This window comes from Podarcis cretensis (genome assembly GCF_951804945.1).
Source record: "Podarcis cretensis genome assembly, chromosome: 4".
In the NCBI taxonomy this organism is placed as follows: domain Eukaryota; kingdom Metazoa; phylum Chordata; class Lepidosauria; order Squamata; family Lacertidae; genus Podarcis; species Podarcis cretensis.
The window spans coordinates 6,921,379-6,973,368 of record NC_137173.1 but is presented as its reverse complement, the minus strand read 5'-3'; the positions used below and the strand labels follow the sequence as shown (position 1 = coordinate 6,973,368).

At 46.4% G+C, this 51,990-nt stretch overlaps 3 protein-coding genes across 3 annotated transcripts; 2 read left to right on the top strand and 1 right to left on the bottom strand.

Moving 5' to 3' along the window:
* The first annotated feature begins 1,080 nt into the window (after positions 1-1,080).
* Positions 1,081-28,590, top strand: MRPL48 (mitochondrial ribosomal protein L48). The gene is made up of 8 exons (XM_079974200.1): positions 1,081-1,237; positions 4,830-4,882; positions 6,451-6,494; positions 10,147-10,232; positions 13,773-13,939; positions 20,443-20,545; positions 22,642-22,731; positions 28,365-28,590. The coding sequence occupies exons 1-8, from the start codon at positions 1,217-1,219 to the stop codon at positions 28,437-28,439; spliced, it is 639 nt and encodes a 212-aa protein (XP_079830326.1). The 5' UTR covers positions 1,081-1,216; the 3' UTR covers positions 28,440-28,590.
* An 838-nt stretch (positions 28,591-29,428) lies between these two features.
* Positions 29,429-29,937, bottom strand: COA4 (cytochrome c oxidase assembly factor 4 homolog). Its single transcript, XM_079974277.1, has one exon. It carries the CDS (start codon positions 29,925-29,927, stop codon positions 29,664-29,666), a length of 264 nt encoding a protein of 87 aa, XP_079830403.1. The 5' UTR covers positions 29,928-29,937; the 3' UTR covers positions 29,429-29,663.
* Positions 29,938-31,822: 1,885 nt separating this feature from the next.
* On the top strand, positions 31,823-49,507 carry PAAF1 (proteasomal ATPase associated factor 1). Its single transcript, XM_079973980.1, has 12 exons — positions 31,823-32,008; positions 33,707-33,747; positions 34,728-34,831; positions 35,433-35,522; positions 37,193-37,291; positions 38,360-38,510; positions 39,723-39,917; positions 41,827-41,918; positions 42,549-42,664; positions 43,558-43,640; positions 44,189-44,271; positions 48,844-49,507. Exons 1-12 carry the CDS (start codon positions 31,962-31,964, stop codon positions 48,919-48,921), a joined length of 1,179 nt encoding a protein of 392 aa, XP_079830106.1. The 5' UTR covers positions 31,823-31,961; the 3' UTR covers positions 48,922-49,507.
* Positions 49,508-51,990: the final 2,483 nt, after the last annotated feature.

The following is a 51,990-nucleotide window of genomic DNA, read 5'->3' as shown; positions in this document are numbered from 1 at the left end:
CATCTCTGTCAAAGAATACAGCAAGCCTCAATTTTAAAGGAGCAGGCTCATTCATATGAAACAAGGTGCTATGAAATCAACAAGGACACTTTGCAACCTTCCTTCCTTACCTGTGCTGATGGTGCAAAGGGCAAAAAGAAAAGCAATCCCAGCAGAAAAATCGAAATAAGTTGCAAGTCCAGCCTTACAAGCTCTTTAAAGCCACTTCAGATGTTGTTGAACTCTCAGTTCCCATCATTCCCAGCCAGGATGGCCAATGGTCAGGGATAGTGGGAGCTGAAACCCAGCCACTTGTGGAGGGCACCAGGTTGGCTATCCCTGAACACACTAGGTACACTGTAGTGAGGTATAGGCTTGCTTTATTTTTGTTTTCTTTATGTATTTTGTGTTTTTATGCTGTGAACCGCCCTGAGATCTTTGGGTGAAGAAGGGTATACTGTACAAATTTAGTAAATAATAATAATAAATTCCAGACGCAGATTCAGCACATAGGAACCATAGCTTTTATACGATTATTATTATTTTATTATTTATTGAATTTATATATTGCCTTATACCCAGAGGTCTCAGGGCACTTCACAGAACAAAATCAAAATATTAAACCAAAAATATATATAATCAAAATAAAAAATATATATAATCAAAATAAAAAATATATATAATCAAAATAAAAACAACCCAATAACCCCTAGATAGATAGATAGATAGATAGGTATAGGCATGTGTATTAAAATGAAGGGAAAGAAGAATTATGCGTCTATTTAGTAAGTAGAAGCGGGAAAATATTCAGTAGTGCTGATGAGGCTTGCTTTTTGGGTAATGACGGATACAAGCCTCCTTCTCAGTAACAGGGAAACTCTTGAGCCTTGCAAAGAAAAAACCGATTTAAAAGCCACCCAGAAATGAGACCCCGCCTTCCTCTGTCGGTCTCCAGGCTCCCCCGTCCTTAACCAATCGGAGCAGCCGTCGGGAGGAGGACGCCGCTGATTGGCGACGGCGGCCGTCTCCTCCGCGGCCTCGGCCACTTTGATTGGAAGGACAAAATTGCGGCGGAACCCTGTGCGGACGGGCCGGGTGAGCGAGGGGGACCCGTTTTGTCGTTGCACGCGAGAGGCTTGGGGGGCGTGTGTCGGCGGCGGACCCATAGAGACTCGTGCTTCTCCCGCTGCGTCGTCGTGGTTACCGCCTGGAGGGGTTCTAGGAGCGGCTGGGGAGCATGAACGCGGCTCTGGGCAGAGTACGTACGCTTTTTTGGGTGGGCAGAGGGATGAGGAGAGAGACGGGGCGTTTTGACCTTCTTACTGCACTCCCAGGAGTCTTTGCCTCTTCCTCGATTCTCATTAGCCTCCCTGGTCAAAGCAGTAGTTCAGGACCCAGTGGTTCCAAACCTGTGGGTCCCCAGATATTGTTTGACTACAAATCCCATCATTCCTAGCCAGCATGACCAGTGGTCAAGGATGATGAAAGTTGTAGTCCCAAAACATCTGGGGGCCCACAGGTTGAGAACCACTGGCTCAGGCATAGGCAAACTTGGCCCTTCAGATGTTTTGGGACTACAACTCTCATCATCCCTGACCACTGGTCCTGTTAGCTAGGGATGGTGGAAGTTGTAGTCCAACAACATCTGGGGGCCCACAGGTTGAGAACCACTGGCTCAGGCATAGGTAAACTCAGCCCTTCAGATGTTTTTGGACTACAACTCCCATCATTCCTAGCCAGCATGACCAGTGGTCAGAGATGATGGGAATTGTAGTGCAACAGGGACCCACAGGTTGAGAACCAGGTATAGGCAAACTCAGCCCTTCAGATGTTTTGGGACTACAACTCCTATTATCCCTGACCACGGGTCCTGTTAGCTAGGGATGGTGGGAGTTGTAGTTCCAAAACATCTGAAGGGTTGAGCTTGCCTATGCCTGCAATAGCTCTCTACCATTCTCATAATCCTTTTCTTTCGGTGCCAGTGATTCTAAGCTGTGCCCATATGTTCTCCATGGGGCACCTTGTTAGGTATAGGATTGCATTGCGAATTTCCCTTTAATTTGCCATGGATCCTCTCTTGAGTGGAATGAGCTGACTTGCAGGGTTTAGGGAGGTTAAAAAAGGTAAAGGACCCCGGACCCCTAATGGTATTTCAAAAAGTAGCTTTGTTGAGCTTTTGCGGGGAAACCTACCCCAAACATAGGGATTTTAAGCTTTTTGACCTGTTTCCGCTGATTTTTCTATCACGTTGCCATACATTCCCTGACATTTGGCCAAATTGGCAAAATCCCCCAACACCATTTTTACACCCTAAAACCAGGACATGTCAGGAATTTTCCTGAAGTATGGCAGGCCTAGCCTTTTTGATCTTTGTAGGTCATTTCAGAGTCCTCGCTAAGGTATTCAAAGCTGTTTTAATCCATCCAGGAAACTTGGAAGTTCAAGCCTCATGGGACCCTTCCTTTGATTGCTTGTTTTAACCCCAGGTAGCTTTCCCCACCTTCTCCCTTCTCCCTCTGTTTCCTTGCCACCTTTCCATTGTTGTTATTTTCCTCTGGTTAGCAGGAACCTCAAGGGGACGTGAAGTCATGTGTTCTCCCTCTTCTATTTTTGGAACTATCTTAGGAGCCTTATAAAAAAACCCAAGTTGCTTACACAACACAGGACTCAAAGGTGACCTACAAAGGTTTGCCTATCTCCACAACCAACCTGTCCTCATTCACTGATAAAAATAGATAACAAAGGGCAACTTGCTACCTAGGAAAATTGAGGCAAACTAGCTACCCAAGGATTTGCGCACTCTGAGAATGTTGGTTTAGGGCTTGTCTACAGTTCCTCTTGTCCTGCTGCTTTCTCCCAGGGAAAACTGCTCTTTAGCGCTCAGTCGGAGCAAAAAGGCAATTCAGGTTTTTCATGGATTGCTGTTTGTTCCAGTTTAGAGCTAAAGAGCAGGTTTTCACTGGGAAAGGACTGGGGCACGGGTGAAATCACTTGGACTCATGCCTAAAAAGCACGAGTCAAGCGCAAAACTGCTCAGACTGTGTTTCCTAGGCATGGGACAAGCAGAAGTGTGGTAGGTCCAATAAGGGCTGTTCCAGCCCCCACTCTGCCATGCCCACTTACCCCATAAAACACAGTGTGTGGATGGGTAAAGCCTTGGCTGCAAAGGAACAATTGAAAGCTGTAAAGCATGCTCTTGAATGTTGCTTTGCCAGCACGGCTTGCCTTTGGCTCCTTTGAAATTCAGTACCGATTGCAAGCCTGATAGAATTGGGTCCTTTTGGGAGCTCCAGATCAGAGACAATTGGTGCAGAGGAACGCTTTTCTTTTGCAAACTAGCTTTTGCGTACACTCTGTTGCCTTGATCCAAGCTCTTCGATCATGGTGATACCAGGAAATCCACTCCTCCTCTTTCCTTGGAACAAGTAAGAGTGACTCCTCCATTTTCTCGTTCTCTATTTTCTCACCACAGCCAGTGTGGTGTAGTGGTTAAGAGCGGTAGTCTCGTAATCTGGGGAACCGGGTTCGTGTCTCCGCTCCTCCACATGCAGCTGCTGGGTGACCTTGGGCCAGTCACGCTTCTTTGAAGTCTCTCAGCCCCACTCACCTCACAGAGTGTTTGTTGTGGGGGAGGAAGGGAAAGGAGAATGTTAGCAGCTTTGAGACTCCTTAAAGGGAGTGAAAGGCGGGATATCAAATCCAAACTCTTCTTCTTCTCTCCCTCTTATCACCTCTGTTTCCTAAATCTCACCTTTCATTTGCCCTTGCATGGCCCAAACTCGTGCCACCTTCCTCATATTTTGGACCGCAACTCCCATCATCTCCAGTCAAGTTGGCCAATGGCCAGGATTGATGGAGGGCGTCAGGTTGGCCAAAGCTTCCTGGATGCATCTATGCTTCCATTTCAGCCTTCCCATTCCTTAATTTCATTCTTTATACAGCAAAAGTAGATTTCCAGCCTCCCATCTATTGCTGTCCGTATCATCAAAACAAGTTAAGTGGTGCCTCGCAAGACGAAAATAATTCGTTCCGCGATTCTCTTCGTCTAGCGGTTTTTTCGTCTTGCGAAGCAAGCCCATTGACGGATTAGCGGATTAGCGGCTTTTAGCGGCTTATCAGCTTAGCGGATAAGCAGATAAGCGGCTTCGAAAAAGGGGGGAAAGGAAAAAAAGTCGGAAAAACATGCAAGACATTTCGTCTTGCGAAGCAAGCCCATAGGGAAATTCGTTTTGCGAAGCGCCTCCAAAACGGAAAACCCTTTCGTCTAGCGGGTTTTTCGTCTTGCGAGGCATTCGTCTTGCGGGGCACCACTGTAAACTGTTGTTCTGGGCAGAATTGGCTTAAAAAGCTCTTCTGTACTATTCTCAAAACTGGGGTTATGTATGTAGACATGTTTGTTGGCATGTAATGTATGATTAGGGAACTTTCTCCCAGATCTGCTCTTTCCTTTTTAAAGATTGAAAGCCAGTGGGCAGATTTTGAAATAGATGTGTATCATCTTGAGCTGAAGACAAGTCTGTGGCTTCAAGAGTAAATCCAGCCTAGTGTGTTCCCCATCCCCCTGAAGATTACGCTGTAGAAATACACAAGTACAAGTGGCAGAGTATGCAAAAATAGAAATTGCACTCATCTGTCTTCCTGTTGTTCTTTTGTGAACACCAGCCTTTAGGGCCTCTAATAACAGGTTGAGAAGTTTGCTGGTGGCTTGCAAATGTGGAGCTTTGAAGTAGGAGGTGAACGCTGGAATAGACTGCCAGAGAGCCATCGATGCCCTGAAAAACTCTCTGCAGTCTTTCTTGACATTTTAAGGGTATTTTTCTTTTTTTTTCCCCCACCCTCCATCCCACTAGGCCTTCTACCTGGGAAAGGAACCCCTTTTAAAACAGACGCCTGCGCTTATCAGGTAAGGTGAATAACGTTGAAGCAAACATGACATCCTATCCTGAACAAATTTATTCTTGTCGGTAGGGCGGTAGCAGTAAAATAACCAAAATAGGTCAGGGACTGTGGCCTGGTCTTAAGGCATGTCCACACTGGAGGGGGAGCCTTGTTCTCATATTCCACAGTCAGATGTACAACCAGGGAAAAGGGACCCACCCTGACCCTGACTCTGTCAGTTTACTCAGAATTAAGCCCATTTTGATGTTTATTTTATAGATTGATTGCATTTATATTCCACCTTTCTTCCAAGGGGACGCAGGTGGCGCTGTGGGTAAAACCTCAGTGCCTAGGGCTTGCCGATCGCATGGTCGGTGGTTCGAATCCCCGCGGCAGGGTGAGCTCCCGTCTTTTGGTCCCAGCTGCTGCCCACCTAGCAGTTCGAAAGCACCCTTAAGTGCAAGTAGATAAATAGGTACTTCCTGCAGCCAATCGGAAGCCGCGCTTTGGTTTCCGAACGTTTTGGAAGCTGAACGGACTTCTGGAATGGATTCTGTTCGACTTCCGAGGTATGGCTGTATGTACACTTGGCTTTGGAGGCCAGCAACTTCCTACTGAGAACCTTTTATTTGTGTCATCTGCCACCTGTGTTGACTCCCAAATCCCCCACGCGGATCATTGGGGAACAGAGGAAGCTGTTTTATACAGAGTCAGGCCAGTGATTCATCCAGCTCAGCATTTTCTAGAGTGATCGAAAGTGGCTTTCCAGGGTTTTCGGCAGGGCACATTCCAAGACGCTGGAGAAACTTTTGTGTCTAAAGCAGATGCTCTATCCCAGGCATAGGCAACCTTTGGCCCTCCAGATGTTTTGGACTACAATTCCCATCATCCCTGACCACTGGTCCTGTTAGCTAGGGATCATGGGAGTTGTAGGCCAAAACATCTGGAGGGCCAAAGGTTGCCTATGCCTGCTCTATCCTATCTGCAGGCAACACCTTTTGGGCCCTTACCTAACATGCAGTTTTGTCATTATACTTAAGAAGGTGCTAAATGCCAGCCTTAGGAAAGTTTCGAAACACGAAACGCACACATGTGGGTGAAGGAAGTCACACGGGTATTGGGGAATAAGGGGAGGTGGTTGCAGGGTTAGATGTGGGAAATTTGCAGAAATAATGTACAGTGGTACCTCGGGTTAAGTACTTAATTCGTTCTGGAGGTCCGTACTTAACCTGAAACTGTTCTTAACCTGAAGCACCACTTTAGCTAATGGGGCCTCCTGCTGCCGCTGTGCCACCGCTGCACGATTTCTGTTCTCATCCTGAAGCAAAGTTCTTAACCTGAAGCGCTATTTCTGGGTTAGCGGAGTCTGTAACCTGAAGCGTATGTAACCTGAAGTGTATGTAACCCGAGGTACCACTGTATTCATGCTATGTACAATGTTGAAGGTGTATGGTAATTAATTGAAAATAATTTTAAAAATTATTAAATATAAAATAAAATAAAATGGACACAGACAGTAAAAAAAGAAAGAAATTTTCAAAACATTTTGCAGACGAGCCTGTAATGACGAACATTCTTCTTCTTTTTCTTTAGTCTTGCCTTAAAAACGTCCAGAAGGAATCCTGTATGTTCCGTAGGTAAGAATTGATTTCCAGGAACTTCTGCGCCAGTAGCCTGAGTGCTGTGCTCTGCTTTGTTGAGTGGAAGTTAAAATTCCCCCCTCTCGTGTAGAGAGGCAGCCTGAGAATGGACAGAGCAGGCCTTCCCCTGACAGCGATCACATCAACATTATTAATGACGAGAAATGCTAATACATTGCTAGGCTAGCCTTTGACCATCTGGTGCCCTCCCAGATATTTTAGACTACAACTCCCATCAGCCCCAGTGTTGGTTGAGACTGATGGGAACTGAAGTCCAAACACCTAGGAGATGGTTGAAGGCTAGTCTAGCACATGTTAGCATAATGATGGTTTGAATGTTTTGCTAGATGTGATACCAACAAATCTTCATAAGTTCTTGCCTGCAGGTTTGTAACCTAACATTTCTCACATGAACAAATGATTCAAGAGTAGGGGTGTATACTCTCTTTCTAACAGCAGTCTGTAGTCATCCTCTTTCCTCACCTGATTTCCTTGTTTAGTGAATACTGAAGCTGAATATAATAATAATAATAATAATAATAATAATAATAATAATAATTTATTTGTACCCTGCCCATCTGGCTGGGTTTTCCCAGCCACTCTGGGCGGCTTCCACAGAAACCAAAAATACACTAAAATCACACATTAAAAACTTCCCTGAACAGGGCTGCCTTAAGATGTCTTCTGAATGTCAGGTAGTTGTTTATCGCTTTGACATCTGATGGGAGGGCGTTCCACAGGGTGGGCGCCACTACCAAGAAGGCCCTCTGCCTGGTTCCCTGTAGCTTTTGCTTCTCGCAATGAGGGAACCACCAGAAGGCCCTCGGCGCTGGATCTCAGCGTCCGGGCAGAACGATGGGGGTGGAGACGCTCCTTCAGGTATACTGGGCCGAGGCTGTTTAGGGCTTTAAAGGTCAGCACCAACACTTTGAATTGTGCTCGGAAACGTACTGGGAGCCAATGTAGATCTTTCAAGACCGGTGTTATGTGGTCTCGGCAGCCGCCCCCAGTCACCAGTCTAGCTGCCGCATTCTGGATTAGTTGTAGTTTCCGAGTCACCTTCAAAGGTAGCCCCACATAGAGCGCATTGCAGTAGTCCAAGCGGGAGATAACCAGAGCATGCACCACTCTGGCGAGACAGTCCGCAGGCAGATAGGGTCTCAGCCTACGTACCAGATGGAGCTGGTAGACAGCTGCCCTGGATACAGAATTGACCTGCGCCTCCATGGACATCTGTGAGTCCAAAATGACTCCCAGGCTGCGCACCTGGTCCTTCAGGGGCACAGTTACCCCATTCAGGACCAGGGAGTCCTCCACACCTGCCTGCCTCCTGTCCCCCAAAAACAGTACTTCTGTCTTGTCAGGATTCAACCTCAATCTCTTAGCTGCCATCCATCCTCCAACCTCCTGAAGCATACTAGCTGCTTGATCCTATTGATGTTTAGTTGTGCATTAATCACAGGATGGATAAAAACCAATAATTTCTTTTAAAAAATGGGGAAAAAAGGATTTTTAAAAATTTAAATCGGATTTTTAAAATAAAATGCTTTTGGAGGAAAAATCTTTCTAAAGATAGCTTTCTGTTTAAGTTACATTATAGTCCAAAGGCTATTCATCAGGAAATAAGGATTTGTTTTAAGTTTTTCGTGTGTGTAGTTTTTTTCTTTAAAAAATTGTTTAACCACATCAGTTAACAAACATGCATGCATATATATAGTAGAATGTTATTGTTTTAGTTAAATAAATTGTTTCAATTGTTATTAAGGAAATGGTTATTTTTCTCCTTCCAGTAAAGTACAGCAGAAAAGTTGTCCAAATATAAAGTTAACTTATTAAACCTCGCAATAATTTCATAATTATCTGTATGTATTTTTAAGAGTATAACCAAATCACTAATTTTTTATATAACTGTAAAAACTGCTCTGAAATTTTATTGTCCCAAAAATGAAACCTTCATCTGGTTGTAAATTTGCAAGAATGAGTCTTTCTGTAAAAAAATGATTTAAATCAAGTCTTACTGACTAGCGATTTAAATCATGATTTACCGTATTTTTCGCTCTATAAGACGCACCAGACCACAAGACGCACCTAGTTTTTGGAGGAGGAAAACAAGAAAAAAAATATTCTGAATCTCAGAAGCCAGAACAGCAAGAGGGATTGCTGCGCAGCGAAAGCAGCCATCCCTCTTGCTGTTCTGGCTTCTGGGATAGCTGCGCAGGCTGCATTCGCTCCATAAGACGCACACACATTTCCCCTTACTTTTTAGAAGGGAAAAAGTGAGTCTTATAGAGCAAAAAATACGGTAAATTGTGATTTAAATTGATTTGATTTAAATCAAATCCACCCTGATTAATCTTCTTGAGCTTGGGGTTTTGAATAAACATGCGTTGGATAGGATTGCAAGGGCTTGTTAAAGCAAATAGCCTTCAGATACTCACCCATTCTCCCTCTCTTTCTATGTCCTTGGGACCTCTCCCCAGTGTCCAATGTCTTTGCTTCTTCTTTTTTTAATAAATTTTTATTCACTTTCTTTTCTGTCATTACAAACATCTCCTATCAATAATATACGTATTACACATCTTCACCCCTTCCCTCCCGGACTTCCCTCAGCTTCCATTTCTGGTTTGTTACCCCCTCATTACATACTGCTGTTTCTTACAATCCACTGTATCATTTCTTCATTATTTTAAATGTTCTCTATTAATAAAGATATGAGTGTGTATTTAAATCCTGCCATCAAGTCAATGTTCTTTCTTTGCTTCTGCAAATATATTATAAAAGGTTCCCACTCTTTTTCAGAGTCACTGTTGTCCTTTTCTCGTAGTCTATCCATCAATTTTGCCAGTTCTGCATAATTCATCATTTTTTATTGCCATTGTTCTTTTGTTGGAATTTCTCCAGTCTTCCAGTTTTGCACTATCAAAATTCTTGCCGCTGTAGTAGCATACATAAATATCGTCCTCTTCTCTTTCGGCATATCTTGACCTAAAATACCTAACAAGAAGGCTTCTGGTTGTTTAACAAATGTTATTTTCAATGTTTTCTTCAATTCATTGTATATACCGTACTTTCCGCTCTATAAGTCGCACCAGACCACAAGACACACCTAGTTTTTGGAGGAGGAAAACAAGAAAAAAAATATTCTGAATCCCAGAAGCCAGAACAGCAAGAGGGATCGCTGCACAGCGAAAGCAGTGACCCCTCTTGCTGTTTTGGCTCCTGGGATAGCTGCGCAGCCTGCATTCGCTCCACAAGACGCACACACATTTCCCCTTACTTTTTAGGAGGGAAAAAGTGAGTCTTATAGAGCAAAAAATACGGTAATTTCCCAATATATTGGGGAGTGTCTTTGCTTCTTGACGCAGCTGCTGTGAGCGTCTGGGCGATGCTGCGCAGCTCCTGCCGTCCCGTTGTGACACCTGTGGCTCATTTCTGGTTTCATTTGAGCGGTTGGAGAGAAGAACGACACAGAAGGCAGCAGCTCCTGCTTCCGCCTGACACTATCAGGAAAACGTGTTTGCCGTGGTGACGGTTTCACCAAGGAAACCCCCAATTTGCTGGGTTCCTTGGAGCACAGTTCAAAAAGCACTTGGCTAGTGGGTTTAAGGTTTCTGAAGGGACCTAACTGTGTCTGTTTTGTTTCCCAAAGGTAGCACTCTGCTGGACTGCCCCAGGCAGTACAGGTCCCAGCCTACTCACCGCATTGGCCGGTTCAAATACCTGCTCCCCAAAGAGGTAAGCACCTCTGATCTTGGGCTCTGCTGACTGGGCAGTTTCTTGAAAGAACAAAAATCAGAGATTGATGGGAAAACCTTCAGTGTAAACCATTTGATGTGGATTGGTGGCGTTGAAGAGCATATGTTGTATTTCCTTTCTTTCCCTCCCAAAATATTTTTATTGATTTTGATGTGAAGAATTAATCAAAAGAAGGAAAAGCAAAAGACGTAGACCACAAAACATCACATGCCTGGAAGGACAAAAGTGCAGCACAGCTCCGGAGGAATAATAACTTACTGACCAATGCAAGGATTTCTCTTACAAATGGCAAAGATAATGTAAAAATAACAGTATCCTCCACCACCACCACTATTTACCGTATTTTTCGCCCTATAGGACGCACTTTTTCCCCTCCAAAAATGAAGGGGAAATGTGTGCGTGTCCTATGGGGCGACTGCAGGCTTTTGCTGAAGCCTGGAGAGCGAGAAGGGTCGGTGTGCACTGACCCCTCTCGCTCTCCAGGCTTCAGGTAGCTATCCGCAAGCCGTGGGAGAGCTGAGCTCAGCACCCCCAGGCTTTGGGCTTCGTGCAGCTCTCTGTGGGCCGTGGGAGGGCTGCGCGACTTCGCACAGCTCTCCCACGGCTTGTGGAGAGCTGTCTGTTCTGGGGTCGGGGGAAGCTCGGGCTTCCCCTGCCCCAGCCCCGCGCCTGGGGGGGAAATATATTTTTTTTCTTTCTTTCCCTCCCAAAAAACTAAGTTCACCCTATGCACCGGTGCACCCTATGGGCCGAAAAATACGGTAGTTTGTTTGCTGCTTTTCCATAGATAAAACCATGCTCTAGGCGGCTAACAACATGAAAAGATTTCCACAATTTCAAAGCTAACAAAAGCAGTCCTAAACAAGAAACGGAACGCATCCAAAAGTATACAAGCACCATTGAACAATTCCCATGTAAATCAGTATAAGATCAAAAAAATATATAATATCAATAGCAGCAGCAACCAGAATCTGCACAAGAACCCAACCCAAGAGTCTGTTCAGCAGCTTCAGCTTTTGCAGCTGGAGTCAGTCCAGACTCTGCCCTCCCAGGCCAGGCTGGAAAAGGCCAGCAAGGAGCAGGTCTTTGAGGACTCACAGCCCAGTGAGCTTGTTGTATTTCTTTTTATAGCACAAGAATGGATGTAGTACGCTTTGTACACTCCTTGGAGAGAAGGAGTTTATTAATCTGAGACTATTAATACGTTATTCTTGTCCATTTCACTGTTTTCCCACTGCGCCAAGTAGTTCATTGAAACTATAGGAGGGGGGAGCGCTGTTGTTCCCCTTTCAGCTTTCCCACAAGCATCTGGTCTGCCCCTGTGAGAACAGCATGCTGGACTAGATGGACCATTGGCCGGATCCAGCAGACTCTTATTATGTTCTTATCCGTGTAGCAAACTGCAAAATACAGTGGACGCTCAGGTTGCGAATGTGATCCATGCGGGATGCACATTCGCAACCCGCAGGGGCGTGTCTGCGCATGCGCGGGTTGCGATTCAGCGCTTCCGTGCATGTGCAAAAAGCAATTTAGCGCTTCTGCGCATGTGCGACTGCCGAAACCTGGAAGTAACCTGTTCCGGTACTTCTGGGTTTTGGCACGTCCGTATCCCGAAAAAATGCAACCTGAAGTGTCTGTAACCTGAGGTATGACTGTACAGTCGTACCTCTGGTTGCGAACGGGATCCGTTCCGGAGTCCTGTTCGCAACATGAGCAGAATGCAACCCGCGTCTGTGCAGGTCGCGATTCACCGCGTCCGCGCATGCGCGTGACATCATTTTTGCGCGTCTGCGCATGCGCGAGCAGTGAAACCCGGAAGTAACCCTTTCTGGTACTTCCGGGTTGCCGTGGGACGCAACCTGAAAAAACGAATCATGAAGCAAACGCAGCACGAGGTCTGACTGTATATGGGCAGAGCAATCCTAAGCCCCAGGCGACCACTTTAGGATTAATCTCACTGAAAAGTGAGATACAATCAAGGAACAATACAACAGTTGCCACGGTCCCAAACCTTGCTGCTCACTCAGACCAAGGTGGCAGGCAAGGGTGATTTTTTCCTCTTCTTACTTTGTTGCACCTGATTCCAGACGCCCTCCAGTAGCAGAAAAGGGCGTTAGGATCACACTCGAAGTAGCACAAATTGAGTTGCGTGCTGTTGCTGAGCAGCAGCAGAGATGGAAAGCCACTCTTGGAACTTTTCGGAGAATGAGAAATCTGAAAGGGGAGGCCTTTGCAGTTTGGAAAGATAATGAACCAATCACTCATCTGGGCAGAATGTCTTCAAGGCAGAAGTTGAAATAGGAGCAGTTTGTCCCAGCTTGTCAAGAGCCGGGAAAGATTTTAATTGTTCCAAGACGATTTCGGTTCTTCCCCACCCCCTCTGGCCCCGGTACTGGGAATCAGCTGAACATAAGAAGAGCCCACTGGATCAGGCCAATGGTTCATTTAGTCCAGCATCCAATTTTCACAGTGGCCAACCGGGTGCCTGTAGGAAAGCAGCAAGCAGGATTCGAACACATGAGCATCACTCTGACCTTCTGTGGTTTCCAGCAACTGGTATTCAGATGCATTGCTGCCCTTTACTGTGGAGGCAAAGCATAGCCCTTCACGGCCTAGGACCCTCGTACCTACGGGACCGCCTCTCCCGGTATGCCCCGCGGAGGACCTTAAGGTCCATAAATAGCAACACCCTAGAGGTCCCGGGCCCTAAGGAAGTCCGATTAGCCTCAACCAGAGCCAGGGCCTTTTCAACACCGGCTCCGGCCTGGTGGAACTCTCTGTCTCATGAGACCAGGGCCCTGCGGGATCTGATTTCTTTCCGCAGGGCCTGTAAGACAGAGTTGTTCCGCCTGGCCTTTGGCTTGGAATCAACTTGATCCCCTTTCCCCCATCCTCTTTCCTTTTCCTTCTGTGATGGAACTCCTATTTGGGGACTTCCCTGGCTTTTTTCTGGCCCATGAAGGACCAGTCTGGATAGTTGGCCTTGGTGAAGATTTGACGTTTTCATCCCCGAAAAAGTTTTTGATTTGAGTTTCTACTGAAAAGAGGCTGCATTTTAATGTTGTGTTTTAATCTTGTTTGTAAGTTGTATTTTAATCAATTGTTTTTATACCTGGTGTTAGCTGCCCTGAGCCCGGTCTTGGCTGGGGAGGGCGGGGTATAAATAAAAATTATTATTGTTGTTGTTGTTGTTGTTGTTGTTGTTGTTATTGTTATTATTATGGCTAGTAGCCATCAGTAGCCCTCTCCTCCATGAATTTGTCTAATCCTTTTTTAAAGCCTTCCAAGTCTGCCTCCTGAGGGAGTTCCATAATTTCACTATGCGCTATGTGAAGAAATCTGTCCTTTTTATCTGTCCTGAACCTTCTAGCCTTCAGCTACGCTGGAGGATGTTCCAGTGTTAGGAGGGAGAAAAGCTCCACTCGATCCATTTTCTCCATGCCATGCTTCAGGTAGATCCTTTTACACTTGCGGGTGCTCCCAGCTGCGTTTGAGACAATTCTGCTTCTTTCTTCTCAGGCTCCCAAGAAAAGGAGGTTACAATTGAAGGAGATTGACCCTGGGACAGAACACGCGTATGGAGTCTTGAACATCGTCATGACCGGCTACGACGTGACCTTGGTTGAGCACTATGCGCAGTACGTCCACAAGCTCTGCAACCGACACTCCATCAAAGTGGAGGAAAGGTATAGATATCTGATGGATCCCTGCCTGTGTTCTCCAGTGAGAGATCTACGCTTTGCCTCGTGTGGTTGAATGTTGTGGTTTGAGGTTCTCCAGATAGTGGGACTCCCACTGCCCATCAGCCCCAGCCGGCTTGGGGCCCAGTGGTCAGGAAGGTTGGGTGTTGTAGTCCAACGACATTTTGGAGCTTGTTGTTGTTTAGTCGTTTAGTTGTGTCCGACTCTTTGTGACCCCATGGACCAGAGCACGCCAGGCACTCCTGTCTTCCACTGCCTCCCGCACTTTGGTCAAACTCATGCTGGTAGCTTCGAGAACACTGTCCCACCATCTCGTCCTCTGTCGTCCCCTTCTCCTTGTGCCCTCCATCTTTCCCAACATCAGGGTCTTTTCCAGGGAGTCTTCTCATGAGGTGGCCAAAGGATTGGAGCCTCAGCTTCAGGATCTGTCCTTCCAGTGAGCACTCAGGGCTGATTTCCTTCAGAATGGGGAGGTTTGATCTTCTTGCAGTCCATGGGACTCCCAAGAGTCTCCTCCAGCACCAGAATTTGAAAGCATCCATTCTTTGGCGATCAGCCTTCTTTAGGGTTCAGCTCTCACTTCCATTCATCATTACTGGGAAAACCATAGCATTAACTATACAGACCTTTGTTGGCAAGGTGATGGAGCAAGGGTCGGCAAAACTACAGGTGAAACCCGAAAAATTAGAATACAGTGGTGCCTCGCAAGACGAAAAGAATCCGTTCCGCGATTCTCTTCGTCTAGCGGTTTTTTCGTCTTGCGAAGCAAGCCCATTGACGGCTTAGCGGATTAGCGCTATTAGCGGTTTAGCGGCTTTCAGCGGCTTTTAGCGGCTTATCAGCTTAGCGGATAAGCGGTTTAGCGGCTTAGAAAAAGGTGGGGAGGGGGGGAAAGTCGGAAAAACTCGCAAGACATTTCGTCTTGCGAAGCAAGCCCATAGGGAAATTCGTTTTGCGAAGCACCTCCAAAATGGAAAACCCTTTCGTCTAGCGGGTTTTCCATCTTGCGAGGCGTTCGTCTTGCGGGGCACCACTGTATCGTGGAAAAGTTTATTTCAGTAATTCAACCTAAAAGGTGAAACTAATATATGAGATAGGCTCATGACATGCCAAGCGAGATATGTCAAGCCTTTATTTGTTATCATTGTGATGCTGCTTGTGCACCTTTTTCTTCCACACTTTTCCCTTCCGCATAACTTTCCATTAATGTGCTTCGATACAGCAGTTTGGGAACATCCAACTTCTTCTGCAATTACCTTTTGAGGCTTTCCCTCCTTCTGGAGGGTCTCAATGATGGCTTTCTGCGCAACTGTCACTGGAGGAAACCCCAGAATGCCTCAGGGCATCTCCACCTTTGTTGTCTAGGTGGCCACCTAAATGCATTTAATCTGGCTGCTCATAGAATCATAGAATCATAGAATCGGAAGAGACCACAAGGGCCATCGAGTCCAACCCCCTGCCAAGCAGGAAACACCATCAGAGCACTCCTGACATATGGTTGTCAAGCCTCTGCTTAAAGACCTCCAAAGAAGGAAACTCCACCACACTCCTTGGCAGCAAATTCCACTGTCAAACAGCTCTTACTGTCAGGAAGTTCTTCCTAATGTTTAGGTGGAATCTTCTTTCTTGTAGTTTGGATCCATTGCTCCGTGTCCGCTTCTCTGGAGCAGCAGAAAACAACCTTTCTCCCTCCTCTATGTGACATCCTTTTATATATTTGAACATGGCTATCATATCACCCCTTAACCTCCTCTTCTCCAGGCTAAACATGCCCAGCTCCCTTAGCTGTTCCTCATAAGGCATCGTTTCCAGGCCTTTGACCATTTTGGTTGCCCTCCTCTGGACACGTTCCAGCTTAACCTGCTGTGATTTGTCCTGATGACATGACTGCATTCTTCGGTTCTCATGCAACTTAAAAACCATCGCCGGATTGCATCTGTAGCATGTAGTCACACGCACTCCCTGCCACCTCCAAAATTGGATTCAAATCTGCCGAGATCCTACCATCCACTCCTTCACACCACTTCAGTGCTTACTTTCCGAATTCTGCTTGACCAATCAAATCAGAAATCGCTTCTGCGCATGCCCAGATGCCAAAAACCGTGCCTGCGCAGAAGTGATTTTTGGACATGCGTAGGCGCGATTTCCAGTATCTGCGCGTGCGCAGACATGATTTCCAGCGCCGCTCAGCGAGTCCCCATGCCCCGCGCTGGTTTAGCACAGTGTGCAGGGGACTCAATGAACAGGTGGCTCAGTTCAAGGGTTGTTGGGTTGAAATAAACGACAGACGAATGACAAGTGTCATATGGGAGGCATCTCTCGAGCATGTCTCGGGGAGTCCCTTTTATTGAATATTACAGCATTGCCACATATGTGCTTGTTGCTGATTGGTTAACACAAATACAATGCAAGGGTTGCATATAGGCATTAATCATCAATAAATTAAAGGTTGGGAAAGGGAACACAGAACTGGACAGGTATGAAAACCTCCTTATTAAACTATTACTAGTGATTGATATAGCAAGACTTAAAAGAACATAACTATCGCATTCCGTAGATGTGGTTAACCATGCATTGAGAACAGGTCAGGGTACAATGTTTCATGAACTCAATGTGAACTAAACATTCTAGGGTGGGTGAGGAAGGAATGCTTCAGCTTAGAGCGGTTTGCCAGAGTCATGTGCAGAAGCAAAACTTCCCATCAGAGGGTGGCTTGGGGGCCGGTAAAACGGTCTTCGTGGGCCGCATCTGGCCCATGGGCTGCACGTTGCCGACCCCTGGTCTAGGTCCATGAAACATCGTATGATCTTTGAGGAAGAAAGGGGATTGTCTTCCATTGTAGTATTCTGAAATCTGTTGGGTGGTTGGTTTGTTTTTAAAAAAACCTCTTGTACTCTATTCTGGACATCTTGGAAAAGACTAGAGGGTTATGTTCAGCATGAACCTGCTTCTCTCTCTCTCTCTCTCTCTCTCTCTCTCTCTCTCCTGAGCTCTTCCTGTTGTATGGATGGACCTCTTTTTTTCCTACCCGGCCCAGAGACAAAGGCTCCGTTCAGCCTCTGCAGCTTGACCTTTTCCCTCTGCTTTGGCTCTTTGAAAATCCCAGGAGCTGATCAGATCAGGCAGAACAGCAAGCTGGCTTTGTTCCGCCGCAAAGAGAAGCCTCCCAAAAGAAGATATCTTTAAAGGAATGGGCTTTTGAAAGGTGGTAGATAAAATCGGAACGAAGGCTCGCTGGATTGTGAGATGGAACATAGGAAGCTGCCTGCTATATATATATAGAGTTAGACCTTTGATCCATCTTCCTTAGGGTTTTGTACATTGATTGGCAGCAGCTCTCTAGGGTGTCAGACGGGGGCACTTTTCATATTGGAGTGTTTCTTCCCCCCGCCCTGATTGTGTTCAATTTCTAAGTGTTTTACCCGGTCCTTTAAATTGTGTTTTTATTTTTGCAGAATGTTCATTGGAAGGCATTATGTAGTCGGACAGTGTGACTGGAGAGGATAATGGATGGGCAAGGCTCAGAATCTGTTATCTCTTGAATGCTAGACATATTTTCAAACTTCTCTATAATACAGTGGTACCTCGGGTTAAGTACTTAATTCGTTCCGGAGGTCCATTCTTAACCTGAAACTGTTCTTAACCTAAAGCATCACTTTAGCTAATGGGGCCTCCTGCTGCCGCTGCACAATTTCTGTTCTCATCCTGAAGCAAAGTTCTTAACCTGAAGCACTATTTCTGGGTTAGCGGAGTCTGTACAGTGGTGCCCCGCAAGACGAAAATAATCCGTTCCGCGAGTCTCTTCGTCTAGCGGTTTTTTCGTCTTGCGAAGCAACCCTATTAGCGGCTTAGCGGATTAGCGCTATTAGCGGCTTAGCGGCTTAGCGGCTATTAAAGGCTTAGCGGCTTAGCGGCTTAGAAAAAGGGGGGGGGAGCGAAAAAACTCGCAAGACTCGCAAGACGTTTTCGTCTTGTGAAGCAAGCCCATAGGGAAATTTGTCTTGCGAAGCGCATCAAAAAACGGAAAACCCTTTCGTCTAGCGGGTTTTTCGTCTTGCGAGGCATTTGTCTTGCAGGGCACCACTGTAGCCTGAAACGTCTGTAACCTGAAGCGTCTGTAACCCAAGGTACCACTGTATGTGCTTGGTGTCACTTTTCTCCATGGGTCCCCATTTTCAGCCAGTTCACAAACAGGGGAAGCTTGCTTGAGCCAATTGCAGCCTGTGGATTGAGCTAACTGCACATTGGTGCTTGTTCCTTTGAAACCTTTCCAGGTGAACAGTACATGCGCTGTTGTTACCTTGCCTCACACATCCCTGCTGGGCAACTGTGCTCCTCAAAAGAGGATCTGTTGAGAATACTGCCTGCCCCAGAGGTTCACTCAGTGTGTAAAAGAAACCGGGCTTTTAGTGTTGCAGTTCCAGGCCTTTGGAATGAGATACCAGCCAATTGCCCAGCATTGTGATGTTTAGACAGGGGTCAGCAAACTTTTTCAGCAGAGGGCCGGTCCACTGTCCCTCAGACCATGTGGTGGACCGGATTATATTTTGAAGGGAAAAAATGAATGAATTCCTATGCCCCACAAATAACCTGGAGATGCATTTTAAATAAAAGCACACATTCTACTCATGTAAAAACACCAGGCAGGCCCCACAAATAACCCAGAGATGCATTTTAAATAAAAGGACACATTCTACTCATGTAAAAACACGCTGATTCCCGGACTGTCCGCGGGCCGGATTGAGAAGGCAATTGGGTCGGATCCGGCCCCCGGGTCTTAGTTTGCCTATCCATGTGTTTAGACATCTACTGAATATGTTTTTCTTAAAGGAGGCTCTCCCTGTATTGTGACCCAGTCACTTACGACATATTAATCATACATCTGCAGGAATGGTTTTATTTGAAAGCTGCTAAAAATGGTACCACTTGCTTATAGAATTTGCATGGGTGTTTTTTTTGTGTGTGTGTATTTAATCTTATTTTTATCTTTTTCTGCATCACTTTGATTGCCCTACACTGTAAATCAGTCTATAAATTTGTAAAATAATAAATAAACCCCAGACATCATTTTTTTTAAGATAGCAGGAGATTCGCCATCTTAGAACTGGAACTTTCACTTCAAATCAAGTTCCTAGGGTGTGGAGATAGCATGTTCAGATTGTCTAAACCAGATGGGAAGTTGCACAGGGCATCTGGGTTTAGTTTAGTTTTCCTTCTCCAGGGCTACTAGAAAGAGAGACACTTTATAAAATATATGCAAAGGTGCATTGTTTTTGCAAATTGCAAAAATCAAGCTTTCTCGGCATCAGATTTTAATGAACTTTCTCCCGGTTGAAGCCCACTCAGGGAATTCCAGAGCCAACAGGAATGTTGCTGTGTCTCATGAAACCACCCAACCGAGCACTCTGTGTCTCCTGCAGCACTCTGATTATCTTGAAAATCATCCTATGGGGCACGTACTTGCTTTTTCTTAGAATCATAGAATCATAGAGTTGGAAGAGACCACAAGGGCCATCGAGTCCAACCCCCTGCCAAGCAGGAAACACCATCAGAGCACTCCTGACATCTGGTTGTCAAGCCTCTGCTTAAAGACCTCCAAAGAAGGAGACTCCACCACACTCCTTGGCAGCAAATTCCACTGTCAAACAGCTCTTACTGTCAGGAAGTTCTTCCTAATGTTTAGGTGGAATCTTCTTTCTTGTAGTTTGGATCCATTGCTCCGTGTCCGCTTCTCTGGAGCAGCAGAAAACAACCTTTCTCCCTCCTCTATGTGACATCCTTTTATATATTTGAACATGGCTATCATATCACCCCTTAACCTCCTCTTCTCCAGGCTCCCTTATCCGTTCCTCATAAGGCATCGTTTCCAGGCCTTTGACCATTTTGGTTGCCCTCCTCTGGACACGTTCCAGTTTGTCAGTGTCCTTCTTGAACTGTGGTGCCCAGAACTGGACACAGTACTCCAGGTGAGGTGTGACCAGAGCAGAATACAGTGGCACTATTACTTCCCTTGATCTAGATGCTATACTCCTATTGATGCAGCCCAGAATTGCATTGGCTTTTTTAGCTGCCGCGTCACACTGTTGGCTCATGTCAAGTTTGTGGTCAACCAAGACTCCTAGATCCTTTTCACATGTACTGTTCTTGCATTACACCCATCCCGTGCGCCTTTGGGACGAGACCTGTAAACAAATACGCCTTCCTGGTTTTTGCAGAAACCATTTTCAATGCAGATTTCCCAGTTCCGCTGGCACAGAGGTAGGAGTTTAGCGCCAACAGGCCTCATTAGCGCAGGCGGCTGTGCTCCATTTAACGAAGGCAGCCAGTCTTGTCTGCATCGCTAATTTGTCATGAAGGCTCCGTCTCAGGAGCCTCGCTCCCTGGGGCTGGAAGTTCGGTTCTTTCTGCTGAATAGTGCAAAAGTCTCCTTTCTCTCACTCACCCCTTTCGTGCCTGTGGAATGCTGATAACAGCTGCTGTTTCCACAGCTATGCGATGCCCACCAAGACCATGGAGGTGATGCTGATGCAGGAACAAGGCTCTAAGGCGCACCTGGATGCTGTTCTTACAACCCACCAACGTGTTGTTCAGGTAGGAGGTCTCACCTGCCCAATTTCCTCTTCGTTTTTTTAATAGTATGGTGACATCATGTTGCCTGGCAGTCTTTCAGCTGAGTTCTCTGTGACTTCTTTGGAGTAAAAGGTAAAGGACCCCTGTACGGTTAAGTCCAGTCAAAGGCGACTATAGGGTTGCGGCGCTCATCTCACTTCCAGGCCAAGGGAGCCGGCGTTTGTCCGCAGACAGCTTTCCGGGTCATGTGGCCAGCAGAACTAAATCGCTTCTGGCGCAACTGGACACCATGATGGAAGCCAGAGCGCATGGAAACGCCGTTTACCTTCCCGCCGGAGTGGTACCTATTTATCTACTTGCACTGGTGTGCTTTCGAACTGCTAGGTTGGCAGGAGGTGGGACAGAGCAACGGGAGCTCACCCCATCGTTGGGATTCGAACCGCCGACCTTCTGATTGGCAAGCCCAAGAGGCTCAGTGGTTTAGACCACAGCGCCACCTGCCTCCTTCTTCTTTGGAGTACACTAAAAACAACAGGGGCACTGCTGGAGATGCAGTCATTTTAAAGCCCCACTGCTCTACTTTGATCATCTTGGTGGAACTCCTCTGCACACATTACATTAGTGGGTAAAGGTAAATGTACCCCTGACCGTTGGGTCCAGTCGTGGCCGACTCTAGGGTTGCGGCGCTCATCTTGCTTTATTGGCTGAGGGAGCCGGTGTACAGCTTCCAGGTCATGTGGCCAGCATGACTAAGCCGCTTCTGGCGAACCAGAGCAGCGCACGGAAATGCCATTTACCTTTCCGCCAGAGCAGTACCTATTTATCTACTTGCACTTTTGACATGCTTTCAAACTGCTAGGTTGGCAGGAGCAGGGACCAAGCAACAGGAGCTCACCCCGTCGCGGGGATTCGAACCGCTGACCTTCTGATCAGCAAGCCCTAGGCTCTGGTTTAGACCACAGCGCCACCCGCATTGTAGCGGGTAGAGGAGGTCAATTCCCCACCTTTGGAATAGAGTGTTGGACAAGGGAGACCAGAACAGAGATACGCCAATGTGGAGCTCAGTAGCTGGCATAGGTCAAGTCTTTTTCTCAATGTATAAAATGGGGGAAGACAGATCTATCCCCTTCAGAGGAAGGATTGGATACGACAGTAATAAAGAAACACCTCTTCAGGCCAGTGGCAGACCTACGTAAGAATCCTGGTTTCACACTGTGTCATGGTCTGGTTCATGGGTGGTAGAAGTCCCAGCTGAGGACGTCGGGGCTGGGGGCAAGATGGTGGGGTGGGAGCAGGAACAGGGGTCCAGAAGCCAGGAAGCCAAGAGTCCAAGGGTCAGAGAGCCAGGGGTCAGGAAGCAAGGAGGCATGAAGTCAGGGGTCCGAGGATCAAGAAGCAAGGAGTCAAGAAGCCGAGGTCCAAGGATCAGGAGTCAAGAAGCCAAACGCAGCAAGGCAGGAAGCGTGTTGCTGTGGCAAAGAGCCGAAGGGAAATGCTGACCTTATATCCCTTCCCAGCTCTTGCCACCAGGTGCAGTGAGTTACCAATCGGCCTCACCTATGCGGCCACGCCTTGCCTCTTCAGAACAAACTTAGGAAGGCCCCAGTCCTGCGAAGCCCTACTGGTCACAGGGCCTGGCTCCTGCATGCACTCCTGACACACTGTGCCTTTGGTTCCTGCTGGAAACGGGCTCTTCCTCCCCACCCCCCCATTATCTTTTTTATTTGATTTTCCAAAACATAAACATACAACATAAAATAGTACAAAATCCAGATATTGAGATGACTCTAAATCTCCTGACTTCCCCCCATCCCTTCCATGGGTCCTTTTATTTCTATTTTCAACTGCATAACAGTATCTGTATCAGTAGATGTATCTGTATCTAACGGGGAAAGCCACCATGACGTTTTTTGTTCTAATAAGTCTTTATACTTTTCCCATACTTTAAAAATTGATTTTCTTATTATATGATTCTGAAAGCCTTTGTGTACTTTCACCTTATCATAATGATGTGTGCTGATAACATAATAGGCCTGTTTTTGTGTGTGGGGGGGTTTGCTCTCTTCCCTTTCCCCTACAATGATCCATTCTGCTTCTTTTTTCCTCTTCCCCTTCAGATCAGTGGTTTGAATGCTACATTCGCTCCTATTCTCTTGGAAATTGTTCAGAATAATCGGCCCGAAGGAGTCCATCTGTTAGTGAAAGAGGTATGTGGATTCTTACTGAAGCATTCAGGTTTAGCATTGTGGCTCCTCGCTTTTAAACTTTTGTTAAAAAGCAGGTAATAATAATAATAATAATAATAATAATAATAATAATAATAATAATTTATTATTTGTACCCCGCCCATCTGGCTGGGTTTCCCCAGTCACTCAGAGCGCCTTCCAACAAAGATGAAAAGTACACTAAAATGTCACATATTAAAAACTTCCCTGAACAGGGCTGCCTTCAGATGTTTTCTGAATGTCAGGTAGTTGTTTATCGCTTTGACATCTGATGGGAGGGCGTTCCACAGGGCGGGCGCCACTACCAAGAAGGCCCTCTGCCTGGTTCCCTGTAACTTGGCCTCTCGCAGTGAGGGAACCGCCAGAAGGCCCTCGGAACTGGACCTCAGTGTCCGGGTAGAACAATGGGGGAGGAGACGCTCCTTCAGATATACTGGACCGAGGCCGTTTAGGGCTTTAAAGGTCAGCACCAACACTTTGAATTGTGCTCGGAAACGCACTGGTAGCCAATGTAGGCCTTTCAAGACTGGTGTTATATGGTCTCGGCGGCCGCTCCCAGTCACCAGTCTAGCTGCCGCGTTCTGGATTAGTTGTAGTTTCCGGGTCACCTTCAAAGGTAGCCCCACGTAGAGTGCATTGCAGTAGTCCAAGCGGGAGATAACCAGAGCATGCACCACTCTGGCGAGACAGTCCGCAGGCAGATAGGGTCTCAGCCTACGTACCAGATGGAGCTGGTAAACAGCTGCCCTGGATACAGATTTGACCTGTGCCTCCATGGACAGCTGTGAGTCCAAAATGACTCCCAGGCTGCGCACCTGGTCCTTCAGGGGCACAGTTACCCCATTCAGGACCAGGGAATCCTCCACACCTGCCCACCTCCTGTCCCCCAAAAACAGTACTTCTGTCTTGTCAGGATTCAACCTCAATCTGTTAGCCGCCATCCATCCTCCAACCGCCTCCAGACACTCACACAGGACCTTCACCGCCTTCACTGGTTCTGATTTAAAAGAGAGGTAGAGCTGGGTATCATCCGCATACTGATGAACACCCAGCCCAAACCTCCTGATGATCTCTCCCAGTGGCTGCATGTAAATGTTGAAAAGCATGGGGGAGAGGACAGAACCCTGAGGCACCCCACAAGTGAGAGCCCAGGGGTCTGAACACTCATCCCCCACCACCACTTTCTGAACACGGCCCAGGAGGAAGGAGCGGAACCACTGTATGACAGTGCCCCCAACTCCCAGCCCCTCAAGACGGTCTAGAAGGATGTTATGGTCGATGGTGTCAAACGCCACTGAGAGATCCAGCAGAACTAGGAAACAGCTCTCACCTCTGTCCCTAGCCCGCCGGAGATCATCAACCAGTGCGACCAAGGCAGTTTCAGTCCCATGATGAGGCCTGAATCCCGACTGGAAGGGATCCAAATGGTCCGCTTCTTCCAGGCGTGCCTGGAGTTGTTCAGCAACCACTCGCTCAATCACCTTGCCCAAGAATGGAAGATTTGAGACTGGGTGATAATTGGCCATCATGGCCGCATCTAAAGATGTTTTTTTAAGAAGCGGTTTAATAACCGCCTCTTTCAGCGGGTCTGGGAAGGCTCCCTCACGGACGGAAGCATTCACCACCCCACGAAGCCCATCGCCCAGTCCTTCCCGGCTAGGTTTTCTAAGCCAGGATGGGCAAGGATCCAGGAGACAGGTGGTTGGCTTCACTCGTCCAAGCAGCCTGTCCACATCCTCGGAGGTAACAGATTGGAATTGATCCCACACAACTTGACTAGACAGGACTCTAGCACTCTCCCGCCCCAGCCCTGCTCCCACGGTGGAGTCTACCTCTTCCCGAATCTGACCGATTTTATCTGCAAAAAACTTTGCAAAATCATTGCAGGAGATCATGTGTCCCGTACTGGGCCCCGATGTCGCAGGTGGTTCCGCTAAATTGTGAACCACCTGAAAAAGTCTCCTGCTGCTGTTTTCTGCAGATGCAATAGAGGCGGCGAAGAAAGTCTTCTTCGCTGTCGCTATCGCCACTTGGTAGGCTCGACGTTGAGCTCTAACCTGTGTCCGGTCAGATTCGGAATGAGTTATCCGCCACCGGCGCTCTAGCCGTCTCAACGATTGTTTCATTGCCCTCAGATCCGTGGAAAACCATGGGGCTGTCCGGGCTCCATGCAATCGGAGAGGGCACTTCGGAGCCAAACAGTCAATAGCCCTGGTTAACTCCACATTCCAGCGGGCCACCAGGGAATCGGCTGAAAGGCCATCAACATGGGATAAAGCATCCCCTACCACTCTCTGGAAACCATTTGGATCCATTAAGTGGCGGGGGCGGACCATCCGAATCGGTCCCACCTCCCTGCAGAGGGGATGGGTCGCAGAGAAGTCCAGTTGCACCAGGAAGTGATCTGACCATGACACTTCTTTCGTTTCGCTTTTACTTAGTGTCAGATCACCAACATCCATAGAGGTAAACACCAGGTCCAAGGCATGTCCGCGGCTATGGGTTGGGCCAGACTTATTCAGGGACAGCCCCATGGAGGCCATGCTTTCCACGAAGTCCCGAGCAGCCCCTTGTAAGGTCGTGTCGGCATGGATGTTAAAATCCCCTAGGACAACCAAGCTAGGTGTCTCCATTAGAACATCTGCCACAACCTGAAGCAGCTCAGGCAGGGAATCCTTGGTGCAGCGGGCAGGTCGGTACACCAAAAGAAATCCTGTACTGCCCCTATTGCCCAACTTCCAGAACATGCACTCAGAAAACTGGGTCTTCCCAATAGGACGCCTGGTGCAAACCAATGACTTCCTAAAAATCACTGCAACCCCCCTCCCCGCCCACATGACCTGGGTTGCTGTGCGTAAGAGAAACCTGGTGGACAAGCAGCGGCAAGGACAGGCCCATCTGCTTCATCCAACCAAGTCTCTGTTACACATGCCAGGTCAAGTCCTCCATCCATGATCAAGTCATGGATGGCAGTGGTCTTATGAATCATTGACCTGGCATTGCACAGCAGCACCTTCAGGTCATGTGGGTATCCCTTGCTGATTCTAGTATCCATCCGGTCAGGACTAGATCCGGAGGCAGGGATAGTCCTCAGACAACGACTAAACCTGCCTCCTCTGTAATGACATGGTCTGGTCTTAGCGTAACTCCTCCTCCTACCCGTGATCACTGAGATCGGTTGTCCCAGTGCATCCCCCATTTTGTGGGCTGGGGCCCACTCCCCGGCAGCCCTGACCCCTCCCCTTAAGAACAAATAACACCTTTAAAAAAAAACAAAAAACCAATAAAACAATACAAACAAAAAACAGTAAAAATTACAAAAAGATAAAATCAAACAAATTCCCAGGCCCAATAAACATCCATCCCACCCCCACCCCCACCCACATACAAAAAATTCAAAAGAAAAATTTTAAAACATTTTAAAAGCACTCTGCACCCCTCCAGCAGTAACAGCAACTGTCCTAGTGAGGCCCATCAGGCCCTGCCCTTGGCCAGGTGGTAAGTGGCAGGAAGGAGCAGGGCCCCATACACTCACACAGGAGAGTCCTCCTGGGCAGCAGAGCGCAGCAGTCCCTGTGAGGCTTCAGGCCCCGCCCTGGGCCAGGTAGATGGTAAGTGGCAAGAGCAGGGCCCTCAGACACTCACACAGGAGAGTCCTCCTGGGCAGCAGAGCGCAGCAGTCCCTGTGAGGCTTCAGGCCCCGCCCTGGGCCAGGTAGATGGTAAGTGGCAAGAGCAGGGCCCTCAGACACTCACACAGGAGAGTCCTCCTGGGCAGCAGAGCGCAGCAGTCCCTGTTCTGAGAAGTGCTCCAGGACACACCCACCCACCCACCCACCCAGACACCCCTCCCTCTCTCACGCACACCCTCCCTCCCTCCTGCATTTGGTAGTTGGACACCCTTTGGAATAAACTCCTCAGCAGCCATGATATAGAGCCTCCCTGTTCAGGCGCAGTTTGCCTTGGAATACCAGGTGCTGGAGACAAATAACCAAGGCGGGCTGTTGTCACTGTGCCCTGGAAGAAGCAAAGATCACCAGTGTTGAAGCAATGATTCAACATCAACTTCATTGGACTGGTCATGTTGTGCGGATGCCTGATGATCGTCTTCCAAAGCAACTACTCTATTCCGAACTTAAAAATGGAAAGCGTAATGCTGGTGGTCAACAAAAGAGGTTTAAAGACTGTCTCAATGTAAAATGTAGTAAAGGTAAAGGGACCCCTGACCATTAGGTCCAGTCGTGACCGACTCTGGGGTTGTGGCTCTCATCTCGCTTTACTGGCCGAGGGAGCTGCCGTACAGCTTCCGGGTCATGTGGCCAGCATGACTAAGCCACTTCTGGCGAACCAGAGCAGCGCACAGAAACGCCGTTTACCTTCCCGCTGGAGCAGTACCTATTTATCTACTTACACTTTGACGTGCTTTCGAACTGCTAGGTTGGCAGGAGCAGGGACCGAGCAACGGAAGCTCACCCCGTTGCGGGGATTCGAACTGCCGACCTTCTGTTTGGCAAGTCCAAGGCTCTGTGGTTTAACCCACAGCGCCACCCGCGTCCCTAAAATGTAGTATAAACACTGACAAAAATGTAGTAAAAACGTAGTATAAACACTGACAACTGGGAAACACTGGCCTGCGAGCGCTCCAGTTGGAGAACAGCTTTTACCAAAGGTGTCATGGGCTTTGAAGACACTCGAACCCAGGACACAAGGGAGAAATGTGCTAAGAGGAAGGCACGCTTGGCAAATTCACACCGTGATCAACTCCCGCCCGGAAACCAATGTCCCTACTGTGGAAGGACGTGTGGATCCAGAATGGGCCTCCACAGTCACTTACAGACTCACTGTTAAAACCGTGTTTATGGAAGACAATCTTGCTTGGCTACGAGGGATCGCCAAAGAAGTAGCTTGTGGGGTTCCCGGATGCCCCTGTCTAGGAGGAGAATGCCAGACCTGATGGACCTTTTGCTCAGACCCAGCAGGGCTCATGTGGAAATGCTGACTTCTTGAGACAAGCTTCACAGCAGATTTGAACCTTGGCGTCTTTACTTGGCGTCCTTTGCACCACAGGAAATTTGTTCCCGAATGAGGGGGAAGTTTAAACCAAATGGCTGCGATTGTGATGGTAATGGAAATGACCAGAATCAAGCAAAACAGGCAAATTACCACGCACCCCGTGTATTTGCATACTTTGGCTTTGAGCACAGAATCTGAGGGCATAATTGATTTTACAATGTACAGTCATACCTCATGTTGCGTTTGCTTCACGTTGAGTGTTTTCAGGTTGTGTCCCGCGGCGATCCAGAAGTACCAGAAAGGGTTACTTCTGGGTTTCGCTGCTCGCGCATGCGCACTCAAAATTACGTCACGTGCATGCGCAGAAGCGGCGAATCGCGACCCGCACAGACGCGTGCAAAATAAGGGCTTTGCACCTTTATACAATATGCATGTGTGCTTGGGCCCAGGGTCTTTTGCCTCACCATCCCAACTACTGACTCCCTGTTGCTACTCAGCTTAAAAAAGAAGTGTCCCTGGATTCATTGAAAAAATTATTGTAACCATATGCTAATATCTATAACATCCTGCTCTTGTTGTTTTCCCCTCCCTGTCCCTCCACAGCACACGGAAGAAGACTTCAAGGTTCGGCTGAAGGCTCGTCCAGAACTGGAGGACCTGCTTTCTCAAATGAGCTGAGTCAAGCACATCACAAATACCTGTTTTACATTGGGGTTTGTGGCTGATCGTCGACCTTTTCACAACGTTCCACAACACGGTGGAAGTGGACCTCTGTGTTTGCTGCAAAACACGACGAGTCTGTTTTTTCATAATAAATGTTTAATCTTTATGGCGTGCTTCTGCGGTGTGCTGTAACATGAGGCAATTTCTGCTGCTAGAGTTAAACAAAAGTTCATTGCGTCACCTGTACCAATTTAGACTTCTGCTTACAGAATCTGGAAGCAGAATCCTTAGGTTTTCTGGCAGTTCAGCACTCTGTACAAGGCAGGCCCAACCAGTTTATTGAGTGTGTGTGTGTAGTGTGTGTGTGTGTGTGTGTGTGTGTGTGTGTGTATTAAGGTGTTATCAAGACCTGAGCTGTAATGTGCCCCCTGAGCTGGGCTGCTGCTCTCACGTCTGGTGGGGGACCTGTCCCATCCTGTCGTGAAGAAATATTCAGCTTCTGGCAGTGTTAGAAACTGGGATAGAAAAACAATTCCCCACATGGCTCCTGGAACCTGGGTTGTGGGTGCCAAAGCACTCCAGTAGTGTAGCCTCAAAGACAACATCTGGATTTTGAAATCAACACAAATAAGAGCTCTCTAGCAGATTCCGTCCCCATTCTGTGAATTGGTCTTAAAAGCAGTTCCGTGTGCATATACAACACCAGTCTGACCTGCCCTAAACTATTTCCCCCCAAAATCTGGTTAAACGATAATCTAAACTCCTGAGCAATTATCAAATCCAGTGTGGGACAGGGGCAGGATTCATGAATGCCAACTAAGCAGTCTAGTCCAGGACCGCAGTTAAGTTTGTACACATTAAGGGACAGAAAATAATTGAGAGTGATAAGGATGTGCTTATCTATCTCTACAATAACTTCATCTTTAGGTAAAGGTAAAGGGACCCTAACCCTAACCTTCATCTTTAGAAAACCCCTAAACGACAAAGAAAATGAAGAAGACATATAAATTCCACCTTTTATTTTTTGGCAAGAAAGTTAAGTTTTGCTTGTTCTGTTAAAAAACCAGAAGAATTTAGCCAGGGGATTACTGCAAGAGTAATCCATGCAGTTGCTTCCCATCTCTTTGAACCACCTCCCACAGCAACCGTTTCCCAGGGCTCAACCTCTGTGCTGCACTGCCATTATTTAAATACTTCCGCCAAGCAAGGGAACTGCCCTTTGTGCAAAGCTGGCTCTTGTCAGCTTGTGGTTTGATGCTGTTTCTGTCTTCTGAGCAGCTCTGCCATCCTCTGCTTCTCATGTGCCATCATGCAATCCTTGAAGCTCTTCACCTGCTCCTGGCACTTGCGCCAGTCCTGGTGTTCAGCCATGCACTCCTGCACCGCATAGTGGAAAGAGGCGCAGCCGGTGCGGGAGATCATTTTGTCGAAGGGATCTTCCTCTTCCTCCTCCGCTTTGGGCTTCTGGTTCCAGTTGTGACCCGAGGGGTTGGCACTTGACATCCTGGTGGATCTGGAGGGAGGATGAGAGAGAAGGAAATGGGCATTTAAAAAAAGCAGAGAAGGGAAAGAGCGCCCGGTTGTCATTACAGCTGCTTGAACAGTACCTCCTAAATACTTGGAGCTGGATAAAGGCATTTTATAAAAGCAGTACAATGTCTCTTATCCTCTTAAACATAAAATAATGCAGAGTTTTATTCACATTTGTGAAAGTAAGCAGGGAAGGGCCATATGATTAGTAGATTAAGATTGCAGTCCTAACCCCATTTACCTTGGAATATGCCCCACTGAATTCAATAGGACTGAGTAAACATGGAACGCCCACCCACCAGATGTCAAAGAGAAAAACAACTACCAGACTTTTAGAAGACATCTGAAGGCAGCCCTGTTTAGGGAAGCTTTTTATGTTTAATAGACTATTGTATTATAATATTCTGTTGGAAGCCGCCCAGAGTGGCTGGGGAAACCCAGCCAGATGGGCGGGGTATAAATAATAAATTATTATTATTATTATTATTATTATTATTATTATTATTATCATCATCATCAATGTGGTGGGTTTCGTTAACTGAACTGCAGCCCTACTTTCTCTTTCTCAGCTCTTATTATTGTTTATTGAGTTTATATAGTGCCCTGTACCCAGAGAAATGATAACATATATAATCAGAATAAAAACAGCTACCCAATAACCCCGTCCTGAAACGAACCACATTTTAAAAGGGTATAGGATGTCAAACAGATCAACCAAAGCTCTTAGGTAAAGGTAAAGGGACTCCTGACTGTTAGGTCCAGTCATGGCCGACTCTGGGGTTGCGGCGCTCATCTCGCTTTACTGGCCGAGGGAGCCAGCGTACAGCTTCCAGGTCATGTGGCCAGAAGGACTAAGCCGCTTCTGGCGAACCAGAGCAGCGCACGGAAAGCTCTTAGGTGGTAGTTATCATTATGCCCTATACCAGGCATCCTCAGCCTCGGCCCTCCAGATGTTTTTGGCCTACAACTCCCATGATCCCCAGCTAGCAGGACCAGTGGTTAGGGATGATGGGAACTGCAGTCTCAAAATATCTGGAAGGCTGAGGTTGAGGAAGCCTGCCCTATGCCCACAGATCTCACAACATAAAATTACAATATAAAAACAAACAAAATACATGATAAAAATAAGAACAGAAACAAACCAATCATCCGCCCTGCCACAACACATTTAAAAGGGAGTCGGATATGGTTATTTTGCCTTATGAATGGAGGGAATGAGAAAGAAAATGGGAGCACAGTGCATAGCTGTCAACGTTTCCCTTTCTTTAAGGGAAATTCCCTTATTCCGAATAGGATTCCTCGCAAGAAAAGGGAAAAGTTGACAGCTATGGCACAGTGTATTTTGCATGTGCAATATACTGAATTTGCCACACTTTGCATTCAAAGTTTCTTTCTCCTCCACTTTCCTGACAATTCTCCTGGATTACTAAAGTCAAAAGTAATAACTGAAGCTTTTCCGGTACGTTGATGTGAAGAAACTTCACTTGCGGATCCTTAGGCTGACTCCGCTTTTTGCATCATCTGGAGAACTTGCCTTATATATAAATAGCCTTCCTGCAACTTAGCCAATTCCCGATCTGCAGGAGGAGCTGGGGGACCCTCTCCTTTTTACTCTTGGACGGCTATAACCTTACTCGGGAGGAGTGTGCTCTGCGGAGAAAGGCCAAGCACGCGCGAGTTACGCGGAAATGACGCCGTCGTCGTCCGGGCCGCTCCTCCGGTCTCCCATCCGAAAGCTGTCCGGGGCTGAGCCTGCTTAGCTTCCCGCGCGCGCCGGGCGCCCCGCCCACCGAGCTACGCAGGCAAAAAAAGAAGAGACCGCCCGCCCGACCGCCCGCCCACGCCCCGCGGCGGCCTTCCCACGCTCGCCCGCCCGCCCGGCTCCCCTCGGCCTTGGGCTCCCCTGAGGCCTCCAAGCGGGCCAAGCTGCTTCCCTGGTGGGCGGCGCCCGGGCCTTCCGGGGGGAGGGCAGCGGGATGCGCTTTCCGGGGAGGGGCCCCGGGCAAGATGGCGGCGGTGGTGCGGATCCAGAGCGACTGGGACCAGGTGCTGAGGTGGGCGAGAGGGCCTCCTCGCGGCCACGCGGGGGCACCTGAAGTGTCGGCACCTCCTGCCGCCCCCCCCCCGTTTTCAGTGCCCCCCTCAACCTCTGCTCCCCCCATGACACCTTGCCCTCATTCTCAGTGCTCCCTCAAACCTATCGAGTGCTCTGCCCCCCATTTCAGTCCCTCCTCAAACTTACCTCTTCTCCTTACTTTGCCCCCAGTTTTCAGTGCCCCCTCAAACTTATCTCTGCTCCCCCCAGGACCCCTCGCCCCCATTTTCAGTGCCCCCCTCGAACTTGGCTATTTTCCTCCCTCACCCCTCCATTTTCAAAGCTCCCTCAAACTGTCTCTCTTGTTCCCCCATTTCACTGCCCCCTCAATCTTGTCTCTCCCCCCCAGCCCCTCATTTTCAGTGCCCCCTCAAACTTGCCTTTTCCCTCCCCCATTTTCAATGCTCCCTCAAACATGTCTCTCTTGTTCCCTCTTGACACCCCCCATTACAATTCCTCCCTCAAACTTGTCTTTTCTCCCCCCCAGCCCCTCATTTTCAGTGCCCCCCTCAAACTTTGCTTTTTTCCTCCCTTGCCCCTCCATTTTCAGTGCTCCCTCAAACTGTCTTCTCCCCCCTTGTCCCTCATTTTCAGTGCCCCTCAAACTTGCCTTTTCCCTCCCCCATTTTCAATGCCTCCTCAAACATGTCTCTTCTTCCTCCTTGATCCCCATTTTAGTGCTCCCCTCAAACTTGTCTCTTCCCCACCTCCCTGTCCCCCGTTTTCAGTGCCCCCTCAGATACATCTCTCCTCCCCCCCCACTTGAACTTTCACTTGTTTTGCAGCCCCCTTCACATCACCTGCTGCTGGTGGTCCTTTTGGCAGTCATTCTCCCCACCTCAAAGTAGGGCAGACCATTCATGGGGCTCCAGGAGTTGAGTTTCCATCTTGGGCTCACCTTTTTGAGTCAAGCACAAAGGAATCTACCTGCCTGCCTTCGCCATCCTTTTCCCCCCACCCCTCGAGGTTTTGTTTTTTCCTTCCAGAAGGGTTGCCTGCTTTGACTTGAAAGGTTTTGCCCATTTTCTTTCACTGCCCTCTCCTTGGGTATGGTGCCAAGCTGCTCCCATAGTCTGCCCTCCACCATCTGTCATTTGCAACCTCCCTTCTCCCACCCCACATCAAATTTTGGGGTTTTTTTTGTCCCTTAAATGCTCTCCACTTCCCCCAAATACTTCAGCCTGCACTAATGATAATAATGATGAAGTGGCCCCTCCAACCCCTTTAGCCTTGAATGAACTCAATAGCTGCTCCTTTCCAAACCTCAATCTACTTCAGTTTCATTAATGTATAACCCCAAATTTTTGCATCCCCTCCAAATTGATGTCAATGTTTTGTGCTCATTTTGGCCTGTGAACCCTGCGTCTTGTGCTGCCCCACAAACTGAGTAATTGACACAGGAAACAGGCTGCAAGTTAACACCCCCAAATCCAATGTCCTCTGATCCCCTCCAAACTGATGCCAAGTGAGCATTTGATCCTTCATGCTAGGGATAGCCAACATGGTACCTTCTGATGTCGTTGGATCACAACTTCCCTTAGCCCTAGCTAGCAAAGTCAGTGGTACGGGACGATGAGAGATGTAGCCTAGCAACATTTGGAGGGCACCATGTTGGCTGTCCCTGCTTTATGCTAACTGGAATTTCTCATCTTTGCAGGAAGAATGAGGAGCAGGCTTGGCTAAGCTGCAGCAGCCCAGGTGAACAAGAAGAGTCTTCTACCCCTTTTGTGGTGATACTGTACAGTTCCATTCTCTTTGTGTTCAACCAGCTCTCTCTCCACACTTTAGCTTAAGCTCCAAGTTCCGAAATTCTGCCAATATTCAAATCCTGAGTTAGAGGCATGGCTTTTCCACCAGCTAATGCCATTTGTGAAGCTGAAATAACAAATTTATCTATTTTTTAAACAAGCCAAAATCAGTTTTAGATGAAAGTCCTACTGACAAAAAAACTTCAGAATTATAAGCCATTGGTACTTGGTGAACATGGAGTTTTCTTGGCAGGGATACTGGAGTGTTTTGCCGGTTCCTCCTCCAGGTGGATCACATTTGGTCAAAACTCTCCACTATGACCTGTCCATCTTGGGTGCCCTGCTTGGCATAGTTCATAGCTTCTCTGAGTTATTCAAGCCCCTTTGCCACAGCAAGGCAGTGATCCATGAAGGGGGAGAAGACTCCCTGGAAAAAACCCTGATGTTGGGAAAGATGGAGGGCACAAGGAGAAGGGGACGACAGAGGACGAGATGGTTGGATAGTGTTCTTGAAGCTATCAGCATGAGTTTGACTAAACTGCGGGAGGCAGTGGAAGACAGGAGTGCCTGGCTTGCTCTGGTCCAAGTGGTCACAAAGAGTCGGACACGACTAAACGACTAAACAACAACAACACTTGGTGGACAAGTGTGTTAGAGTATAACAAGCCTCATTCTCTGATTTTCTCTTATTTGATTACTGTTTATTTATGTTAGTTTGCTACAAATGGGAGTCACATAATAAACCTGACAGAACTGTTTGTGAATCATTAACTAAAAGTGGATCATATTTGTCTCTAGCTAGAAGAGGAACTCATGTTGAAGATCTCCATTTAAAATAAAACCTAAATAGATAAGGATGGCTTTATAACGTACTGTCTAAAGTATTTAACACCTTTTAAGTCTTTTGTTTGTGTTTTTTGCATGCTGTAGGAAAACCTACTTTGTATGGTAAGCTGACTTGTCAGGGGGTGAGGTCAGATGGAATTCCTGAAGTTGTAGCCTCTGAAGGATTTGTTGTCAGTGAAATAACTAAGGTACGGTCACTTCCGTCTATGAGGTTGAAGGGCAGACTAGTGGCTCGTAGCAAGAACAAAGATAACTCTATGGTTTTCTATGTGAGATTTATAATCTGAACTTGATCTGGATTAAATTGAGGTGGGGGGGATATGGGATGTCATTTTGACGAGGATGGTGTCCTGTGCAGATTATATAAAACATACATCCATGAGCAGCACTGAATTCACAAGAAACTGCTGTGTGGGAGTGCCCTCTGTCATAACTGCATTTTTTTATATTTTGCCTTTGGACTGTCACAGCCCCAATTCAGATTACTTTATTTTCTACTGGAGGAATAAAATGCTCTCTGGTGGCCTTAGAGCAACTCAGAGCTCATTTTCTTAAATAGCAATACTTTTTTCCGTTGGGGTTCACAGTATAAAGCAACACTCAAAATTACTCATTACGGCAATGGTTTATTTCATATCTATGATATTTAATAGAAACATCCAAAATAATTGTGGCTGCCTGCTTTATTGTCTGGAGTTTTCACCACATTAGTTATTGGGTTTTGTGATGATGGGTCATAATCAGCTTCTAATAAATGTTATCTTCTCCTTTCTGTTCTACCTACTCCAGAAAAGTCTGCTGGTTTCCTGCCCTCGTGAAAATGCCTCCACCAAATTTCTGGCGCCCTACACAACCTTCTGTAGAATCCATCAAAAAAGCGTAAGTATTTTTACGAAGTGGTTTTTCATAAGATGACTTTAAATGATGATGCAGCTTCAGTTAATTAAATGAGTTGCAGTGTTTTTCGATAACTTGTCAGTGCTGGGCGTATGTGCTGTGGAAGCTTGCCACAGAAAACAGCTGTACACCACACTACACACACACACACACACACACACACACACTAGTTACAGATGGTACAAGAAGTCTTCTCCCTCTCAGCCCAGAGAGGATTATTTGCTTCAAAGTCCTTGCTGTGTTAAATTCCACAGCCAAGCTCCAAGTGCAGCTTCTTTGAAGTCCTGCAACTCTTCACAAAGTCTTCAGGCTTTCCCACAGTTCCAATTCCTCTTCTTCAGACTGTTTCACAATGTCTCACACCAATTATCTATCCCACCACACCAAATGCTAAACTCCCAAGTACAAACTTGTCTATATGCTATACAGGTAGGTATGTTCTTCTGTCAGATGAGTGACAGCAGAAATTCAAAGTCATCTTGGGAAGGAGGTGGTCAAGGCTGGGGAGGACATGTCCAGTGCCAGGGGGGCAGGGGGACTAAGATTTTGTTGCATCATTTGCTCCTGAAGGAGCGTCTCCACCCCCATCGTTCAGCCCGGACACTGAGGTCCAGCTCTGAGGGCCTTCTGGTGGTTCCCTCACTGTGAGAAGTGAGGTTATAGGGAACCAGGCAGAGGGCCTTCTCGGTGGTGGCGTCTGCCCTGTGGAACGCCTTCCCATCAGATGTCAAGGAAATAAACAACTATCTGACTTTTAAAAGACTTCTAAAGGCAGCCATGTTTAGGGCAGTTTTTAATGTTTGATGCTGTATTGTGTTTTTAATATTTTGTTGGGAGCTGCCCAGAGTGGTTGGGAAAACCCAGCCAGATAGGCGGGGTATAAATAACAAGTTATTATTAATTTATTAATATTAATATTATTATTCCCTATAAGCTCATGTAAGTTCAAAATGGTTTTTGCCTGCTATTTTATGCACAGTTGTATATCATCTGTATTAAAGGTAAGGTAAAGGTACCCCTGCCCGTACAGGCCAGTCTTGACAGACTCTGGGGTTGTGCGCCCATCTCACTTAAGAGGCCAGGGGCCAGCGCTGTCCGGAGACACTTCCGGGTCACGTGGCCAGCGTGACATCGCTGCTCTGGCCAGAGCCAGAGCCACACACGGAAACGCCGTTTACCTTCCCGCTGGTAAGCGGTCCCTATTTATCTACTTGCACCCGGAGGTGCTTTCGAACTGCTAGGTTGGCAGGCGCTGGGACCGAGCAGCGGGAGCGCACCCCGCCGCAGGGATTCGAACCGCCGACCTTTCGATCGGCAAGCCCTAGGCGCTGAGGCTTTAACCCACAGCGCCACCTGCGTCCCGTTCATCATCTGTATTAGAGGTACTCAAAAACCTGGCAACCATTTTTGATTGTTTAACTGTTTGATTTGATCTTTTATATGTCTCCTTGAATAGCCTGTGTTTTACAAATTGGCAGTTTAATTATATGGAATAGAGATTTCTCAATAAACTCATTAGCCTATACATCGTAATACATTAGTAATACATGGACTGAACTGTATAACATGCCAGCGCCCATGCCAGTGCCCATCAATATTTCACTTTTCTAGATTGTGGTCATTTATTCATTTTCTCTTCCTCTCCATCTTAGATTACTTGCCTTGACATTTCTAGTGGCGGAGGACTTGGAGTATCAGCCAGTGCTGATGGAGCTATGAAAATTTGGCAGGCTGCTAATGGAGAAATAAGAGTAAGACCAGTATTGAGGTTGAAATTCGCCTTTAAGAAACCTGCAGTCTAAATCCTTGAATGTTGAACTAATCCCTGCCCCCCTCAAACTGCTGTTCAAACTCCAGAGTTTTAATAGTCGTTTGATATCATTGGGAGAGAGAGAGAGAAATAACACGATAAATCTTAAGTGTGAGTGCACCTGTGGATCGCGGCAAGGAAGTTGTTTCTGATATTTAACCTAACCCTCCTTTCCTGTAATGTATTATTGCTGCATGTTCTGTCTTCTCAGTGGGTAGAGAAATCTACTTCCCCCCTACTTCTTTCCATAAAGGAATTGGGATCTGGTCTCCTTACCATGTTGAGGATCATCTGACTTCCATGTCACAACACTCTGACAGGATAAAAATCAGTTCAGGAAGTCAACTATTATCTTACTTCTGATCCACCCCCTTCCGCCTGACTGCTTTCTGTATAATGAGTTTACTAACAGTGGCCCAACTCTCACTGTGATGCTAACCCAGTGTCTGGACTACAGTTTCAGGTAGCAGGTAGAGTCTCACAAAAAGAAATATATTGGGGGAAAGGCTAGACTATGAAACTTCTTCCTGACATTCTAGTTGATGTAGGTTTTTGTTTTGTTTTTTTTAAAATCAAGATCCCACCTGCAGTCTTAAGTTGATGCAAGTTTAGCATCTTAGTGAGAAACATAGCTGTCAACTTTTCCCTCTTCTTGCAAGGAATCCTATTCGGAATAAGGGAATTTCCCTTAAAAAAATGGGAAACGTTGACAGCTATGGTGAGAAATAGGTCTGCTGTGACCTGGAAATCTCAGGCATATGTGTACCTTGTTTGGGCAGCTGGCCTAGATTTAATTACCCTTGATTATGGTTTTAGGATGCTTCCAGAACCTCAGTGTTATAATCTCTGCAAAGAAACAAAATAGATGATGACAATCTAGGATGCAGTGATGTCATGGAGGCCGTGTAGCCAGCCAGTGTGCTTGGCAAATAAGATGGCTGTTGCTAAGTAACAAGGCAGAGGATGAGATGAGGCTTTTAACCAGCTTTCAATTCTTTTGTCTTCCCAGAGATGTCTGGAAGGCCACGTCTACGATGTGAATTGCTGCAGGTTTTTCCCGTCAGGCATTGTGGTCCTGAGTGGAGGGATGGATGCTCGGCTAAAGATCTGGTCTGCAGAAGATGCCAAATGCGTGGTAACATTTCAGGGTCACAAAGCAGGTACAGGAGATTGGCAACTGAAATAAATGCAGTTGTAATAGCAGCTGAAGTTGAGTTAAGCTCCAGGCTGGAGAAAAAGGCTGGTGTTTCTCTTTTGTGGCTGGGCTGATAAGGTGTTCTGAGCACCTCTACAGCTCACCACCTAAACGAACTTGGAGGACAAGGGCAGTTGTACCTGGTAGCTGCGGCATTCCAAAGCTCAGTGCAACTATAAAGATGGCTCCCACTCTACTCTCCAGTTCCAGACTTTGAGGGGAGGAAGTCAGCAGTGGCATGGTCCCTGCCCCTCGCGCATATGCACAGTGTGAGGTCAGGGATAAACGCACTGGCAGGACCCTGGTGAATACAAGCTAGCTGTCAGCCAAAAACTCCTGATCATCTGTCCTGAAAAGCTCAAAGTTACAGATTGCCAAAATTATTCAAATTCATCTTACGTACACAGTTATCAGAGCCAGCTGTCTCTTGCTGGAGAGATTTACCACAGCAGAATTGAGCAGATACAAGAATTTGTAGGATTGGATTTATTTTGTTTTATACGTAAATGTATCAGCAGCTGTGGACAGCTGCTTCTATTAGAATTAATGGTGTTATTGGAAAAGAGTGAACGCTCTTCCTTGCTCGTTTCACAAAGGCACTTTGTTGGCCACTGTAGGAATAGGATGCTGGACTAGTTGGGCCATTGGCCTGATCCAGCAGGCCTCCTCTTACGATCTTATGTTCACTTGTAATCATTTGCTCTTGACCTATTATAGCTAAGTGCTAACACAGTATGGAATTTTGCAATTGCACAACAACAACAACAAAATACATTTGAGGCCCCAGATATCTGAGATTAGACTGGATTTTCATCTAAACTAGGCTCACATCCACACCATACATTGAAAGCACATGGCTTCCACCTAAGTATCTTGAGAACTGTAGCTTACCCCTCACAGAGCTACAATTCCCAGCACCCTTAACAAACTGCAGTTCCCAGGATTCTTTGGGGGAAGCCACATGTTTGAAATGTATAGTGTGGTTGTCACCTAGATGAGCTGGCAAATCTTCAACCTTCTCTTTGGTTCTCTGGGGCTGTCTTAGCTGCTGACTCCTTGCTTTTTCCTTGTGGTGTGCTTTGGTCAGGATTATTGGGAGGGGGGGCGGAATTGTGTCAGACAGTGTGGATAGACTTCTTTTCCCTTTCCCACGAGCGTTTTCTTTGCCGCCCCGCAGGAATTCTGGACACAGCCATTGTGGATCGGGGAAGAAACGTGGTCTCAAGCTCTCGGGATGGCACTGCACGCCTCTGGGACTGCGGGACATCGTCCTGCCTGGGTGTTGTCGCAGATTGTGGCTCTCCAGTCAATGGTGTCGCTTTGGGTGAGGCCGACAACACCTTAAACTTGGGCTCTCCCGAAAAAATACCCAGTAAGTTAACAACATTAAGCAAGTGTTCTCTTCTTTTTTAAAAAAAAAAAAAAAAGCAGAGGCACGTTTTATGGTCATAAAGTCATGCCAAAAAGTTGCACACCTGAAAATAACTCCAGGTTTTATTTTGGCTGTAATTCATTGCTGGGAGAGCGGAGGATGTTTTGTATTGGCTGATTAGGCAGGGCCAGACCAGCAGGGGAGGAGCTATAGCCATGTGCCACTGACCTTTGAGCACAGGAGAACCCAGGTCCGGTTCATGGGTGCTTAGTCCTGCATTGGCCATGTTTACAATATTGGGCTCAGTCAGACTTTCCCAACCTGGTGCTGTCTCTCCAGCTTCTTTGGACTACAGTTCCGACCAGCCCCAGCCAGCACGGCCATGCGAGCTGCGGCTTAAGGAGGTTGGTAGTTCAATAACATCTAGAGCAGGCACGTCCAACTGACAAGAGACTGCAGTCTACTCCCAGTATAAAAATTATGGAAGTATGGAAGTGATCTACCCATGAAGGGGGGTGGGATGCCAAAGTTGTTGACCTTTTAGGGAGGGAGCAATCCAAAGTTGTTGATTTTTTTTTAGGAGAGGAAAATTGCTCACCTAAAAAACGATGCAGTGCTGACAGATTTTCTAACCCATTTGACGCGTCGGACTAACACAGTGGCAGAGCAGGGGGGCGGAGAATTCCCTTGCATTGCTTTTCACTTCCGCCAATATAGAGGGATTGACCTCTCGATCACGGTTGACCGGTTAGACATCCCTGATCTAGAGGGCTCCAGATCTGGGGGAAAGCTGGTAGACCAGTTCTCCAGCTCAGTATAAATGGAGCTTCATATGACAAGTGTAATAATTAAAATATATTAAAGATAAGGCTGAAGGGTAACATTGATGCTGACCTGTTAACTTTTTATGGAGAGGTTTGTGGTCCAACTTTGTTAAAAAATAAAGACATCACCTTGCCAACAATGGTCCGTATAGTAAAAGCTATGGTTTTCCCAGTAGTGATGTATGGAAGTGAGAGCTGGACCATAAAGAAGGCTGATCACCGAAGAATTGATGCTTTTGAATTATGGTGCTAGAGGAGACTCTTGAGAGTCCCATGGACTGCAAGAAGATCAAACCTCTCCATTCTGAAGGAAATCAGCCCTGAGTGCTCACTGGAAGGACAGATCCTGAAGCTGAGGCTCCAAGACTTTGGCCACCTCAGGAGAAGAGAAGACTCCCTGGAAAAGACCCTGATGTTGGGAAAGATGGAGGGCACAAGGAGAAGGGGAGGACAGAGGACGAGATGGTTGGACAGTGTTCTCGAAGCTACCAGCATGAGTTTGACCAAACTGCGGGAGGCAGTGGAAGACAGAAGTGCCTGGCGTGCTCTGGTCCAGGGGGTCACGAAGAGGCGGACACAACTAAACGACAACATATATTCATTCAATCAAATGAAGTTTGAAAAAGCATACTGAGAGCAAGGACAACCTTATGCACACCTATGTATGCACTCACTCATTCCTTCTCACTCCCTACCATTCAAAAAAATACATTGTCAATCTTTGACCATAGCATCTGGGCACAAACACACTGTGCTTAGTGAGCAGAACTGAAGGGGCAAATTCAACTCACTAGGTTTGGTCATTCACATGTCTGTCCTGTTCCAAATACATGAAAAGCAGAGTGTTGCTTCGAGAACATTTCTCCTAGTCTGGCTCACTTCCGGCAATGTGGAGCAGGGATTAGGGAGGTTCTGTATCTGGGATGGCAGGGAAGTAAAATAGGTGAGTGTCCTTATGTAAAAATCAACCACGTGAGCCGCAAACATGGTTGCTCCCATCACCCCTAGTTTGGCCATGATTCTGGCCTTTAACAAACAACAAGGTGAGCAGCTGCTAACCCTAACAATGTTTCTTTCCAACACAGGTGAGCGTGAAATCGGAACAGAAGGGAAACTCCTGCTGTTGGCTCGAGAGGACAAAAAGCTGCAAGGGGTGGGGTTGCATAGCAGGCAGCCGGTAAGATATCACCGTGACCATGTTTAATGTTGCCTTTTCTGCTGTTATTTGTTTTGAGCCTATCAACAGACACAGTGCAACAACCCAGCCATCGAAGCTGATGGGGAAGATTCGGAATCGCTGTGATGATTTGTTCCAAAAGGACTGGGGCAAATTTATACTCTATATGAAAGAAAATTGCAAACGGTTGAATACGTTTGTAGGTTTAAGTTGAAATGTTTGGTAATGGGAAATTAAGGAGCTGATTTACTTATAAGTAGGTGATTGTTAAAAGATTGATTTAAGGTAAAAAAGTGAATTTAGGAATGTGGAGAAATTGGTAATGAGATATGGAAGTCTGCTAGAGGGAAGGAAGGAGGTCGATGCTTTATTTAAGCAATGTCTTAAGTGATGAATTATTATTTTTTGATATTGAAATGTAATAAAATAAATTATATATATAAAAAATGCAACAACCCAGCCAGATCTACCTCTGGTCAGAGGCCAGTTAGGAACATCCTTTTTTCAACAGAAATTTCAACTGCCATTTTTCCTAGCTGCGCTCTCTCTCTCTCTCTCTCTCTCTCTCTCTCTCTCTCGGAGTAGGATCGCAATCTCCTTTTCATTCCCTCTTGCCTGTTTCCTCCTCAGGTTTTTCTGTTTGTTGGCTCAGATGCATTTAATTGCTGCACGTTCCTCTCCAACATCTACCTCCTTGGCGGCACGCAAGATGGAAATATATACCAGCTGGATGTGCGAAACACCAAGTGAGTAGAATTGAAGGGCAGCTGTTAACATGGCCTTAGGAGCATCGTTGCTGCTTCCCATGTTACTCCAGCCATGCAGGTCACTGGGGAAGGGCTGTAAGCTCAGTGGCAGAGCCTCTACCGAAAGCCCTGGGTTCAATTCTCAGTGGCTGTGGCGATCACACAGGGTCCCCGGACGTTTCACCGTCTATTGTTCCCTGTGCCACCACTTTATTTCCCGCTGCCACCATCCAGGCCCTACCTGGTAAAATACTGAGTCCATTCAGGGTTAAATTGGAACATAAACTTCTGTTTATTTATTGCAGTTTAACAAGCGTGTGGTTTCATAAACAGTATCGGTTAATTACATTCTTGGGGGGCCTATCCAGACCTATAACTTCCGCTACCTGCTCTCACTCACTAAATCACCTCTCAGATATTGACTTGTCTTCCTAGCTCCTAACTGTTCCTGACTCAGCTTATGTCGCTACACTAACTCAACCTACCCACAGACTCTATCCCAATTCACTCCCACTCCAACCAACCACCCAACTCCTAACAAACTCCCCCTTCGCCCCTCCCAGAGCTGGTTTTATAGTCCCTCTAACTCCACCCCCTGGGTTCTGATTGGGTAACCTGTTTAACTATTTCACCTCCAGCACTCATATGTTAACGTCACAGTGGCATCTCCAGGTAAGAGTAGGAGAGACTCCCTGCTTGAAACCCTGGAGAGCCCCTGCCAGTCAGTGTAAGCAATATAGAGCCAGGTGGAGCCGTGATCTGGCTCTGATTCAAGGCAGCTTCTTATGCTCCCTATACAACATGGCCCAGTTTATTTCTCTCTCTAAGAAGAATTCTGACAAACTTGTTATAGTGTGACTCTTTGTGATAAAAGTTCCTGCTGCTCTCTCTAGGGCTCCAGTTCGTGTTGTCCATAGATCAGGAGCACCAGTTCTTTCTCTGCTCCCTTTTAGAGATGGATTTATTGCCAGCCAAGGTAGCGCTCCTCTTTTCTTTCACTTACCGAGTTAGCATCCGTCTTGTCTTGGGAGACAATGGAGGAGGGCGCATGGGGGCGGGGGTGAAGTCAAATTGTTGGAACCATTAACGGACCCTCCTGAATTTCTTGTACCGTGAGTTCTCAGCTGTTAAGAAGAAGTCACTACAGTCAAACCTCGGTTCCTGAACAGCTCCATTTGGAATGTTTTGGCTCCCGAACGCTGAAAACCCGGAAGTAAATGTTCCAGAGGGTTTTTTTTCCCCCTACATTGACTTTGCCAACCGCTCTTTGATTCTTGGTTGTCGAACGTTTCGGAACTGTCTTCCGGAACGGATTACGTTCAACAACCGAGGTTTGCCTGTATTCTCCATAGACAAAAAGCCTTACAGCACTGCACTTGAGGATCCAGCAGGTTTCTCACATTTGATTTCTCAGTATCTTGCTCCGGTGGGTGGGCATCATAATGACATTGGTATGTAGAATGTGAAGGCTTGCGATGTAAACTGCAGTTTCTTGTCTTTCACATGTTCTGCATCTCTTTCCAGGTGATGGAACCTGCTTTATTATGCAGCAAGATCTCGACCATGTGGCTGAGCTCAGTGGGCCAGACTGTGACCCCGTATACAAGGTACCGTACCAGGGGAAATGCCCGCCTTGGTCTTGGTCTCGGCAAAGGGAGTTTCTGCCTAGAGAAATCACGGAAATTGCTGCTTAACTCCAGGGAAGAAGGGAAATAGGAAAACTCAGGGAATAAAATTGTGATAAAATGTTTAACTATTATTTTATCATACACGCTCATTCATAGAATCTCAGAATCATAGAATTAGTACAGTTGGGAGGGACCTGAGAGCCATCTAGTCCAAACCCCGGCAATGCAGGAATCTCAGATAGATCATACATGACAGATGGCCAAGCCTTATGAGTATGTTTCACCTGGAAAAGAGACTGAGAGGAGATATGATAGCCATTTTCAAATATCTCAAGGGCTGTCATGTGGAAGATGGAGCAAACTTGTTTTCTCCTACTCTGGGGAGTAGGACTCGAATTCACGGCTTCAAGTTAAAAGGAAGGAGATTCCGACTAAACATACAGAAACATACAGTAAGAGCTGTTTGACAGTTTAATACAGTGGTGCCTCGCAAGACGAAAAGAATCCGTTCCGCGAGTCTCTTCGTCTTGCGGTTTTTTCGTCTTGCGAAGTAAGCCCCTTAGCGGCTTAGCGCTATTAGCAGCTTAGCGGATCAGCTGATAAGCGGCTTAGCGGATCAGCTGTTAAGCAGCTTAGCGGATCAGCTGATAAGCGGCTTAGCGGATCAGCTGATAAGCGGCTTAGCGGATCAGCTGATAAGCGGCTTAGCGGATCAGCTGATAAGTGGCTTAGCGGCTTAGAAAAGGGGGGGGAGGGGAAAAAACCCGCAGGAACTCGCAAGACATTTTCATCTTGCGAAGCAAGCCCATAGGAAATTCGTTTTGCGAAGCACCTCCAAAACGGAAAACCCTTTCGTCTAGCGGGTTTTCCGTCTTGCGAGGCATTCGTCTTGCGGGGCACCACTGTAGTCACTTTCAAGAGGTTGTTGACTCTCCTTCCTTGGAGTTTTTAATGCAGAGTTTCAATGACTTTCGCCCTGTGGCGTTGACACCCATTATAATGAAATGTTTCGAAAAACTGGTGAGGAAGTGCATCTTATCTTGTCTGCCAGTGGGACTTGACCCTTACCAGTGTGCGTACAAGACAAAGAGATCCACAGAGGATGCTGTGGCAATGGCTTTACATGCTGTCCTGACTCGTTTGGAGAAGCAAGGGAACTACGCGAGACTCTTATTTGTAGACTTTAGTTCTGCATTTAATACTATTCTTCCGCATAGATTGGTGCCCAAATTATTAGACCTGGGACTTCCACCATGTTTGTGCAGGTGGATATTAGATTTTCTATCAAACCGTTCCCAAAGGGTCAGGTTGGGTTCCCACGTCTCTGCGGATCTCATCACGAATACGGGGACGCCGTAGGGGTGCGTGTTGAGCCCGCTTTTATATACGCTCTATACAGCTGACTGTGCCCCCAAATACCCCAGTAATAAGATCATTAAGTTCGCAGATGATACAACGGTGGTTGGTTTAATCACGGCTGGAGAGGGGGAGGCGGCCTATAGGAAGGAAGTTGAGCAGTTGGGGGAGTGGTGCAGGAAAAACAACTTACTCCTTAACTTAAAGAAAACAAAAGAGATCATTGTGGACTTTAGGAAATGTAAATTGAATATTCAGAGTTGGTCTCTAAGGTGCTACTGGACAATTTATTTATTTTATATATTTCTACTGCATCAGACCAACATGGCTCTGATGCCTACCTGAATCTTACTTTTAAAAGACATCTGAAGGCAGCCCTGTTTAGGGATGTTTTTAATGTTTTATGGTGTATTGTGTTTTTAATATTCGGTTGGTAGCCGCCCAGAGTGGCTGGGGAAACACGGCCAGATGGGCAGGGTATCTATGTATGTATGTATGTATGTATGTATAATTAATTAATTAATTAATTAATAATTATAGTGGGAATATGTGTGGCCAGTTCAGAGGAATTACTGTAATTTAACGTAAATGTTAAGTGTCCTTTGATAGCGTCTATTCTATTCAAAGTACACAGAGAGATCTTTGCCACCGGTAGGGTTCTTCTCCTTCTTTTCATTCATTCAATATACCACCCTTTTTCAAAAGTTCCCAGGCCAGTGCACAACAATTAAAAATGCTTTACAGAACATCAATGATAATTTTTTTTTAATTCATTATATTACATCATACATTAAAACAAACAAAATAGACATACAAAACACAAACACGCAAAGAAGAGATACTTTTAAAAAAAAGAGATAATAATAAAGAAAATAAAAGAAATCGACTTCCCTTCATCTCGGTTTTGGAATGTGTTATAAAATTTTTCTATCTGCAGTTTCTTTTCCTCAGAGAACTCTTTACGTCCCTTGCGTTATATCGTACCTACTGTGATTTTTAGATTTTTTACCTCTGTTTCCATATATACCATAAATTTATTCCATTCTTTATTAAACTTTATGCCTTTTTGGTTTCTTATTTTCTGTGTCATTTTTGCCAATTCTAAATAATCAAATAGTTTGGATTGCCACTCGTTTATAGTTGGGATTTTTGATGTCTTCCAGTTCTGCGCTATTAGTGTTCTGGCAGCCACTGTTGCGTACTGGGAAAGTGTTTGATCTTCCTTTTTGATTTCCTCTCCAATTATCCCCAGCAAAAAGGCTTCGGGTTTTTTTATGAAGGTATATTTGAAGATTTTTTTAAATTCATTATAAATAGATTCCCAGAATTTTCTAATTTCCTCACATGACCACCACATATGATAGAAATCGCCCTCCTTGATCTTACATTTCCAGCATAATTTATCACCAGTTTTGTACATTTTTTTCCAATTTTACAGGCGTGATGTGCCACCTGTACATCATTTTATACATATTTTCCCTGAGTGTTGTACAAGCCAAGAATCTCATACTTTTATTCCATAATGCCTTCCATTTATCAAACTCTTATGTTATATCCGAAGTCCATTGCCCATCTCACCATTACCTCCTTTACTTCTTCGTCCTTGGTGTCCCATTCAAGCAACTGGCTATACATTTTCGATAGTAGTTTTGTTTTGCTTTCTAATATTTCAATCTGGAATCTAGATTTTTTCTCACTCATCCCATTCTTTTTATCTTCGGTCCACATAGAATTAATTTGGTGAAATTGGATCCAACCTGCCAATTTGTTTTTTATTTCTTCATATGGCCTAATCTTCCAACCAGTCTCTGTTTTTTCTAGCAGGTCTTCGTAGGTCCATCTTTCTCCTTCGATGTTTGTTTTTTTTATTGTCAGGATGTCAATTGGCGATAGCCACCAAGGAGTCTTTTGTTCCAGTAATTTTTTTGTTTCTTTCCCACACTTCTAACAGTGGCCCTCTAAATATATGGTTGGAAAATCCTTTGTGTACCTTTCCCTTATTACGCCATAGGTAAGCGTGCCAACCAAATCTTATATTAAATCCTTCTAGGTCTAACAGGTCTTTATTTTTCATAACAATCCAATCCTTAACCCAACAAAGACACGAGGCTTCATAGTATAACTGTAAATTTGGAACCGCGAATCCTCCCCTATCTCTTTGATCTGTAAGTAATTTGAATCTAATTCTTGGCCTTTTTCCTTGCCAAATAAATTTAGAGAGTATTTTCTGCCAGTCTTTGAATACTGATGCTCCCCTAATTATCGGTATATTTTGGAATAGGAATAACAATTTCGGTAATAAACTCATTTTAATTGCCGCCATTTTTCCGAACCAGGAAAGTTTTATTCTGTTCCAACTATCCAGGTCCTTCCTTATTTTTTTCCATGTAGTAGTGTAGTTATCTTCCATCAAATTTATATTCTTCATCGTTAACCAGATTCCAAGGTATTTTACTTTTTTAGTTACTTTAATTCCAGTCTGAGATTCAAGATGGTTTTTTACCTCTTCTTTTCACATTTTTAGTCATCATTTTAGTTTTTGTTCTATATAATTTAAAGCCAGATAATTTTCCAAATTCTTCTAGCAAATCTAACACCTTACCGACACTCTCTTTTGGATCCTCCAAAGACAACATAAGATCATCGGCATATGTTTTCAATTTGTATTCTTTCACTCCAATTTTTATTCCGCGTATCTCTTGCTTTATTGGCGGAGGGAGCCGGCGTTTGTCCACAGACAGTTTTTCCGGGTCATGTGGCCAGCATGACTAAGCCACTTCTGGTGAACCAGAGCAGCACACAGAAATGCCGTTTACCTTCCCGCCGGAGCGGTACCTATTTATCTACTTGCACTTTGACGTGCATCAATGATAAGAATATAATAAAAAACATGCTGACAGACAGCCTAATAACTGGGAAACAATGCATCCGTCCCTGCTTTATTTATGGTTTTAGGTAAGCGTAAAAGACCGAGATAACAATTAAACCTCCTAACGCAATACAGTTCAGAGCTGGTAAGATCAAACTTCCCAGGCCCTTGCATTGTAAAACAAAAAGCCCTATAACATACATGAAAAATATATATACAGATCATAGCATGGGAAGGCGTCAGTGTTAAGGAATGAACTAATCCAGCTTCTTATTTGATTCTAATAATACCACTTCTGAAACCTCTTTTCTTACTGTCTTTTTTAGGTGGCCACATGGGAAAAACAGGTGTACACATGTTGCAGAGACGGAATAGTGAGGAGATACCAGCTTTCAGACCTCTGACTTTACGAAAGCCATGAACACTGCGCTATGAATGCTGGACGCACTTCAGGGATTACTTACACACCTATTTGAAACAAGTCATATATCCGTGTCCCCCGTTTCCAGGACTTTGTACGGTAGCGTGAATGGAGCGCACAGGCGTGAGATGTAGGGACCACGCTGAGACAGCACCCAAGGCCAAGCTGTAGGTAACCTTCCTGCCGAGCGATGTGAACACGGCAGCTCTGAAAGTTTAACGCCGTTTCCCTGCACCGAACAGCACAGAAAGTTTGTTGGGTTGATTGTGCCCTTTTTGTGTTTGCAAAAGTGTTTTTGATATCCACTGTGTGGCTGGTGGTTGCTCCTAAGTGAGGGGAAAGGAGCTGATGTGGGCGAGGAAAAGGGAGGCCAGCAGATGTCAATAGAAAGGGGTGTGTTGCTCAGGCTCGCCTGCTTCTTGTCTTGAGCTGCAAACTGCAGCAACCTTTTGTTTCCATCTCATGCCCTCCTTCCAGAATTACTCCTCTGTGGCAATTCTCACTGCCCACCAGCAAGCAGTCTGCTAGTTGTAAGTTTCCATCTTCAAATAAAGCTGCTTTGATCTCAAGCTGTTTGCCCAATTAAGTTGATTCTCTCGGGATCAGCCCTCATTGATTTTCTTTTTAATCCTCTTCTCTTACCGTTCTTCGCTTGCTATTCATCTTTGATTCCCAATTGCAGAGAGTTATTTTTTGTCATTTGAGGCTCTCACCAGGCCTCCTTTCATCTTTGACAAGACAAAATTAGGGTTCAGCTCTCTCATCTGACCTCATAACACGGAGCGCAAAAATTACTTTTCAGGAGCTACGCAGGAAGAGCAGCTTGTGGGGTCTATTGCAGTCTGGTGGGGCCGAAAAACTCACTAAGCTATGTTTATACCCTGCCCTATCCAAAAGACAAGAGTAGATAACAAAATAAAAAGAAACAAAAGAGTTAATTCAAATGAAACAGCTGAAGATATGAGAATTAAATTCTTCAATCTGCCATTATGTTTGCTAGTGCTGATGGGAGTTGGTAGTTAAGCCAAGGCTTCCCCACCTGCCGTAACTTAACAAAGACAAAATCGCAACACCAGTTCCTGTAACTTCTTTGTTGATGGAGAGAGTGATCAGTCAGGAATCTGATACAAGATGCCAAGGCAGTGGAAGTTGCTCCCAGTACCTGTCATCTCATGGAAGCAGCTTAAGGTCCAAATGGTTTACTGTTGTGGAAGATAAGGCTCAGTCAAACAGTTCTGGATATAGATACAGACATACACAGATACATACAAGTATATATATTCCTCCATATAAATACTAGCAATTCACTGTACAACACCGGACAAGTAATACCAACAGACTGACAACTCAGACTTATAGACAGACTACTGAGCTGACATGCATTGAAACCAGATGGGAGACTGAGCACTGGGCTACTACCATAGCAATTGGCTTGGCCTGCAGGGTACCTACAATTAGCTCGTCCACTGAGTGATTTACTCTCATGAATGTTACCATGTCCAGTTACTTCAACATGATCAAGTAAATGTGTTTGAAGTGGAAGACAGGACAGGTCAGAACATTTGTCCGTTTAGCCAGATTTTTATTACTACTACTACTACTACTAAAAAGGTAAAGGTACCCCTGCCCGTATGGGCCAGTCTTGACAGACTCTAGGGTTGTGCACCCATCTCACTCTATAGGCCGGGAGCCAGCGCTGTCCGCAGACACTTCCGGGTCACGTGGCCAGCGTGTCAAGCTGCATCTGGCGAGCCAGCGCAGCACACGGAACGCCGTTTACCTTCCTGCTGGTAAGCGGTCCCTATTTATCTACTTGCACCCAGGGGTGCTTTCGAACTGCTAGGTGGGCAGGCGCTGGGACCGAGCGACGGGAGCGCACCCCGCCGCGGGGATTCGAACCGCCGACCTTTCGATCGGCAAGTCCTAGGTGCTGAGGCTTTTAGCCACAGCGCCACCCGCGTCCTCCTCCTACTACTAATTTATTATTTATACCCCGCCCATCTGGCTGGACTTCCCCAGCCACTCTGGGCGGCTTCCAACAAAAATATTAAAATACTGTACTACATCAAACATTAAAAGCCTCCCTAAACAGGGCCGCCTTCAGATGTCTTCTAAAAGTCTGGTAGTTATGCTCTTTGACATCTGGTGGGAGGGCATTCCACAGGGAGGGCGCCACTACCGAGAAGGCCCTCTGCCTGGTTCCCTGTAACTTGGCTTCTCACAGTGAGGGAACCGCCAGAAGGCCCTTGGAGCTGGACCTCAGTGTCCGGGTAGAACGATGGGGGTGGAGACGCTCCTTCAGATATACTGGACCAAGGCCGTTTAGGGCTTTCAAGGTCAGCACCAACACTTTGAATTGTGCTCGGAAACGTATTGGGAGCCAATGTAGGTCTTTCAAGACTGGTGTTATATGGTCTCGGCGGCCGCTCCCAGTCATCAGTCTAGCTGCCGCATTCTGGATTAGTTGTAGTTTCCGGGTCACCTTCAAAGGTAGCCCCACATAGAGCGCATTGCAGTAGTCCAAGCGGGAGATAACCAGAGCATGCACCACTCTGGCGAGACAGTCCACAGGCAGATAGAGTCACAGCCTACGTACCAGATGGAGCTGGTAAACAGCTGCCCTGGACACAGATTTGACCTGCGCCTCCATCGACAGCTGTGAGTCCAAAATGACTCCCAGGCTGCGCACCTGGTCCTTCAGGGGCACAGTTACCCCATTCAGGACCAGGGAGTCCTCCACACCTGCCCGCCTCCTGTCCCCCAAATACAGTACTTCTGTCTTGTCAGGATTCAACCTCAATCTGTTAGCCGCCATCCATCCTCCAACCGCCTCCAGACACTCACACAGGACCTTCACCGCCTTCACTGGTTCTGATTTAAAAGAGAGGTAGAGCTGGGTATCATCCGCATACTGATGAACACCCAGCCCAAACCTCCTGATGATCTCTCCCAGCGGCTGCAAGTAGATGTTGAAAAGCATGGGGGAGAGGACAGAACCCTGAGGCACCCCACAAGTGAGAGCCCAGGGGTCTGAACACTCATCCCCCACCAC

Coding starts and splice junctions, on each gene's coding strand:
- PAAF1 (XM_079973980.1), top strand. CDS start 31,962: ATGGCGGCGGTGGTGCGGATCCAGAGCGACTGGGACCAGGTGCTGAG. Junction 32,009..33,706: donor GACTGGGACCAGGTGCTGAG/GTGGGCGAGAGG, acceptor TCATCTTTGCAG/GAAGAATGAGGAGCAGGCTT. Junction 44,272..48,843: donor ACTGTGACCCCGTATACAAG/GTACCGTACCAG, acceptor TGTCTTTTTTAG/GTGGCCACATGGGAAAAACA.
- MRPL48 (XM_079974200.1), top strand. CDS start 1,217: ATGAACGCGGCTCTGGGCAGA. Junction 1,238..4,829: donor TGAACGCGGCTCTGGGCAGA/GTACGTACGCTT, acceptor CCATCCCACTAG/GCCTTCTACCTGGGAAAGGA. Junction 20,546..22,641: donor CCCACCAACGTGTTGTTCAG/GTAGGAGGTCTC, acceptor CTTCCCCTTCAG/ATCAGTGGTTTGAATGCTAC.
- COA4 (XM_079974277.1), bottom strand. CDS start 29,927: ATGTCAAGTGCCAACCCCTCGGGTCACAACTGGAACCAGAAGCCCAAA.